We start from the raw sequence: 60,948 nt of genomic DNA, 5'->3' as shown, positions 1-60,948 counted from the left end.
ATACGAGAGATACAGAAGACTATTAAATTTAGCCTAAAAGATAAAAAAAATATTTAACACCTTTGAACACAACGTTTTGTTTGTCAACCTTAACAGCCGTATGTAGATTTCTATAAAAAAAAAATATACTTATTAGGAGGCTCACTAAGTGAAATGTTTCACGTCAGCTATCTGTCCAATCCCGTCGACAGTTACTAACAAAAAGTTGCTAAATAAAACATGTAGAATAACTTATTTGCATCCACCTGACAACTTTAAAGATCTTCATTCTAGTTAGTAGAAAGCACTACTGTATTAAACTAATAAATTCCTCTATGTTGTTCCTCGTTTTTTCCAACCGTGTGTGGCTAAAATAAGCTTGTTACAAACCAAGTAGCGCTTGTGCCTATAATATTAAGATCGATAAAGTCCTGTTCTCTGAGTCTCTCTCATTTATTTTGTTATTCCAGCATAAACTGTGGGCGTCATCTACAGTCAGTGATTAAGTTTACTCTTTCCACGAAAAATTCGAATGATAAAGATAAGGTACCTATTATGTATTGTTACCTCCGTATAAGCGTGAAAATTCTAAGTCTATGGTTGTCATGTGCTTGCTGGTTGGCTTGTCTTAGATTTTCATAATATGGAGTACTTATCCAAATTTGTAACCAGTGAATAGCAACTAAAAAGCATCCATCTTTCCGTCTCAGGCGTAAATATATATGTCTTTAAAAAGATAGTATATTTATTTACTGCTTCGAAACTATCGTCATCGTAAATTTAAGAGCCACGTTCTTGTCGGTGTGTTGGTATAGCATTCTTCTTGCTACTTTTTAGGGAAAAATAGGGCAGTAGTTTTGCTCTTGCCTTCCGCCCAAAACTCCAAACTTTGAAACCAATACCTTCTCAAAATTCCTGAAAACGTATGTTATACATACCAACCCACACGGGAGAAGATATAATATGAGCTTATCTAGTCCAAAAGGATTCAAAGGAATGCCAGTTTTCCCAGCTATTAGCTTTTAGTAGGAGATTGACGACTATTTGTAAGTTTTTTCTATAAGTAAACCAAATAACAGCTAAATTACTTGATGTGCAATTGCTTGCCAATATTTCTGTCAGGGTATGGCAGTCAAAAAGCTAGAATATAACAAGTAGGGCTTATTCGTCTCTACTCGTGGATTGCTTTGCAGGTAAACCAAATTGCAATCTAAATAAGTAGGTAATAGACATCAAATTGCTTGCCAATCTTTCTGTCAATGTGTATTAGTGAAAAAGCTACAACAAAACGAATATGGAGGTAAGTTTACCTCTTACCGTGCAATCTTTTGCCAGTGAAGCCTAATAACCTACTTGATGCATACATATTGTGACTTGTACAGTTGCTTGTCAATCTTCCTGTCAATGTGTATCAGTGAAAAAGCTAGTATATAACGAGTAGGGAGGCTGATTCGCGTCTACTCGCCTCGCAAGGTCAAGTGCGAGCGTCCGAGTCATTGCTCTTCGCGTGCGCACCGCATACTCGCGCCCGGCGCCCTCGCAGCTCAGTGTTATTATAGTGGCCGGTGTTCTGTGTAAGCGGTGAGTGCACCGACATATTATTTTCAATAATTATTTATTAATAATTTATTTTTTCAACTATTTTTTTTTTAATAAAAAATATTACTTTACTTATACGTAATTATGGGTTAAGTACTTAACTAAGTTATAAGGCTTAATAAAAAAATACTTATTAAATACCTAATTATTGATATGTGATTCAAATCAATGTGATTTATTTATTCCTTAGTGACTGAAAATGAATAATGCCAAAATTTTACATTTCAAGGTTGAAAACTATTTTTATGACAAAAGCTCACTCGTGTCTAAAAATAACTTTTTATTTTACTCAAAATATTAATTAACATAAACAGCCTATACATACGTCCCACTGCTGGGCACAGGCCTCCCCTCAATCAACCGGATGGGTTTGGAGCAATTTATTAATATAAAAATGTAAAAAACCAGCGTCGTGGTTCACGCCGCGACTTGTGCTGAGTGAGGCCCTTTTATCTCAGGACGTCCACCACCACCTTATGATCATTGTAATGAACATCCTTCTATGCTTTTTGTAATTGTTTTGTAAAAAAAATAAGTGATGTTATTGTCTTGTCTTTGTGTGTGGCGTCCTTTTATAATAAACAATTTCTATTCTATTCTATTTCTATTCTAAAATATTTATTTTCATTTTTTAGTAAACTCAGTTCCTTAAACCATCAGTTTTATATCTCATAGTAATACTGAAATCAGTCTTAAATAGAAAAAATATGATTTATAACAAACGTTCAAACTTTTAGCATATAATACAGAAAACAAGTTGAAATGACCCTTCAAATCTTTAGTTCCAGGTAATATAATAGAATAGAAATAGTTTATTATAAAAGGGCGCCACACACAAAAAACAGACAACAACATCATATCAAATTTCCACTAAAACAATTACAAAAAAGCAAGACGGATGTTTGTCGAAATGATCATAAGGTGGTGGTGGACGTCCTGAGATGAAAGGGCCTCACTCAGCACAAGTCGCGGCGTGAACCATCTGTACCGACAACGAATAATATAGGCGTAGTACTCGTATTATTCATTACTCTATGATTAGACTCCTAATACTTACTACGTAAGTTTAGTTTAAAGTTCCATGCCTATACATTGTAAAGGATGATAATCATAACATAAAGAGCCAGTATAAGTGCCACTGCTGGCCCATACCTCCCCTCAATCAACGGGGGTAACCGGAGAGATAATAAAAAAATCTTAAAATATTCCATAATGGTTTTCAACCCATTGAAAAAGGCTACGTATAGTCTAATGCTGTCTAAACTCTACAGTTACCGCCTTAACGTAGGCTGATACAATAAAATACAAAACACTTTACTGAAGATAAAAGACAATTCCAAAAAATAACAGAAATACCACGAACACATAAATAAATAAAACACAGAACAAGTATAAAAGTGTAATAGTTCTGCGGGGATAGCTAAGTAGTAAACGATTTCGAAAAGCAAGTGACAGTGATAAAAATGTATGACATAAGGTGACATGTCAATCCCATACATTATTTTTATGACTGTAACTGTCGTTTTTCGTAAACCCCCAACTTGGCTTACTCCTAAGGGCCTCAGCCAAGTTGCAAACGATTATAATAATCAACGGTAATAGTTACAGTGATAAAAATGTATGGGATTGAAGTAAGATGACATGTCAATGCCATACATTTTTATCACTGTGACTGACTTTGTGCTAATTGTTTGGCTTAGGCCCCTGGTCTATCTAAACAGTTCATCATATCGATCTTAGGATAGCTACACCAAAAACAGTTCTAATACTTGCTTAGGTACCTTTCTTATCCTCTCGTCTATCCTGGTAGACATTAATGGCGTGAGTCCACGTATGTCTGAGTATTTATGTGTATGGGCAGAAGTGTCTGTGATGTTTATTCTGTGTTTTAAAAGTACTCGCCATAGGTACAGCTATAAAACCAGTTTTACGATGCGCTCTGTCCAACATGTGAAGGAGAAAATTGCAATGTTTTTTTTCTCCTATGGCGTTATACATTTTTTATGGTTCTTCATAATGTTCTCGTTAAAACTCTTAATGTTTCAGGCGGTTTTATGCATCGTTATTATGATACAATTTAAATGAACGGTGCATAATATAAATTGTATAATTTCGGTGTTAGAATGACAGTCTCATAACCCGTCCCACTGCTTGGTGCAAGGTTTATTAACGTTATATGATATTTTAAACGCTACGCCACTTTTAAATGGTAGATAATATTGAAAACACATTAGGGGGTGAACCTAGGTGCAAACGATTATGGTAATCGACAGTGACAGTGATAAAAATGAGGTGACTTGTCATATTGTTTGCAAGTTGGCTGAGGCCCAAGGATTCTTCCGAAGGCCTCCACTTAATCAACCGGAGGGGGTATAGGGCATACTTCACCATACTGCTCATGTGTTGATTTTTATTTAGTTATATTCAGGACTTATATAATATCATGATTATCATTACTGACAGAGACAGCATCATCATCATCGGGCACATGGTCTTCTTCTCTTCTCTCGTGTGGATTATAATCAATCACCGACTTCAACAATTCCAGTCCATTGTTAGAAGCACAAAATGTCAGATGTAAATGTTTAATTAAATAGTTGTGTCGTACAATTCCGCAACCCATTCTGACCTAGTTTCGAATTTAGTTCAAAATTAGTTTACAAATTAACAAGGGTCTCCTGCGTTTAACATGCGTTTATAGCATTTAAACACAGGTTAAGATAAGTTTGGTTTCCCTCATTCAGAGCTTACCTCATTCAGAGCTTATCGCTATCGACCCACTACGGTCGATTAATTCTTTCAAATATTTTTCCTCTCAGACGACCCCCTGAGTTGAGGTTCGCGACAACTAGGCACCCTCAGGCCTGTTGTGTCAAATGTTGTACCATGTGAGAGCCCTCAGCGCTCTCCATTTGTTCCGCCAAGTAGTTAATGCCATCCGCGGCAAATCTCACGTCAAAAAAATGCCTAGATTGTAACTAAGTCGTTACTTGTTTTTTCTAAGACTCAGGGATCAAACCCAATACTAATAAAACAACTTTTCTACCACTATACTTACTGGCAACTTAAAAACATAAGTTCATCGCCCCTTTAATTTGAAACTACATAGAAATATGTGAAGTGTGATTGTTAACTGTTTATGTTAGCTGAAGAATATTCAAGTTCATTACGAGTATACAACCAGTGTGTCAACTAACAAACGGTTTGCCATAATATTATATGGCTTGACTTTATACCCATGACAGCCGTACTGAAGAAGTATAGTTAGCACAAGCGTGGAAAGTATTTAGCACTAGTAAATGTATTGCGAATATAAATATTCAACATAGGAGTGTAAACATAATCTACTATGCCCTATAGCGGATGCAGACGGACCCGGTGCAGATAAACCCGAAATTTAAAAGTTCGTGTAATAAATAATTATTATAATATTGGGTATTATATTAGCATGAGCTAATATAATACATTAGATAACGGTAATAATGACGGACTTTCCTCAAAAACAATATAGATGGCGCTGTACAGATTTTTCTTCGTTTAACCTTCTAATTTCATGGATAACAAACATATGCATCTTTTATCTTCGTTTTTGGGTATAAATGATGACCCTCTGTATTACATCTAGGCGCAATAACATCTTTTACCCCATATTATTCTGATCAAAATAAAGAGAATAGGTAGCATAATTATATACATAACGTGATAAAGTATCAAGCAAAAAAATGATTCTGCCATTCTATTCTGGAAAAATGATGTATTTAATGATGCAAAGTAATGATAAAATATTTATAATGTTTTTGGTGAACGTAGCTTGGAAAGCGCTCATTAAAAGTGGAAGACGTTTATAAGAACCTGTCACTCTGTTCATATATATTTGCTGCTCTACCTTAACATTTCGTTTCATATTATCACCACTCACGCACTCACGTCTCATCTTAATAAAACTTTTTACAATATTTTTTATCGAAAGAATCTGTTCTGAATGTTTACTTTTCCATTCTCGACTCGACGACATCTCGCTTCTCGTCGTCCGGTCCATGATCTTTTTTTAAAACGTATTTTTCATCGAATTCCCAATTGTAGTGTCGCATAATGACAGTTTTTACCGAAGTTTTTACCACTAGCACGAATTGATTGAGAAAATAGATTACTTCAGTGCGGAGGTAAACATTATTTCGAACTTGTAAAGGAGTTGGATGGCTCAAATAAGTTGTCTCACGATTCTACTTTTATCATGTAGATTGTGAAGTGGATTACCAATCTCATCAACCCTGGTGTCAGGGTTATTAGTGAGCCGCCAAAGGCCCCTGACATGGCTCATGTAACAACTGCTTACAACATCAGTACTAAATAATTACCGGGACCAGCGGATTAACGCACCTTCCGATGCACAGATCATCTTACTTTCGGTCAATCAAGTGATCAGCCTGTAATTTCCTAACCAAATTAAATTATCATCATTAATTTGAGAGAGCTTTTTGCCGCAGATGGCATTAACTACTTGGCCGGACAAATGGGGAGCGCTGAAGGCTCTCACCCGGTAATTTGAGAGAGCCACACTCTTGTCGGTGTAGCATTCTTCATTCTTGTCTATCAAAGGCCAACTTTTTGACTTCCTTATAAGACACATTCGCCTTCTATTTAGCCTGTTCCATGTAAGCTTCTTGGTCTTCCCCTTCCTCTCTTTCCTTTGATCTTCCTTTCTATATTTTTAATAAATTCGTCATGTCTTATTAAGCGTCTAATCATCTTGCCTCTTCTGTCCTCAATAACTCTCAATATTTGTCCTTTTCTTCTTCATTGGTATTCAAATACATAGGTAAATAATTTACATTGTATATTTTTATCAGATACCCTTATATGTCTGGACAAATCTAGATTTTTCAAGACAAGTCTTGCAAGTCAGTGCTCCTACCATAGCATACCACACGTATACCTACTTAGCTACAACTACCTATAATCTATCTTTAGAAGTGATCGCCTTTTAATTGCGGCTAAGTTAATTAGTGAAGCTTCTATTTTGAGTACTCCTAGGTGGGTGTGTGAGTTATGTGTGTGTGAAGGCAGTATAATGAACTCACGCCTTTAAAGTAAGATTTATTGTATTTTTTTACTTGTCTTAATTTACACGATTGGCTCGACCATTATAGACGGCGATATAGCTCACCACCTATCACGTTGCTGTAACAGAAAGGCACTTTTATCTTTTACATTCATAAGGAACATAATGGTGCTAATTCCTGTAAATACCATCTAATTTTATTTTAAGTTATATCTGTCATTTTCTTATCCGCCGAAAAGGAAAGGGACGGGTAATCGACAAGCATAAAATTTATGGAACACACGTCAATTTTAAGCACAAATCTAAACCAACCGTCTAAAAATTTTACATCCGTCAATAACCCGACATAGTAAGTAGACAGCAGGTCAAACGGATTGCATACCAGCAACGTACCTTTTGATTCGCCCGGGTTATTCATTCATTTACTCATTCTTCCTAAAATTAAGAGCTGTGAATCATCCGTCCCTTTCATTTTCGACGGATATGAAAATGACGGATATAACTTAAAATAAAATTAGGCGGTGTCTGCAGGAATCGGGGCCAATGCCAAGACGCAGTATTCCATGGGGTTTTCATAAAAATGGGTTGTTGTGTGTGTGTTTATGTTTAGTCTCTCCCTTTATTTAAGAGCTGCGCTCTTATCGGTGGAGTAATCACCATTCCTTTCTTCTTCCCGCCAAATTCTTCACCTCCTGATACGACACGACCTGCACCTTTTCTTTTTGTGTGTATACAGAAAATTAAGTTTTTTTTTTTTGATGGCGAAAAGTTATAATTATTTATTTATTTATTACACATAGCCATTACAGGTACATGCCAATTGCTACATAATATGTAAACAATATACTTACTTCTATAATAAACTTAGAAATCTGTGTACCACAAATATATAACATAATAAAAACAATTTCTTTTCTTTAACAATAACTTAGATATCTAATAGTGACTTCTGTGAATTTCGTGAACGAGCAATGATATAAGTCAATCTGCTTTGATACACCATTAAGTATTTTGAGTTATAGCTTTCGTTACTAAAAATAGATAGAATATGATGAATGATATAGTACAAGTATGGCATAGCTGATCAGCCCACTGTCCATATAGTCTAGATCGTGTACAAAATAACACAAATTCTCTATCTGTTTTAAAACATGGAATAAGCAGCTAAACGCCTATGATTTTTTAATAATAATAATAATAATAAAGTTTATTTAGGTAAAATCTCCTCGCTATGTGTCCTGCCCACTGCCACTTCAGCTTTGCAATTCTCCGAGCTATGTCGGTGGCTTTAGTTCTCCTGCGGATCTCCTCATTTCTGATTCGATCCAGCAGGGAAATACCGAGCATAGCTCTCTCCATTGCCCGCTGAGCGACACCGAGCCTCCTCACGAGACCCATAGTAAGCGGCCACGTCTCACTGCCGTAGGTCATCACTGGCAACACGCACTGGTCAAAGACTTTCGTCTTGAGACACTGAGGTATTCTGGACGAGAAGATATTCCGCAGCTTCCCGAACGCTGCCCATCCGAGTTGGATCCGACGAGAGATCTCTTTCTCGAAGTTGGACTTACCTAACTGGATTATTTGTCCTAGGTAAATGTACTGGTCTACAACTTCGAGTGTAACGTTCCCAACCTGAACTGGAGTGGGTGCGACATGGTCGTTGGACATAAACCGACCGATGGCCGATGGGGCGGAAAGGTTCTGGAGTGGCGACCACGTGTCGGACGACGCTCAGTGGGTAGGCCCGCTACAAGGTGGACCGACGATCTGGTGAAGGTCGCGGGAAGCCGCTGGATGCGGGCAGCGCAGGACCGATCGTCGTGGAGATCCTTGGGGGAGGCCTATGCCCAGCAGTGGGCGTCATACGGCTGATGATGATGAGGTAAAATCTACGACACACAAAAAAAAAGAAAAAAAAATAAATTGTGTACCCCCCTCAGCCCTTAGCGATCCCCATTTATTGTCCAGCCAAGCAGTTAATAACAATAAGTATGTCGAATAAATATTTTTTCTTTCTTTCTTTCTCTCTTTCTCAAGTCAAGATAAACACACATAAAAAAGGAAGGCGACTGTAGATGAAGAAAATACGTAGCTCACAGATTCGTAGTGTATGTTCTAAGGACATTCACACATAGTAAATTGGCCATAGCACGTATCTATATTTTACTTCCAGACGTTATATAAAACATGCCACGGTCTACAAGCATAAATGCCGCGACAACAAGAAATACTACTGCAGAGTTATAGAACCTCCTCTGCACTCCGTAAAGTATTTAAATGACGCACGTAGGGCTGTCGAATATATTAAAGTTTATTTTTTATTGTCTACAATAAAATATTATTCATAAACTGAACGTGCAAAGGCATGAGAATTAAATACAATACATATTCAGTCGTTTGGAGACAGTAAAAGATTTTATTAATGGAGAATAAATAGTAAATCTATTATTTTACGGTTTATACATAGGCTTTATTATTTTTAAGCTTTTTCACGGTTAGTCACTAAACTTCATGGTTCTTCACGTTGAGAATCCTTTTTTCGTACACTTTCAAGCTGCTGCATGTTAGGTACAATTATTGGATGACACCTATGTATAAATATAGGCTTATTGGAGCAATGTGACGAAAAGTGCTTACTTAGTTTAGGTTAGTGTTCTGTCGTATCATATTTTATTATGTAAATGTAAAATTATTTCCTGTTTTTTAGTTTCTGAGTGTTTTTGTAATGAGTTTTTTGTGTTTGTTATGTAGTTCATGTTGTTTTTTGAATGCGAGCTTTTTATTTAAAAAGCGTTCATTTATTTTCATTTTTATGCAATTTTTAGTTGTATTTCTCGTTTTGTATGTTGGTAACCCTAACAGCCAACCTGACAAACAGCAACTCAGCATAGCGGGCGCGAGATAGCCGGAAGCACATAATTGCTTATGCCATTTTTTCTTCACATCTAATTAACTTCTAATCCGATAGATGTTTAGTTCTTCAAAAATACCGTTAGAGAAGCAAAAACTGCCCACTACTTGTCCGCCTTCGACAATTTCAACATGTCGATTGATAATTGAGATTATGCCACATGATACGGTGTTCCGTTGCGTCGTCGGAACTCCGTTATGAGTGCCACGACGTCGCAACGCATCCTGTAAGCGCGTCGTAGTAATTTCTAAGTCACAACAGAAAGGCAACCACCATAGGCATCTCTCTAAATAGTATGAAAGTAAGATGATTCCATACTTTGAAAGGTACATTAAACCGTTAGTCCCATTACTATTTTTTTACCTACTTAAGTTAACACGGCGGTCGTTACACGAGTTATGCCAGGGACCCATAGCCATAGCAACAACAACAACAACCCACACGATAAACGAAGAGATCCGTCTAAATGTAGGTGCGGTTTTCTTCTCTCGTGTAGGTTGTGAGAGAATGACCAGCCTCATCAAACTTGGCTCCTAACATGGCTTATAGGTTTGGTGATACTTTAAAAAGGATCACATGAGTAAGGGAAAGGACGCAAATATTAATGTTATCGAAGACAGAAGAGGCAAGATGACTGAATACATAATAAGACACGCTGAATTTATTAAAACACATAAAAGGGAAGATAGAAAGAGAGGAAGAGGAAGACTAAGAAAACCCACATATAACAAATTAAAGAGAAGGCGAACGACGCGAAGTATATTTTAAAGTAATTCAAAGAATTGGCCTTTGATAGACAAGAATGGAGACTACATCGACAAGAATGTGGCTCTTAAATTGATGATGATGAATACTTTTATTCAAAGTCAAATTCAAATTCAAAAATATCTCCATTCAGTAGGTAGGTAACACACTTTGAATTGTAATTTCTTACATAACGAACGTCTTATTCACCTAAAACTACTGCAGCTTCTCACAACCTGCATAGCCGGGAAAAGAAGTTTCAAGAAAAACCTCAGCACTGGGCCTTAGACGTTCTTTAAAAAAAACACGTAGTAGGTTTAGTTAATTCATGGTAAATACGGTTCGTTTCGTACCAAGAATTGCAAGTAAGTACTGTTTTAATTCCACGCAAGTATGTACCTTTTTTGACGTGACTTATTGTAGATTTGCCGCAGATGGCATTAACTACTTGGCCGGAGCAAGTATGTACCATTATCGTAAAGGAAATACACTCGAGAATTGGAATAAAAACGACAAAGTCAGTCAATCAGTGTAAATTGTTGACGGTTTAAACTTGTTTATGTCTTCAGTTGTAAAGGGCGTAATTCCTTCTGAGCCGGACACCACATATTAAACCCCCTTTATATTAAAACCCCTTTTTACATAAAGTATAGACGGGGGTCTATAATGGTCGAGATCAATGTGTTGGTCCCGGGTTCGAATCCCGGTGGGGACATATCACAAAAATCACTTTGTGATCCCTAGTTTAATTAGGACATTACAGGCTAATCACCTGATTGTCCAAAAAGTAAGATGATCCGTGCTTCGGAAGGCACGTTAAGCCGTTGGTCCCGGTTACTACTTACTGATGTAAGTAAGTAGTCGTTACATGAGCCACGTCAGGGGCCTTTGGCGGCTCAATAGTAACCCTGACACCAGGGTTGATGAGGTTGGTACTCCACCTCACAACCCACACGATAGAAGAACTGTGTTGGTGTCCACCAATAGAGACCCCGCCGGCCCGTCGGTTGACGAGTTCCCTCAATCATCGCTTATCGCTATCGACTCACTAGGGTCGATTAATTCTTTCAAATATTTTTCCTCTCAGACGACACTCTGAGCCGAGGTTCGCGCCCAACTCGGCACCCTCAGGCCTGTTGACTTAAACGTTGTACCGGGTGAGAGCCTTCAGCGCTCCCCAGTTGTACGGCCAAGTAGTTAATGTCATCTACGGGAAATCTACAATAATTAAGTCACGTGAAAAAAAAACTGTGTTAGTGGAATTATTTATGTGTTATTTTTATGTCCACCCATTTTTGGAGTTGTTACAGTTTTGGTTGTGCGATATGCAATTTCTTATAACGTTATTGTTTACTTATAACCCGTCAGCCCGTAAAAATATAAACTATTCGACGTCTGAAGTACTCACAGTAAGTATATCACTTTTCTTCAACTATCCAGCCACACCTGAGCCTTTTCATCCCGCGTCAACTTAACAAAACCTAAAAAACGCCAATAAGCTCAGGTATCTTACTAAACTGGTTATTATTTCATACTTCTTATAAGAGCTGCCGTAATTTCAACTTCATCTCCAGTAATGTGCCGTTCCCGGAAATTTTCCCAAAGTGGGAATATTCTTGATGTAAAACCTCTTCAATAGTACGGACACTAGCTGCTTTTCTTTTTCAAATTGTTATTTCTTGTACTCTGATTTTATCTGCCTAAAGATTAGATAATAAATCTTTTTTTTTCATAAGTTTTGCGCCTTTTACTGCCCGGAATTTTCCCAAAGTGGGAACAATCGCCAACGGCAACATCACTGCTCACAGACCAAGAATGAAATCAGAAGTCAGAATCATTTATTCAACGTAATTATCATGGATAAACTTGTTGATTGGAGCAGCGTGGTGGAGTATGCTCCATACCCCCTCCGGTTGATTGAGGAGGCCTGTGCCCAGCAGTGGGACGTATATAGGCCGTTTATGTATTTATGTATGTATGTATGAAAACTTGTTGAACGTCAATGTACAATTTTTGAATTTACGTCATTTCGCAAGGTGTTATGGCTGCAGATATAAACCGTTAAATGCGTTCGAGTCACACAAACCGACTATCAAACGAATGGCTTCCGTTTCATTCATACGTATTACCAGTTAATTTCCATAAACGTGAAACAAACGGTCGTCAGAAAGTCCCACAGAGGAACATTTTGGTTACAGCCAACAATGTAAGTAACGGGTAATGCAATTTGTTTGATCCCGTTCCCAAAGATAACAGACCGTAGGCGATCTTATTGCAGATAAAGGTGGCATTCTGTACGCCATCATCATCATCAGCCCATTAACGTCCCCACTGCTGGGGCACGGGCCTTCCCTATGGATGAATAGGGAGATCGGGCCTTAAACCATCACGCGGGCCCAGTGCGGATTGATGGTTATTAACGACTGCTAATGCAGCCGGGACCAACAGCTCAACGTGCCTTCCGAAGCACGGAGGAGCTCGAGATGAAAACTTTTTTTTGGTCACCCATCCTATGACCGGCCTTTGCGACAGTTGCTTAACCTCAACAATCGCAGACCGAGCGCGTTAACCGCTGCGCCACCGAGCTCCTCTATACGCCATATGTACTAAGTAGTTACTCCAAGGGTTCAGCATAAAAATATGTTGATGTCTCTGATGCTCACGGCCAGTGATGTGAATTCCCGGGAATTTTCACAGAGTGGGATTTTTCCGGTGTAAAAACTCTCAAAAAGCAAGGACCCTGACTGCTTTCCTTTTTTAAATTGTTCTTTCTTTTACTCTGGTCTTATCTGCCTAAATGTTAGGTACTTAATAATGTTTGTATTGTTACTGTGGCGTCCTCTAGTAATAAATACTTTCTTTCTTCTTTCTTTCTATAATAAATCTATCTCTTTTTACATAACTTTTGCGTCTGTTTACTGCCGGGACATTCCCAAAATGGGAACATTCCTGAAACGGCACGGTGAGTTTCTTCCTTACCATACCCTGGTCTGCAGTTTCCAGATGGAACGAGACCTGAAGGCTGACCCGTCGCTCAAGGAGTTCCTTGAGTACCTGGAACGACGAGCCATGGCTCGCGACTTATATTCCCAATTTGACTAGTCAGGGGGAAGGGAGAGGGGAGAGGGTTGAAGTAAGGAGATACTTTCCAGACCACGTTCCCCAAAAAAGTATATAGATGGCGCTGTAGTACTTCAACGTGATAATCACCTATTCTCTCATTGTTCTGGTACATAATTATTAAAAAAAAATGTAATGGCTGAGGCATATATAAAAAAAAATGTCTTTTTTGGATCACATTTGTATAGATGTATTACATTATAGAGAGTATGTATTACATTATTATTAATTGACATAAGCATCACGATAAAGCCAAGACTGCTTAGCGATGCTACGCAAATTCCTGAACTTATTTTATTTTAATACCTATGTTAATTATGTATGTAAACATATAAAAAAAAATGTTTATTACTCTCACCACAAAAATGTACAACTTCATGCTGTCTTAGCTTAGAACTTACAATTTTTGTGGGAGCTGGTTCCTGTGAAAGGCTTTACGCCTGTGCTACCAGTAACCAGGCCCCACGCCTTGCATATAAATAACGACTCTAAGATTACAAAAATAAACAAACTATGGTGAAAATTGAGAGAAAAAATAATAAAAATAAAGAAAAAACGGTTGAACCAGTTTTAGTTAAACTAAAATTAAATTAAATCTAAAACTTAAACATGAGCATATGATGATGTTATCATAATATTATGTGCATAATAATATGTCTAGAAAGCTATACTATCTTCTTCTTCCTTTTTCTAATCCTTTTATCCCCTGTAAGGATGTAGGGCTCGAATAACAGAGTTCCACTCCTTGAGATCTTTGGCAGCCTGTGTAGCTTGCTCCCATGACATGCCGAGAGTTTTCAACTCTCGGTCAACCGAGCGTCGCCAGGTCTCTTCGGGTCGCCAGGTTTCTTCGGGTCGCCAGGTCTCTTCGGGTCGCCAGGTCTCTTCGGGTCGCCAGGTCTCTTCGGGTCGCTATCTTTTGCGTTTTCCACGCGCACAGGTCAGAGCTCTTCGGGACGGGTGTTCCACAGGTCTTTTAAGGACATGACCAATCCACCGCCATTTCCATGTGCGGATATCAGCCTCAACAGTATTTTGCCCAATCTCCACAGTTATGTTTGTAATAGAAAGCTGTAGTATTGTCACTGGCATTGTTATATACATCTAACGGCCCCATGAAACTTTTACCATACGGGAAATGTTGCCATAAAATAAAACCTGATGTTCAGTGTTAGCAGCCTCACTGCCATTTACTGTTACGTTTATTGATATTTTGTTCTGAGTTATTTTAAGTAGGTACTCGTTTCGTTGTCTTCGAGTGTGTAGCTTAACAATTTATTTATCCATTGTTCAATATTACAGTTGTTCTAAAGTTGTAGAAGATTTAGAGGCTTGTTTCCTGCAGCATTAACTCACAGACTAGCACAGCCCGGTCACTCCATACAAAAATGTTTGTTATTACCGGGCGTGCGAACGAGCCAGACAGTTCGCGCGCGCTCTTTTACTCCTTAACGGCTTAAATTGGCCCGCATTCAAAGGTAAAAAGCTCGCTCCAAGCTCGTATCGGTACGGAACGGAGAGTCTCTTTCTTACGTAGTGTGGGGTTTGGGTTTGCTCAATTAAACAGTCAAGTACGGTTCAAACACTTCTTTTATTTTTCTCCAAATCCAGCAATTTACTTGTTAATGTTTTTTTAACGTTGGGATATGCGTTACGCATACCACGTTCCCGGGGGGGGGGGGGGGGGGACGTGGTTATGTGGGACTCCCCGGGAGTCGCCACCCGGTATACCCACTAAAACCCAACGGTGTTCCTCCTTGCCGCCCAGTACGCTGTTGCTCGAACTCGTGACTTCGCCTCATCACAAGCCTACGGCATTCTGGGCGCTGTGCTGCCAAACCCTCCCATTGTGAAGGCTCAATGTTGCATCTTCTCATATGCCGCTTCTGAACATCTTTATATACCGGGGATTTGTTACGTATGTAAGTATGTCAGTATTTTAAAAAAGCCAAGCAATCACAAAATCTACTCCATTTTTCTTGCGGTCTACTTATGAAGAACAAGTAACGCGGCATTTTTAACAAAAACCAGGCACCAGTCAAACTGCCTACTACCACAGGTAACAGTAATACGTTTTTGTATGTATGTGTATGACTGTATGTATGTATGATACAGTTAACAACCGACCTGTGAAAGGCAATGCTGACTTGCTAATACAGATAATGCAATTAAACTAAATTTTATTCGTTATCTAATTGGATATGAAAGTAATCGTTTTGTATTGATAAATTGAGGTTCGAATCGTTTTGGATGTAGTTCAGATTAGCTTAAATTGAAACGGTATTTACGATTTTTAATCGCTTTTGAACGGTATTCTTCAGTATTCAAAATTGAAAAGTGATATAAAAAGATCCTCTATCTTTAATGAGTTCATTCAACAGTCTCCCTCCAACATGCGCTACCAATAAACTGAGGATTACAAAAATGTCACAATTTATAATAATATACAGTTTAATGATACATTTAAAATTCGAAGGCCCCGATTCCTGCAGATACCTCCTAATTTTATTTTAAATTATACCTGTCATTTTATATGTCGAGAAGGAAAAGGACGGATGATTGACAATCGTCACTTTTTAAAATGAATGTATAACCCGATAAATAAAATAGGCACGCTGTTAACTTAATTCTGTCGGGTAATAACCCAATAGGCCAATGTAAAATTTTAAAATTGACGTGTGTTGTATAATCTTTTCAGCGGATAAGAAAATGACAGATATAACTTAAAATAAAATTAGATGATGTGTACCGGAATCAGCACCAATATGCCCGTAATCCCAATTGGGGTAGTCAGAAGTACATTCATCGCAAAATTAACTATGTACCCACATCACCTGAGCTTTCTGTTAGACCAACGTGATAGGTCGTGAGCTGTATCGCTAAAAAATAATGACTAAACAAATACCAAGGGCAACAAATAAAAAAGCCACATCGAACCAACTCATCTAAAAAAGCATTGCAATTTGATAATAAGTAAGTGCGCAATGCAATCAAAATGTCAAATATCAATATTGCTGTTTCAGGTGAATTGCTTTGATGTGGAGTTTTTAACCCCCCTGATCCCTATCAGTCTTCAAAACACTTCCCATATTATATTTGCCTTGGTAACCTTGCCCTTTGTTCTTTATGCATGACAAAGGCTATCTCTAGACGCAGCCTGTGACATAAATACACCTGAAGGCAACATACACCCTTCCCTCTACTTTCCTGCATAGAATAGGCAGGTGCAAGTACAAAAATAACATCTCAGTAAAGTATTAAAAGCGGCGTAATACATATTTCTTTTGACAGTTTATTACAATTAATTTGAAGCCTACGGTGGGAGGGTTAATTCAGCTCTATAAAAGTAACTGAGCACCAGTGACGGACTCAGGGTCGGAATATGAGGACCCACACTCGTTCTGTTTAAGACGACATATGCTCACGACTCCGTGGTCTAGTGGTTAGAGCGTTAGGCTCACGATCTGGAGGTCCGGGTTCGATTCCCGATGGGGACATTGTCGAAATCACTTTGTGAGACTGTCCTTTGTTTGGTAAGGACTTTTCAGGCTTGAATCACCTGATTGTCCGAAAAAGTAAGATGATTCCGTGCTTCGGAGGGCACGTTAAGCCGTTGGTCCCGGCTATTAGCCGTAAAAAACACCTCCACCAACCCGCAGTGGAGCAGCGTGGTGGAGTATGCTCCATACCCCCTCCGGTTGATTGAGGGGAGGCCTGTGCCCAGCAGTGGGACGTATATAGGCAGTTTATGATGATGCTCACGACTGAACTAAGTGCCTATTGAAATGTAAATACCTCATTATTCATTTACTGTGTCAGCAACACTAATTGACTTATGTAAAAACTACTTTATAAGTATTGTGTTGTCTATGTCTCTCTTCTATTTGAGCCTTGATTAAACGTGTCACGTTCCAATGAACACTTTTATTTTCTATATGAAATATAATCCAGTAAATCCAATTCCCACTGCAACACGAAGATTTGCTGAACAGTGCCTACACCTCACCGAGCTTTCTTTTAGATCAACGTGATAATTGGTGAGCCGTGTCGCCGTCTACATAATGGTCTGTTTAAGATGGTTAATTAATAAATAGACTTCTGAAATATCCTCCTATCACTTGAATTCCTTACGACTCAACAGCTTTGCCTCATCAACAGCGAAGAAGATCATCATGGTCAATTCATTTAAGTATAGAAACCTTTACTTGACTACTGCCATTGTAGTACGGTCACGAGCATTAATATGTATACACTTTGGTACCATGACACATTAACTTTTTTGACAAATTGAATTGTAAGTCTCACTAAATGTCAAATATGTTAGTGCGACAGAGTCCTAAAGTGGGTACATTATATTGCTCATGACTGTACCACGATCCATTTACCGATGTGGAAAAGTCTTGTTTCCTATAAAATTCTAAAATAGGACTCATATTATCGATAACATAAGTATCTTTTTCATGTCCTCGTCTTAATCGACACGACGGAACCGTGAAAAAAATGCACAAAATGTGTTCAAACTCAAGTTCAATAAGAAAAATTCGCACCCGGGACTTCTGGTTTGTTCGACAGTGTCTACTGTGTCTAGCTATTCCACAACACAGAGATCGTCAAACTACACAAATTATGAGGCCACACAGAAGCTGCTAGAACCGGCCCTGGCCGCCCATCATGTCAAACAAAGAGGTAATTAATAAACTGAATACACCAAGACTAAAGGTATGTTATTACCAGTAATTCCGACGATGTTCATATAATTAATCTTCTCGGATGAATAGTGAATTAGTAAGTCAACTTAAAACAACTGTAAAAGTAATCACGCCGTTAAAAGATTATTTTCGCTATACTGAACTTTTAAAATGGTCGAGTTGTTTATTTTTAAATTATATGAATGGGCTGCTATAAAACAATGAGCGGCGGACTTTAATGCTAAATTATTAGTTTTACAACTTGAAGGATGTCATTTCACCTTCAATTGGAAGGGAATTGTAATACATATATTAAACTCAGTAAAACGGCATTTGCATTTTTTATCAATCATAATAATATTTTGACATGACATAAGACCATAAGTAAAACATAGATATACCACAGGTCTCTCCCCTAAATCTTATAGTTAGCTACTATTCGTTGGTTGGTTGGTTGTTACTGAGGTCTGCAGCATCTGGTCAACGTGTCTCTTGCAGGTCTCTCCGTCGTCCGTTCTCACCAGATAGTGCACCGGCCCCAGTACTGTCACAACCTCGCCAAATTTCCATCTCTGGGACAGGTCCGTATAGTTTCGGACCTGTTCAGTAAAACGGCATTTGCATTTTTTATCAATCATAATATTTAGACATGACATAAGACCATAAGTAAAACATAGATATACCACAGGAATTAAGGCGGGGTAACCCATCAACTTCTTAAAACCAAAATACAGAAAGCCACAATTGAAAAAAAATACAGAAGCAGAAACCTGTGTTCGCTCTATCAAGCATATTATTGTGTCACAGAAATAAAATCAAAGCCTAGTAAAACCACGTAACACCCATTTCTCATACTGTGTTTTAATTTTGACGTAGTATTTTGTGCTATTATCCCTTAACATAACTTATCAGAAGAGAAAATACAGCCTGTACAATTCGGTACGCTATAATATCCCACAGCTGGCCACAGGCCTCTCCTCAATCAAAATACTGTCACCAAATAAAAAAAAACAAAGAGTAAAATGGTGCTAATTCCTGTACACACCATCTAATTTTATTTTATTTTACTTGGCATTTTCATATCCACTGAAAAAGAAAGGGAAAGAAAGGGGCAGGGAAAAAGCTTTCTTTTAACAGGAATTGGACAGGTAATCGACAGACATAAAATTTGTGGAACATGCGTAAATTTTAGGCAGAAATATATTTTTTTTTTCTCCTAACTGGCTTTTGTCAACAGGGACAATTCTGCCAGCGTCAGGGTTGGGAAATACACTTTTTCAGTGTACAGGAGCTCTAGAAGTTTAGGCCAAATGATCGGTTGCGTAACCTAGGAACAAACAGACAAAAAAAAGACAGAAATCTACAACTCTCTAAAAATTTTACATCGGCAGAATTAAGTTGACAGCACATGTCAAACGTGTTGCATACCAGCGAGGTACTTATTTGATTCGCCCGGGTTATTCATTTATTTTAAGATGAACAGCCGTCAATCATCCCTTTCCCTTTCCATTTTGGCGGATAAGAAAATACAAGACGGCCATATAACGCTACGAGGATTAGAACTTTTTATAAGTAGATCGTTAATAGGTGAATTAGGACATTTAAATAAAAATTGAAATTAATCCTTACTATGTTTTGCTTTTGAGTCACCAATATGGTTCATCATCATCTCTCTAGCATTATCCCGTCTCTCTAGATGTCCGCTTACCTAACCTGAAGATTTGACAGATCCGGTTTTTTACAGAAGCGATGGTCTGTTTGACCTTCCAACCCGTGAAGGGAATACCAGCCCAATACAGGTTAGGCCACATACCTCCGAAAATGCATTTCTTTGGAATGTGAGTTTCCTCACGATGTTTTCCTTCACCGCTGAGTACATGATAATAATTTATATAATATAATAATTTAGGTCATCACCAAGAACAAGTATTTTTATATGGAATGACCGGGCTGTACAGTCATAAGCAATATCATGTACCCACTTTAGAACCCTGTCGCACTATCATATTTGACATTTAACGAGACTTACGGTTTAATTTGTCAGAAAAGTTAATGTGACATGGTTTCAAAGTGTATACATATTAGTACTCGTGACCGTACTAGTCTACGAGTTAAGTCCGTCGGCTTTTTTATTTTCCATTACTAAGAAAGGAACGTGAAATTAGTAACTGATACTATTATCCAGCTGAGGTGAGACGACTCTATCAATCGATCCATAACCACGCTAGGCAAAAAACCAAGCGGGTTCCACCTGGTTACTGGTATGCGTAGCCTTGTCAACCTGATCGATTTACGCCTATTAGCTTTTATGCAGATTGCCTATAATTAACTATTAAGACGAAGGGATCCTCGTCCGCCATTATTAAGGCAATAAATTTAATGTTCTCGTATTCAACCTCCCTATCTTATCCATCTGGAATATCGACTATTTTCAGTTAAGATTATTATAAATATTCTGCTGAATATATTAATAATTTGCATTTGATATTTACGTAATTATCTCATTAATTCAAGTTGGTGCACTTGATCGTTGATTTAAGTTATCGTGTTGGATATTTTACGGGATGATAAGCAAATCGGTAAGAAAGGAAGAAAAGTTTTAACTTGTCATATCATAACATAAAGTCACGACTACAGCCCAACTGGGGTAGTCAGAGGTACATCCATCACAACATGAACTACGTATAAGTACACACACCTCACTGAGCTTTCTGTATAAAAAATGTTATAAAATGAAGTAACATGTTAAAATATTGTTAAATTTGAATATAATAGAATATATTTATTTCATTAAAACGTGGCAAGTAATGAGTATACATTCAACGGTCTCCAAAATATACGTAAGTATTTAAAAAAGAAAGAAAGAACGTCTAGGGGCCTGGGCCGAGGTTTTTCTTGCAGCTTCTTTGCCCCGGCTATATAAGTTGTGAGAAGCTGCAGTATTTTTAGGCGGATGAAACGTTCGTTATATAAAAATTGACGATTCAAAGTGTAACTAAGTTACCTACTGACTAAAAATATTTTTGAATTTGAATTTGAATGTACCTAAGCGTGCAAATGTTATCTGTTAGTTAATCGATTGATCATTAAATACAGCTTCATTTCCTTAGCTAACAGTATATGACAAAACAGTACATCATTACACATGTAAAAAGCTGCATTTTATTCAAATCATAATTATTCTTTTTCCGTTCTCCCGGCGTCTATACGACTGTAATACAGCAAAAAGCATAAAAATGCGATATAGTACAAAAACTCACATTTGCCCCACAATGTAGTCTTGTAATCAGATTGTCTGCACCCAACAATCATGTGGCAATTGCTTACAAAGTACACTTTACGATATGATTATCTACCTACCTGTGGGACTACAGACTCTTCCCATAATTGTTAAATAACTATGAAAAAAAGTTATTATTATATTACTTATTCGCTTTGTTTACGAGTATCACGTCCGATTGTTAGATGCTCAATGATGCGTATTGATTCGAAGCGATCATATCGGTATGATTGCCATGCTGTTACGATGCGATCGGCAACATAGAGCTAGAGCTATTTGAGTTACTATGTAGTTATCGGCATTTATTTATTCAATGATTTCTTTTAGGTAATACTTAATATTAAACATAACGACCAGTTCAGTCTTCTCTTCTATCGTGTGGGTTGTGAGGTGGATTAACAACCTCATCAACTCTGGTGTCAGGGTTACTATTGAGCCGCCATAGGACCCTGACATGACTCATGTAACGACTACGTACTTACATCAGTAAGTAGTAAGCGGGACCAACGGCTTAACGTGCCTTCCGAAGCACGGATCGTCTTACTTTCAGACAGTCAGGTGATCAGCCTTTAATGTCCTAACCAAACTAGGGATCACAAAGTAATTTTTGTGACATGTCCCCACCGGGATTCGAACCCAGGACCTCCGGATCGTGAGCCCAACGCTCAACCACTGGATCACGGAGGCCGGTACCAGTTTAGTACAATTAGTGATTATATTTCAATAAGATAACATGTTACAATCGTCTCAATGCGCGGTAAGAATAAGGAACTATCCAGGCTACGTTCTTCAAACGCATTATAGATGGCGCTCTACAACTTTTCCTTCATTAAACGTTCTAATTTCATAAATAACACAAATATGCATCTTTTATCTTTGTTTTTGGGTATAAATGATGACCCTTTTTATTACACCCAGCCACAATTACATCTTCCACCCATTATTATGCTGATTAAAATAAAGAGTAGCAACACAGTTCTATACTTACATAATGTGATCCGAATATCAAACAACAATTATAATATTATAATGCTTCTGCCATGACATTGTATTTCGTAATGAATTCGAATTAACAACTGAATAACGAATCTTATATGTTATCTTTCCTTCTTTCGATGACTTCGATTGGCGTTGAGGCCATTACACCGTCTTTTCCTCGACGTAAGTAGTGAATGGTATGTAACCATCAAGATAAACATATAGATTTTATATTATCTATTACCAAAAACGCTTATCATCGTACGTCTTTGTCATGATAGTAAGTAGTTCCCAATTACGTAACAAAATCTATTATCGTCATCCCTATTAGGCCGTCACGGTGAAGTTCCAATTTCAAACCCAGTCAGCTGTGAAAATATGTTTTTGTTTAGATAATTTATTGTAGTTTGATAGAGCTGAACGATTAGTTCAATATTCTATTTGATAAAAATATCTAACCAGTTTATTGTAAACGGTTTCGAAAGAAAGTAGAAGTATGTGACCTTAAAAACCCTTTCTCACGGATTCAAATTTGGAATATCGGGGTTTCAATTGTTCGTGGCTAAAATGGGACTGGACTGGACACATTGTTCTTATTGTAATAACATACACTCACTCCTCGCCAGCTATGTCAAGTGTCATGGTCCTGGAAACCACGTGATCTAAACATGAATTCAAACTCATAGTTCAAGAAGTCCAATTCAGAGGCGTTGGTTTCTGTAATCAAGTATCTATTTGTAGCATACTTTGACTGATTGTAATTTATACTGATCGAATTTATACTGATTGTACAACAAAATAGTAGAAGTTTTAAATATGCTGACAAGCTGTACTGTGACATCGAATAATTGTGGTTGTGTTGTGGTTATATTTATAAATGTTATTTAGAGTTCCTTATAAGTATACTTACTATTGTATAAAACTGAAACTTGTTTCTTTAATTGATATTTAGGATCAAGTTTGTGAGACGATATTTAGTTATTGGGCTGGCCAATGAGTTTTTAATTTACACTAACACAGTTGGCTCGACCATTAGGTACAGTTGACGAAAGCTCGGTGAAGCATGGGTAATTAAATTCTCTTGCGCTGGATGTACCTCTGACTACCCCAATTAGGAATACAGTCCTGAGCTTATGTTATGTTCCTTGGCTGACAATCGAGATAATGTAGAATTAGGACGGTTTACATACATACATACATAAACTCACGCCCGTAATCCCTAATGGGGTGGGCAGAGCCACAAGCAATCAATAACAACTTACAGCCACTGTTGATACGAATTCCAAAGATGGATATGATGAACCTTATGGTGATAAGGGATCAGCCTATCGCCCATAACATTAGTCCATCATGTTAGAGGACACAATCCCTCTGTCGGTTTTTACGACATGCCCGGGAAGAGAAGCAGCTGAACGTGTCGTGTGTGTGTGAAGGACGGTTTACGCAAAATATTAATCTTTACACGTAAATAAACATAATCCCACAAAAAAAAAACAAAACCAAATATGCAGCAAACAAAAGTCATTTGCGGTCGCAATAGAACTATAGTATAAATAAACCCAGGATGCGGAACCTTTAATACGCGGCGCAATTTTACGCTTAGCCATTTTTTTACCCAATGTGGTCAGCATTCTATTTGAGGTAAATGAGATGGTATTGATTGCCTAAGGGCGTTGAACAGATGATGATTTCATTTTCCTGTTTTTGCGCTTAGATCGATAACTTTAAATAGGATTATCGACCTGGAAGACAGGCTAGGGATAGGGCTTATGGGAAGACATTAAAACGTTGTTATAATATAGTGATTTATAATAAATTGGATCATAAAATAATAAGATGCTTGGCAGCTTGTCTTCCGGCTTGCGCGTTGCGTCATGTTCATGCGTTAAATTATGTTCTCAGTTTGATTCCAGAAGTAATAACAGTGTTACCGATAAAAAATACAGATAATAAACTTGAACACGTATATAAACAGGCGCCTATTTCCCACTAAGGTAAGCAGAGATGAAAAATACATCATCGGAGTTGCTATTTTCTTTGTTGGAATTTTACTTCTGTTAAAACTTCACATCTTAAAATAAACGAGCTTAATGATTTAAAGCAACTCATGCTAATTACTTTTTGGCATGATTGAATCTCTCTTGTTTATTTCTCGTCAATTTGATCACTCTAGAATCACAATCACTCACCATAATCACTCACTTTCAAGAAATCACTTTGTGAGACTTTCCTTTGTTTGGTAAGAACATTGCAGGCTTAAATCATCTGATTGTCCCGGTTGGTCCCGGCTATTCGCCGTATAACACCTCCACCAAGCCGCAGTGGAGCAGCGTGGTGGATTATTCTCCATACCCAGTCTAGTTGATTGAGGGGAGGCCTGTACCCAATTGTGGGACGTATTTAATGATGTTTATGTTATGTTGATCACTCTAACTACCATACAAACTACTAACTACTAGACAAACAAAAATAGCATTGAATTATTTTAAAAGCTATCATTTTCATTGGCTGACTGAAACTCATTGACAGAAAAAACTAACAGTGAAAAAGTATTTCTTAAAAAGGCACCTCTTTGCTCTGATGTCAGTTATACATATTTTTTGCCGATAACAAAAACGGCCAGTGTGCGTGATCGTGTTGTTCCAAATTTGAAAGTAGCAGGTACCTACTTACATCAGGATCTTTAATATTTTATTCCGTTATTTTATTACTCTACATCCGCTATTTTGTTTTATTTTATTTTTCTTCGGTATTCTGTTCCAATTCTGGATTTAAAATCTTGAAGTGTTGAATTCTTAATGGCTGTTTTTTATTCAAAAACCGTAAATGTAAATAACATTGGGGTTAATGAGCGAGGGAGTATTTTAATGCTAATATTTTTGAGCTTCTGTTGTAAACTACAAGTGTAGTTTAGAGCTACGAGTAAATACTTATTCTCTCTGTAGAGACAACAACAGTCTTAGGAAGCCTTAGAACATCAGGAAACAATATAACTTCAATTTGAATTTGGAATTCCTAGTAGAACGCAAGATATTGACTTCTACTAGCCAGTATACGACAAATTCACAGGTAAAGTTTATAATAGGTATCATAAACGATCCCTTAACTGTATATTACCATAATTTTGAAAAACATGTCAGATTCGTATAAAACCCAAATACAATTGTCTACCCTAAAAATCAGCAAAACATCACGCCTGTATCCCTGAAGGGGTAGGCAGAGATGTTTAGTGTATACACACACTCCTAGCCTCCTCATTCCTATGTTTTAAGTCCCTTGCAATAATATAAAAATAATTTCAAGTTACGCAAAATCAATCTACAAAAAAATATTTAGATACTTCAAAAGCTAATGTTGATGGTATTACTGAGAATATGTTCCTAATATTGTCAGAATGTACCAAAATGCTCTTTCTCAAAATTTTGAATTTTCGAAGCGGAACGTACCGTACAAAGGCCAAGAGTGCCACCGGGGCATCATCTTGTTTTGTCCCTGGATAGCACTCACTGATGTCGGGGCTCATTACGCAAGTCGGCGGAGGCTGCTCGCTTGCGTACGCGCATCGCAAGGCCGCGGGGGCAACGACCCCGCAGCGCCCTCCGACAACTGATTTATAAAGCTATTTGCGAATAGGGCTTTAGGTCCACTTGATGAAGTGCAGCTGATGAAATGAAGAATGAGTGTTTATGGGAGAGTTATGGACACGAAGGGAGGATGGTCGCGCGCAGTCGAAATGCTTTTAAATTTTAAATACAAACATAGGTACTGTTGTCCTGTACACAGTTAGTGTGGTCCGGTATATAGTCAGTGTGGTCCTGCATAGTTAGTTACTGTGGTCCTACCGTCACCTTCTCCGGTTTGCTTCCCAAACATGGACCTATTAACACAGTTGGCTCAACCATTATAGACAGCGATACAGCTCACCACCAACGTGATGACGTTGGTCTAACAGAAAAGTTCGATGACTCATGGGTACTGTTCATCTTGTAATGGATGTACCTCTGACTACCCCAATTGGGATATAGTCGTGATAAGATCGCATATGTTATGTATATGTTATGCTATAGACAGATATATGTACGTCCAACTACTAGGCAGGGTGCTGGCGTCAACCAATCAATTTTTTTTACGTGACTTATTTACCAATTTTTTCATTAACTACTTGGCCGGACTAATGGAAGCGCAGTGGGCTCTCACCCGTTACAAAATTTAAGATAACTGACCTGAGGATGTCCAGGTGGGATCAATCAAAGTCTAAAAAATAACTTTTAACAAAATACCTACACGAGAAAAGGTGGACCTGTCAAAACTTCCGGTTGGGTAAGTGGACCCTGTGAAAACACTAGGGAGATGATGGCCTACCTACCATAGACTAAGATTTCTTTCGAAAACCGGTGGGGACATACTTACCACAAAAATTACTTTGTGATCCCTAGTTTGCTTAGGACATTATTGGCTGATCATCTGATTGTCCGAAAGTAAGATGATTCGTGTTGGTCCCAGTTACTACCAGTTATTATTTATTATTAATTTATTATACTTCATGATAAAACTTCTAGGTAAATTATTATTCATTGTAACGCAACCAAGCATTAAGTTTACTTATAATGAAGCTTAGCCTAAGGTGTTAACGGTTCCGTGTGGGGTGCTAATGAACTACGCGAACAATTATACGGGCGGGGCGCGGCGGCCGACACTCTGCGCCGGCGCCGATTCATGTTTTGTTTATGACATTGTAAAGTCAAACAGATGCCTGTAATCTCTATTGGAGTGGGCAAAACTATGTTACCAAAAGATGACTTACAGTTAAATACAGCAGCGATTCAGAAGTGAGGTCCGCTGAACCTAGGGGCTCCGTAAAAAAGTCACCAGGGCTCCGCGAAGCTATTTATCTTTGTAACTATAAGTAGGTAAGTAGGTATAAGTAGGTTCTTTCAATTAATTTTATATCATTCCGGGTAAAAGGTTTTGTCAACAAAAATACATCCGAGTGTGATTTTTCAAAAAGATGCTTACGTGGTCTTCACTTTAAGGCGACGGAATATAGCATATTATACATAATAATTAATACAGCTATTATATTTACGGATAGATAAGTTAGCGTCAGTATGTGTGTGTAGACAGGCTAACGTGAAGAATTATGAATAGGTAGGCTTACAATCTCCTAGTCCGATTTTTACAACTGGCGGAGGAAATTTGTAATATGTGTTATTTATTGTCCACAGGTCCAAAATGAAGACGAGACAAGTATTATTGGCTTGTTTGCTATGTGTAGCTGCGCAGGCGATTGCAAGCAGTGACGACCGGTTCATCAAAAAATACGCCATGATGAAGGTAAATCAAAAATAATAGTAATTATAAATTACGAATACTTAAAAAAAACTATGAAAAAAAAAACATACCAAAAAGTGCAAAAGAAATCCGCAGTCGGTAGGATTCGAACCTACGCTCCCAGAGGGAATCTGATTTCTAGTCAGACGCCTTAACCGCTCGGCCACGACTGCTGTACGTTAGAGCGATGAAATTACTGTGCACATTCATAATAGATATAACCTATACTTAAACCCATAAATAGAAACTAAAACCTGAATTAATTATGCTTTTCAGATTTATGAAAGTTGTTTCGGTCCAGAAGTTGTGAAGCAAATAAGAAAGGAAATGAAAGAGGCTTACGCAAAATGCTCTGCTCCACCACCGCCGCCAACGCCATCTTTTGACGAGCCGGCGAACTCTTTACCTTCCATCTTACTCGGCAAACTACCGCCTGGGTTCTCAATAGACCCGAGCACGCAAACTATTACAAAACCCACAGATGGCGCTATGCACAACCAAGAAAATGATTTGCCTGAACATCCACCCCAACAACCACAAAAACCTGGAGTTTTGGCATTTAGGCCTCATGGGGTAAATATTATTTTTAAATATTAAAAAAGAAATATAAAAAAATATTATGTTCAGTAATTTCCGTAGGTACTGAAAAAAATAGTTATTTTAATGTTTCTGTTTTATTTCATTACTAATTGAATAAAATCGAAATAAAAATGTTATATTGTAGAATAAAATAAAAAGTTAAATCTAAAAAGAGAATTTATGATGCCTCCTGTGAGGATTGAACTCACGACCCCTGGTTTACGAGACCAGTGCTCTACCACTGAGCTAAAGAGGCGATGAGAAAATTGTTGAAATTACTGGCCTAGTTTCACAATCGAATTGTATATTGTTTTATTTTTTGTTTTTCATACATTTCCACTAGCAATGTTTAAATCTCATTAATTATTTACTGACTAATTTCATAATATATATAATAGTATTTTTTTACCCATTCTAAATGAGATTTCCTTCAATCGTTATTTTTTTTTTTAATAAATTTTTTTCCTTGGTGCAAATAAAATCATAGAACGCGTTCTACAGAAAGATGGCCGGGATGATTATAAGCATATTTCCGGGCATATCGTAGAAAGCAACAGATAGTAATCTCATCGAACTAACATACCTATTTGAAGTTTGAACTATAATAATATGAGCGATGGATTGAGCAGCTGATTTATTTTGACAGTTGTCACTATACGGTCCACCAATGGCCCCGATTCCTGCAGACACCTCCTAATTTTACTTTAAGTTATACCTGTCATTTTCTTATCCCCCGAAAAGGAAAGGGACAGCTCTTAATTTAACGAAGAATGAGTAAATGAATGAATATCCCGGGCGAATCAAAAAGGTATCTCGGTGGTATGCAAACCGTTTGACGTGTGCTGTCAACTTAATTCTGTCGGGTTATTAGCCAGTGCAAATTTTTTATAGGGTTATTTTAGATTTGTGCTTAAAATTGACATGTGTTTCATAAATTTTATGCTTGTCGATTACCCGTCCCTTTCGTTTTCGGCGGATAAGAAAATGTGAAGGGAAGGGAAGAAAAAGTGTTTACAGGAATTAGCACCATTACTCATCTTAGTATGTACACAGTAAAATTTTCGTTTAATATGATGGCAACACTGCGTTTTTCTTTTCCCCTTTTAACATAGAAAGAAAGAAAGAAAGAAAATATTTATTTCCATATTGGACGCCACATTTACAAACTCAACAACTCAACATCATGGCGACGGGGTGTTGCTTTTTCTCCTTTTGTTAATTTAAATAATTTTAAAATGTTACAGTCAATTTCTAAATTCATTCATGTGTTCATTCACATAACACCAGAGACGCACACTTAGGACTATACCTACCTATTATATGTGTACTTACGGTCACAAGGATTAATATGTATTAATTAGGTACCTAGTACCTATACCTACCATGTCCCATTATCTTTTTTTATAAGTCTCACTAAATGCCAAATATGTTAGTGTGACAGGGTTCTAAAGTGGATAGATAGCTCATGACGTCATGACTGTATGTATAATAATTATGTGGGTGTCTCCGTATTTTTGATTAGGTACTCCTTGCTCTGCCCTCCTTTTTTCCTCTAAGAACATGCGTGAGTATTTTTTTTTTAATTTAGTCTTATTTCTTTTCAGCCCTCATTCCCGCAGCAGCCACAACCGCAGATTCCTCCCTACTTGATGCCAAACCCACAATTCCGTCCGTTCAGCCCCGCCACCCCCTTCTACCAGTTCCCCTACAGCGCCCCGGGGCTGTTCTACCCCCCACAGTACAACCCCTACCAGTACCCACAACAGTACCCCCAAGGGTTCTACCAGCAACAACCTTACTATGGAAATAATAGGATGTCTGTAAGTACAATTTATGTTTTTCTTGGTGTGGAGGGAGGATAATTTTTTTAACCTCCTGAATAAAAAAAGCCCTTCACTGACAGTAAACAACTTGGTTTATCAGTGAAGGATTTTTTTAAGAAAGCAATATTGCTATTTGACATTTGTTTGCATTGCGCACTTACTTTTATATGCACAAATGTCAAATTGCAACAATGCTTTCATAGATGAATTGCTTCGATGTGGCCATTTTAATCCCCCTGATCTCTGATTTTCGTCTGATTCTCCATCCCCAGCGGGATATGGACCTCCGCGACCGCCTGGACATCATCTCCCGCGGGCCGGGCGCCCCCGCAGCCGGCCGCGTGCGCAACATCACCTGCGTGATGCAAGAACTCGGGTACATCGACCACAACCTGGAGCCCAACTACGAACAGATCACGCAGCGCATCAGCAACCTACCCGTATCCTCAGAGCTCAAGGGAGACATACAGGATGGCCTGCAGTTCTGTCAGAAATTCTCGGTACATAGTAAACTGTTATTTGTTTTCCCACTGTTTCGGCCGCGTTGCAGCGGATAACCGTGGCCGTGCTGAAAAAAAAATAGTATCGATATCCATGATATCGATGGTATCGAAACCTCACTATCGATATTGCCATACCCCGGACACTTCGTACAAAACGCCTCGCTTTACACAGACACTATTCATTGGCATTATCGTACACGCGCATCTGTGTGTGTGCCGTCTGACGCCAAGGCAGAAGATTATTATTTACAAAATTTATAAAAACATTTAGAAATTATTATTAAATTTGAAAATAGGCGAATGAAAGGACACCCTGAAATAAGTACGCACACTTCACCGAACTTTCTTAGAATCTAACAGTTAGAACAACGTGATAGGTGGTGGGCCGCGCTATTTATAATTGTCTAGCCAATTGTGTTAGTGAAAAATTGCACATGATTAATTCTCAAACTCATTTCTAGCGCAGCTTTATGTACCTGGTACGATGTAAAAACTGATTGTAGAAACTGTGTCTGTCTGGATTTCTATCAATTTCGGACCTAATGATGTTGATGCTTTTTTCAGCAATGCGTCCCAGATGTGAAACGTGACGTGGCGCCTCTCTCTCAGGAGCTGATCAAACCCATGTTCTTCTTCCGCTGTTATAAGGTAATAATCATAATAACACATGATATATAATATGTACTTACTCATAAAAATATAATTTTTTTCTTGAACATGATTTGCAATTTACTTATAATCACAAATCCGTTCTATTTCTTGCAGCACAAGAAGCTGGAAGCATGCATCATGAAAGACATCCGTGAACGTTTCACAAGCGAAGATGAATTGGAAACTGACAGCGATTTCAGGTAAGCTATAGTAAGCCTAATAGACACCTAAAACCTACCTACCTTACCTTACCTTACCTTACCTTACCTTAATAGACACTTGGCGCCTGTTGAAATTTAATAGCAACAACAACATCGTCTTTGCTATTATATTTAGTCAGGCGTTTATTTTTCTTTAAGCAAATAATGACTGAATCTTTCGCATTGTTTTTCCTAGGTCCCTTTCCCGGTCAGCGAGGTCTATCCGCGAGGACCTCAACGACCCTCGTTTTGAAGCTTTGGACGAGATGGCCGTCTACTTGTATGACTACCTGAGCGGGGGGAACGGGTTCGATTTCGACCTCTACATGTGAAGACTGGATATATTATAGTGCGGTTGGAGTAGGGAAATGGTGCCTGTTCTGGGACACACCAACCTAACCTAATTTTAGTCTGACAGCTTTTTAACTAGTGCCTTCCTTCATTTACAACAAGTGTAAGAAAAAGATCGAGCTATGTTCATAGTCCTGTCAAATGAAGTTAAAATTAAGTTAGTGGTTGTCCGAGTTGGCACCTATATCGATGGTGGGGTATTTTGACACCTTCAGGGACACAGACCTCGGGTCATTGACCTTTAGATAATAGCTACACTTGGAATTATATCGCATTGAAGAACAGTATGGATTGCAGTCCACCTCCGATTTTGCTCTACTCAAACCTGAAAAAAGTAGATAAATAATTTAGTGAGACGATTCCCTTGCATCTACGAGTAAAACCTGTAGGTAATATAATCACTGGCCATAGAATGTAAATGTACGCCGAAAATTATCGCGACGCAAAAACTAAAGGATTTTATTAAGTAGATACGTACTTTGGTACTTTACATTGTTTGCGAAGACTACTTTCATGCATTTATATAATTAATAGATAATTACGTAATTAGGTACCTAAGTACTTACCTATATTGTCTCAATGGCCATTCAAATTGCATTTACTAGATCGTCTTAATTAACTTAGATACTTTAGTGTAAGTTAAACCGATATTCTGGCAAATGGTAAATACTCTGGGACGTTTGCTGCATTATAAATCGACAAGCCACTATTTATCCGACTTGAAAATAAAGAGGTTGTCAACTAGACGATTTAAGTTAATTTTCTATAAAATTGCAATTGTGTACTTGCTTATTTGAAAACCTTACTACTGTAGGTAATTATTTAATCCAATCAACTTAAATACTTACTCTTAGATAGAACAGAATCGATCGGCCTAATCTGATCCCATGAAAATAAATGAATCTGATAGGTTGGCAGTACACATCATCTAAATTTATTTTAAGTTATACCTGTCCGCTGAAAAGGAAAGGGACGGGAAATCGACTGGCATACAATTTATGTAATACACGTCTATTTTAGGCAGAAATTGAAAACTCCCAAAACTTTATATTGGCTAATAACCTGACAGAATTAAGTTGACAGCTCACGTCAAATGCATATCAGCGAGATGCGTAAGTATTCTATTCGCCCGGGTTATTCATTCAATCACTCATTTTAAAATTCACAGTTGTCAATCATCCGTCCTTTTTCTTTCCGGTTGATAAGAAAATTACGGGTATAACTTAAAATAAAATTAGGAGGGCGGGCCATTACGTCACTATGATAATGAACGCCACAACATTGGCTTCTGTACTTTGACAGATCTAACTCGTACCGCTATTGTATTCAGTATCTATACTGAAATCACTAATTGTACAGAACTAGATACATTCATACATTTATTTATATTTATTTATTTATTTATTTTTTTGCTTCGATCCTGACACACTTCTCTTGCACTACTTTTAAACAGAACTAGATGTTCTGTTTAATAATTCTTAATATAATAATTAGTTACAGTACTCAAATTATAATGTAGCAAACTTGGGTTCTTGTCAATTAAGCTCTTAATTGTGAGCTTTTTAGACAACAACGGTTTTTAGTTTTAATTTTTTAGTGTGTAGTTAAGATCCTATAAGATTACAAACAAAATGAATCAAAATTGCATTTAATAGTTAATTTAAGTCTGCCCTTAAGTTATTTTAAGCTGTGCCTTAAGAGATTTTTTTAAGTGACAATAAAATTAAATTAAATAAAAGAAGGTTGTTTTTTATCTCTTTATTGTGAGATGGGATGAATGTGTCTGTAAGTCCTACATAAGACATAGTATCACGCCTGTATCCCCAAAGGGGTAGGCAGAGGTGTATAGTACCCTCAGTCCTCGCCAGCTGTGTTTAAGTCCCGTAATAGGGGTCACCCCCTATCCTATTGCCATTAACCGGGCACTAATTTTGGAAACCCCGTGATACCAATTTACCGTAAAATCTGTAATCCAAACAAGGCTTTAAATTAAAAAAAAAAAGAAAAACAATGAAAAGTGGAAAAGTATCGACGTCAAAATGGCAAAATTAAACTACTCACTTACTTTTTAAATTCTAAGCATAATAACTTTATTGAAATACCTAATATGTATATAAGCAAGTGTCAAAAAACCTCGAAGGAATTCCACAACCTCGCATTATTTAATGTCGGCGCCAATCACTTTATGCGCACGCACTTTTGTTTGGAATACCGCTGCGTGCGCGTCTGGATCACTGAAGAAAATTTACATTAGCTGCGAAAAAACATTCAAGTTTCATCTGTCGGGAAAAAAACTAATAATTTATAAACAAATTAGAATGACTGCGGAAACTCTTACTTTTTAGTTATGTGTATAATACTAATTAGGTAGCTGTTTTATGATGTGACGCAGATGGCATTAACTACTTGGCCGGACAAATGGGGAGCGCCAAGTGCTATCACCCGTTAGTACTAAATTTAAAACAGCAGGCCAGGGAGAGTGCCCCAATTTTTTTATTAGCTAAATTTAAAGATTTTTTTTATGAAACTACCACTTCAGGTAACGGAAAATTAATAATTGGATATAAACATTGCAGATATATCTTTATCCAGTAGGTAACATAGTTACACTTTGAATCGTCATTTTTTTTTACATAACGAACGTCTAATAAAAATAAACTGAATAAAAATCTATTGGATAATTATCATTAAGTGATAAACTGCCATATCCGACATAATATTTCATATTTTATTGTTTATTATAATATACATAAACTGCCTATATACGTCCCACTGCTGGGCACAGGCCTCCCCTCAATCAACCGGAGGGGGCATGGAGCATACTCCACCACGCTGCTCCACTGCGGGTTGGTGGAGGTGTTTTACGGCTAATAGCCGGGACCAACGGCTTAACGTGCCCTCCGAAGCACAGAATCATCTTACTTTATCGGACAATCAGGTGATTCAAGCCTGAAAAGTCCTTACCAAACAAAGGATAGTCTCACAAAGTGATTTCGACAATGTCCCCATCGGGAATCGAACCCGGACCTCCAGATCGTGAGCCTTACGCTCTAACCACTAGACCACGGAGGCTGTTAATATATTATATATAAATAAATAAAAAAATCAAACAATTCGATTAAACTTTGATTAACTGTCAGACCCCCCCCTCCCCCTCCGGTTGATTGAGGGGAGGCCTGTGCCCTAGCAGTGGGACGAATACAGGCTGTTAATGAGTGTTATGAACTGTCAGATATTATATCTACTTATAAACACGTTCACGACTTGCTCATCTTTTATTGGTAAAGCGGTCTTCTTCTTCTATCGTGTGGGTTGTGAGGTGATTACCAACCCCATCAACCCTGGTGTCAGGGTCATTATTGAGCCGCCAAAGGCCCCTGACATGACTCATGTAACGACTACGTACTTACATCAGTAAGAAGTAACCGGGACCAACGGCTTAACGTGCCTTCCGAAGCACGGATCACCTTACTTTTTGGACAATCGGGTGATCAGCCTGTAATGTCCTAACCAAACTAGGGATCACAAAGTGATTTTTGTGATTTGTCCCCACCGGGAATCGAACCCGAGACCTCCGGGATCGTGAGCACATCGCTCAACCACTGGACCACAGAGGCCGGCCGTAAAGCGGTAAGTTCATATAACACAAAAGGCAACGATAGAACTACAAAACTTCATATCACACAGACTTCGCAACCCCCAGACTAGTTGCTTACAATGAAATTATTTTATAAATATCATATGAGTTGACAAGGCACGCGATCTGAAAGGGCGAGGTTCGATAAAGGTCCTGTCAAACTGACGTGTGAGGGCATCATTTTCTTGTCATCGCGTGGTCATCGCCGCAATACGGCTCGATTGTCAGCATTGGTAACGAGCTACTGGTTATGGGATATTGATATTGAATCTTGGAAAAGGCAACCGTTCACACGGAACGGCTGTTCTGAATCTGGCGCCGTACTTATTGAATAACCAAGCGAATGTAATTATGTTTTTGGTTGTTTTACTCTATATTCTCTAAATTAAACTCACCCAATTTAAGTAATATCATGTATTTGACATATTAAAACACACACACACACACACACACACGCACACACACGCATACACACACACACACACACACACATATACACAAATTTTACTTCTATTGTTTATGTTCTTTTATTTTATTTTTATTGTTTTGTTTAAATTTCAATGGCATTACAATATTTCTTTATTGATAATAACAAACACTGGAAGAGGGGAGTTTTTCCTGACACAGGCAATTTGTTGCTTAAAAGGAAACTCCAATAAACTAATGTACGACTGAATTTATAAATATACATTTTTGATTTTGATTTGATTTTTGATATTCTTTATAACATAAGTAGGGTAAGAACAGACGTAGGGTAGTCCTCCTTGTCGTATCCGACAACGGCGACCTCAATCTCTTCTCGTGCGCTCGAATGTGCACTGACTGGCAAAGCCATTTTTTTTTTTCTGAAAACCCGGTCACATAACAGGTATATAAATAAGTGTTTGCAAACAACTTACAAAGACATTTATGTGCTCAACTTCTATTTTATAGACGCCGATAGGGCTCACCACCTATCACGTTGGTCTAACAGAAATCTCGATGAAGTGTGGGTACTTAGTTCATCTTGTGATGGATGTACGTCTGACTACCCCAACTGGGATTTAGTCGTGAGCTTATTATTATGTTGTTATGTCTTTCATTCTATCACCACATGTACAACAGAACATATGCATAACATATTTATATTTTAGGTCATTTCTTGCATTATAAAATCGTTCTGTGAATACGGGCTATACAGGTTGTGAGAAGCAGCAGTAGTTTTAGGCGGATGAGACGTTCGTTATGTAAAAATGTAACAATGTGTAACTATGTTACCTACTGAATAAAGATATTTTTGAATTTATTTTTGACACATCCTGTCCTGTCACCTAAGTATTGATCGACACCGATTCACATGAAATAACAAATATGCAATGCATTTATAATAAAAAAAACATATCTGCACAGAAACCCGAAACCCTTTTGTGGTCCGCGGGACGCTTTCGGAGAAAGGTCCACCACAAACCAGCTTTTTGCAAGTCTGCCTATAAAAAATACATTATCTATATTTGTTCGTAAGTACGCATTTTTGTACAAAACTTTCCCCCAGTTTTTACTGTTGCGAAAAAATGTTTACCTGATTCAAAGAAAGAGGTTGCTTGTGGGAATATGTAGAGCAAGGGACATTCTAAATCGTTTTATGGCCCTTCTACTGTTCCGCCGACAACTGTACTTTCTTTTAAAAACAATAGCAAGGTTGAAGTTATTGTTTAATAGATAAATAGAGCAATATTTTTCGGGCAAAATGAATAGACCCGTCAATTACGGTTCAATGTTCAGAAGGATTAAGTATTTATTCATTACATTTTAACCGTTAGTTTCTCGGATTTTAGCTGTTTATCTTGACCTCCGTCAAGTACTTACTCATGATTCATAATTGCTTCAACGTAATGTGTATTGTATATATAGATACATACATAAACTTATTATCTGATCTTCAAATTTCCGCGTAGGAATAGTACTGAAAAGTATCGGCGGCTAAAGGACGTAATATACGATCCCAACGACCCGATTACTATGGCCATGAGGCGGCCAATCAGCTCGCGACAACTAACACTTCAGAACCCCGATACCGACCCCGCCGACGTGATCGATGGTTTCTCTTATTCAGCACTTATCGCTATCGACACTAGGGTCGATGAATTCATTCAAATGTAATCCTCTCAGAAGACGCCCTGAGCCGAGGTTCGCGCCGAATTTGGCACCCTCAGGCCTGTTGTCTTTAATTTTGTACTAGGTGAGAGCCCTCAGAGCTCCTCATTTGTTCGGCCCTACACAGCAAATATAAAAAAAAGTTATAGGTGCTGGGTAGAGCGAGCGAACATCCATCACTCACATTGTATCTTTCATCCCAATACCATAAAGAACCTAATTTTAGATGATCTACATATTATGCGACATTTCTTTTATAAAATTCTTGCACCGTTCACCATAAGTTTAGATGAAAAATTGTATGATAGTTCATTCAAATCGATACTTTGTATTTATTCAATAAAACTCTTTCACTGAGAATTGCAACATCCATTGTTAACCCCACTGCAGGCAGATGCGTTAACAAATAAACACTTATTATTAGACAATATATTGTACGTATGTACTTATTGTTATATTTGCACTCAACCCGTCTGTGAAACGCACCTTTCCAATTTGGTAGGGTAAAAGGGATCGTTGCTGGCTTGTCGTATTTTGAGACCGTTCTTTTAACCAAGAATAGATGTTACGCATGATTTGTTATAAGTGCTTTTTCATTATTAATTTTTATGATAAAAATGACATAATATAAAACATGGTACCTATGTAAGTACGAAAGAAACTCATAGAAATTGTAGACTGAAATAAATCTTGAAACTGTAGTTTTACCTATCACGTTGGTCTAATAGAAAGCTCGGTGAGGTATGGATAATTAATTCATCGTGAGACGGATGTACGGTCACGAGTACTAATATTTATACACTTTGAAACCATATCACATCAACTTTTTTGACAAATTAAACCGTAATTCTCATTAAACGTCAAATATGATAGTGCGACAGGGTTCTAAAGTGGGTAAGTACATGATATTACTCATGACTGTACGTCAGACTACCCCATTGAGATATACTCGAAAGCTTATGTTATGTTGTGCTAAATCTTGCAAGCACATGAAATATAAACACATTATTAAATCAATAACATAATCATATCATATACAGCTTATAAATACGTCCCACTGCTGGGCACAGGCCTCCCGTCAATGAACCGGAGGGGGTAATGGAGCATTCTCCACCACGCTGCCACAATGCGGGTTGATGGAGGTGTTTTTACGGCTAATAGCCGGCACCAACGGCTTAACGTGCCCTCCAAAGCACGGAATAATCTTTCATTTACGGACAATCAAGTGATTCAAGCACGCAAAGTCCTTACCAAATAAAGGACAGTCTCACAAAGTGATTTGTACAATGTCCCCATCGGGAATCGAATTCGGACCTCCAGATCGTGAGCGTAACGCTCTAACTACTAGGCCACGGAGAATGTTAAATCTCATCATTTTCTAAAATCAATAATATTTTTTCGAAATAAACAAATGTCAAACACAGGGCCTGCTACCCTACAAAATATAGAGCACCTTTCTCAGGTAAGTAAGTAAGTAAATAACGTCAAGAGAAAGATTTTGTCAAATAATCGTCTGCGCAAGTGTCTGGAACACAAAGGGTTGAAAAAAATAAAGGACTGTGTTTTTTTAGTACATTTCTATGAAAATGTGATGATGTATCAAACTATAACATCCGCAAGGTGGCTTCTTTAGTGCTACAGTCAAACTGGTGACTGTGGGTGACTGCATGATTATTATTTTTTTAATTTGAATAAGTGCAGGCGCAAATTGCCGTAGAGCCGTATTGTGGATTTGTGGTAGAGCCGTGGTAGCCCAGTTGGTAGAACGCTTGCCTCTCACTTTCGTCGGTCGCAGGTTCAAATCCAGCACAGGCCTAAACCGATCATAAATGGTAATCACGTGCTCAGCGGTGAAGGAAAACATCGTGAGCAAACCCACATTCGCGAGAAATTCATTTTCGGAGGTATGTGATCTAACCTGTATTGGGCTGGTTTTCCCTTCGCGGATTGGAAGGTGAGACAGGCAGTCACTTCTGTAAAAACCGGTCAAATCTTTAGGTTAGGCTGCCCCCACATTGGGCGTTGGCCGAGCGTACGCGTTTCCTGAGCGTGCTGCCGGCGTCGGCGCGGCGCGGACGTCGCGTCAGCGCACCGTCTGCGGGGCGCGGGCTTCGCGTTGTCCAGCGCCGCACAAGCGCTGCGTGAACGCCGCGCAGACGCCGCGCTTACGTCGCGTTCCACGGGCGTTCGGCCGCCCGTGCCCCCCACACACATAGCGGGCGACGACGGGGGCAATGAGTGCGAGGGGCACGGCGCGTTTGGCCGAGGGCTTAAGACGCGACGTCGGCGCGGCGCTTGCGCAGCGCTTGCATGGCGTTCGATGGCGCGACGCCCGCGCCCCACAGACGGCGCGCTGACGCGACGCCCGCGCCGTGCCGACGCCGGCAGCACGCTCAGGAAACGCGTACGCTCGGCCAACGCCCAATGTGGGGGCAGCCTTAGGTAAGCGGACCCTGTAAGAAACGGGATAATGCTAGACGGATGATGATGACTGCTTCGCATCGTCCTTCATTATTTGCACTGCTAAACAGTGGAATTCTCTGCCGTTTTCTGTACTTCCGAATGAATATAACCAGGGTGCTTTCAAGGCCAGAGTGAACAGGCACCTTCTGGGCGAGCTCCATCTTAGTCCTCGTCAATGCCTTCGGGCAAGTCTGGGGTCAAGAGCAAATCCAAAGCAAATCCAAAGATAAAAAATAAAGACTAATTTATTAAAATATTATATTCATATATTATAACTCTCCGCTCTCCACTAGCGTCTGAACTAGGTTTACCTCATTCTCCCCCCCTCCGAACATAGTTTAGACTTGAATCGTATGGTGTCAGACGTCACACACACAGATGCGCGTGTACGATAATGTCAATGTGTAGTGTCTGTATAAAACGAGGTTGTTTGTATGAAGTGTCCAGGGTGTGGTTTTATATGACTTCTTATTCTACGTTTCAGTAAACTAACGAGTTCTACACTTCTTCTTCTTCTCTCGTGTGGGTTGTGAGGTGGATTACCAACCTCATCAACCCTGGTGCCAGGGTTATTATTGAGCCGCCAAAGGCCCCTGACATGACTCATGTAACGACTATGTACTTACATCAGTAAGTAGTAACCGGGACCAGCGACTTAACGTGCCTTCCGACCGATCATTTTATTTTTCGGACAATCAGGTGATCAGCCTGTAATGTCCTAACCAAACTAGGGATCACAAAGTGATTTTTGTGACTTGTCCCCACCGGGATCCGAACCCGGAATCTACGAATCTAAAATCCATTTTTAACGGTTCCAAAAAAAAGAGATTAAAGAAAATTACTTACGTAGTTAATCTTAGGGGCAATTAAAACGCGATTTAAAACAAGTTTAGCTGGTAATATCTATTCTCTCTTAATTACTTAATTCCTATTTATACCTATGTACAATTTCTATATAGCGTGCTCATTCTCTAAAGGCCCTATCTCACTAAAACATCATGATGGTGCTACTCGTACCACAGTCGCGCCACTAACTATATGTGCAGTTGAAAATGAAATGAAAATGAAAAATGTTTTTATTACCAGAAAACAATACAATGAGGCACATAAAAATAGGACATATATTAAAAATATATCCAAATGAACAGAGGTTCCCAAACGAGGCGGAGCCTGTATCTTGGGAAACCGTAAAAAAATGGGTACATGTGATGTCGGCTCATAGTTTGCCAAAAGGAAACTTAAAATTAAACTTACATCTAAGTATTAGAGCGAAGGGTGTGTATGTTAAGTAGGAATATGAATGTGTGAGTATGCGAGTTTAGTGTATATGCGAGTCTAATAGTAGAGGTAATCATAACGATAATAAGTCAGTAACAAAATAAGTGCATATGTTATGTATTTATGTATATGAGTGTTTATGTGTGGGTGTAAGGGTGAGTTTGTATGAACGAGTATGTTACGCGAGTATACGTATATGGTGTCTCCCGCTTAGGGACGGGACAGAAACGTATCGGCACCCAAAGGACGTTACATTATACTACCTTGACGACCTGATTACTCTAGCTTTAGAAGGGACCAATCAGCTCGCGACAACAAACACTTCAGGCCCCGATACCGACCGCCGGCGTGGTCGACGATTTTCGCGCTTACTGCTATAGACCCAGTCTTCTTCTATCGTGTGGGTTGTGAGGTGGAGTACCAACCTCATCAACCCTGGTGTCAGGGTTACTATTGAGCCGCCAAAGGCCCCTGACATGACTCATATAACGACTACGTACTTACATCAGTAAGTAATAACCGGGACCAACGGCTTAACGTGCCTTCCGAAGCACGGATCTTTTTACTTTTTGGACAATCAGGTGATCAGCCTGTAATGTCCTAACCAAACTAGGGATCACAAAGTGATTTTTGTGATTTGTCCCCACCGGGATTCGAACCCGGGACCTCCGGATCGTGAGCCCAACGCTCAACCACTGGACCACGGAGGCCGTTAGACCCAGTGGTCGATTAATTCAAATATAATCCCCTCAGACGACGCCCTGAGCCGAGGTTCACGTCCAACTGGACACCCTCAGGCCTGTTGTCTTAAGTTTTGTACCGGGTGAGAGCCCTCAGCGCTCGCCATTTATCCGGCCAAGTAGTTAATGCCATCTACGGCAAAACCACAATAAGTCATATCAAGGAAAAAAGACACCGAGTCTTGTTGGTTGCAAAATGTAGCGAATACCGTCTATACGACTAAGTACATACATTTTGTTGGTAGTGCGACTGTGATTGAGTGGTTTCTATATACCAGGTGTCAACTGCAATTAACTGTTTATATTTTGTTGGTGGCGTGAACTTGTTTGCGCCACTATGGTGTCCTAATCAGATATAGCCCCAAGGGCAGACGAAGGACGATGGTGTCGGCGACGGTCGGCGACGTCGTCAACTTGCCGAGGGGCAACACTATCCCTGGTCTGTAAGCGCACTAACTGACAATCAACTGACTGACTGTCAATTACCAATAACATGTTTGCCGGGCTAAATGGCCGCCTAATTTCCATTTTAGATCCTGCCGTCCTTTTTTTTTTTTTTCTTTTCCCGATATGTAACTCATAAATCTTTTTTTTTTGATCAATGTATCGGTTTTAAATTAATACAACCAACTAAACAATACATTACGTCTATTTCTAAATCGCTTAAATTCCAACCATGTCCTCGTGGAAGACTTCCGAACTTGCCCTTGCATTGCAAAACATCACATCTCACTATGCCCTCCAAAACTCGCATCTACTACTTAACTGCTACAGTTGAAAATCGAAGAATGGCACATTTTAAGAAAAAACCGGGAGGCAAGTGTGAACAAGCCTCCTCTTAAGTGTTCAAAGTGTCAAATCCTGTAAAGAAAAAGCGGCCAAGAATGAGGCGGTCTGGCACTGTTAGGGTTCCAAATTAATACAACTTACGGTCTTGATTAGGATCTGACCTGAGTGACGTAGTCCTGTGGTACACCGGCTTGCTTCCAAAACGGGGATCGCCGGTTCGAACACCGGTATCGGTCTTGCACCAATGAGTTATGTGGGTATGTTACTTTGATTTGAATTAATCAACAAACTTTATTTTTACAACAAATCTCTTTGTAATACTTTCCATAATTTGCATAGGACATAGTGGTCTCAATCAAGGAATCATTTATACTTACTAAGTTGGTTTCGTTTTTAAGTACATTGCCGTGTTATTTACTAAAGTCATTTCATGAGGGATGGAAATTTACGGTCCAGTAGGTCCCTACTGGCCTTGAACTGACTTTTGAATATCTACTTTTACGAAGTAGAGGGTGGATTTACAATCATTTGAGAACTTTTACTAACGCCTAATAAACTCTCTCACAGCTCTGACATAGTCCTTCAATATCAAAGAAAATCTTCAAGGGTACTTAACCCTAAACTTACACCTATGAAGTTGATGTAAACAAGTACGTAGTCGTTACATGAGCCACATCAAGGACCTTTGGCGGATCAATAATAATCCTGACATTCGGGTTGATGAGGTTGGTAATCCATCTCATAACCCACACGATAGAATAGAATAAAATCTTCGTTTATAGCATAAATTATGTGGCACATAAGTGGTAGTAAATGTATAAAATAGTTATAATTTGACACTTTTCGCTTAAAGCAGCATGCAAAAAAGTTTCGTTATGTGATAAGACTCTGCAATCCAATGTTAAAAGAACATTATAAAGTAGATAGAAGAAGATGAATATGGTCACACAAATAATCAGGACTAAGTATATACTTAATAGTCTGAATATTTCCTTAGAAATTAACAAACCATCTATGACAAACGGGCACAAAGGAGATTTGGTTTTTCCTTTCCAAGTGCGAGACTCCAAAAACTTTTCGAGTGTTCTGTTCTGTCCACGTGCTCGGGCAGGTGGTGAGCGCGGCTAATGATCAGGGTCCCACGGGTACAACCTAAACCCCGGCTGGCATTTCCTGACGACCATTGCTGTTGCTCAATTATATGGCCCTGGTACTTTTTTCGCAGTTATGACTTGTGCGTATGTCCGGATATATACATTTGCATATTGCTAAGATTTGCCTTATTAGTATGTTACCGACCTTATGCTCAAAAATAAGAAAGATGAGGCTAAAATTAGTCCTCTGAAATGAAAATGCATTTTAACTTATGATTACTTGGTACCTTTTAGTAGCATTTTATAAGTGTGTTTCGTCTATTAGATTAGTAATCACGTAATAATAACAAAAAATGTTTACCTTTTTTGTAACTCCGTAGGTTTTTGTTAAACTTAAAATATATAAAAATTAAAAAAATATTGTAAGATGTTACGAATTTCATTACATAACATAAGCTCACGACTTTATCTCAATTGGGGTAGTCAGAGATACATCCATAGCAATACGAATTTCATCTTTCTAATAATATGCTAGGGTAAATGATAATGTTATTATTTACAGTGTCCGCTTACCTAACCTGAAGATTTGACAGTTCAGATTTTTTACAAAAGCAACTGCCTGTCTAACCTTCCAACCCGCGAAGGGAAAACCAGCCCAATACAGGTTAGGTTACATAACTCCGAAAATGCATTTCTCGGGAATGTGAGTTTCCTCAAGACGTTTTCCTTCACCGCTGAGCCCGTAATAATCATTTATGATCCAAACATGAATTCGAAAACAAATTCGACAATCAATGGTTTAGGCCTGTGCTAAAGTCGAACCTGCGACCTCAAAGTGAGAGGCAAGTCTACCAACTGGGCTACAACGGCGTCTAATAATCATTCCTAGCATTTTATTTCTGACATATCTAGTACAATACAATACAAAAACTCTTTATTGCACTTAAAATAAATATACGTGTAATATACTTAATATAGTATGTCCACAGATATCCAACCTTACGGGAGTCACTAATTGGAGGTACCGTGACATTTATAATGAGGGTAAATAATTGATGGTGGAATATTTCACATATTTGTATGTGAAAGGAAGTGAGCAACCCGTATTAACCTCTGCCCGTTGCCGACCAGGTGAACTGAACTAGACTGATTTATCGACGTTGCATTGCCAAGGATATGCCTTTTAAGAAGAGGCATTATAAAAAAAAAAACAAAATAATAAATACAATAAATAAATAATGTACTTTTGCTATAAATGTTTCTGAGATTTTGAATTTATTCACATACTCGCAGTCTGCACTCAAAAGGGTTACTTATCTTTTAGGTTATAAATTATTTATTTACCAAATAAAGTAAAATTAACACAAGTTAATAGCGGGCCCTGCACTAGGGTTTTCCCTGTATCGCAGTAGCCCTATGATAAAACGTTTTTTTTTTTCATAAAGATTAAAAGTACGAAGTCTGGTAGAGACTTAGGCCTTCGGGGGTTTAGGGGGTTTAGGGGTTAGGTAGACATTGAATTAAAAAATAATAGGAACGTAATAATACATATTAAATTTAAAGAGATCAGGAATTAAACATGTAAGTATCTTAAACTCTAGAAATCTTTAGAATCTTACAATTATAGAGATCAGAGAAATAAAATTAAAAATAAAAACAAAAATTACAAAAGAGAATATAACAATAAGTATAATTATGGAAATAGGCACTATTTTTTCAAATTGTTGCATTAGAATAATGTTAGTGTGTATTCATTAATTTTGGGTGTTGAAAAGGCCACATTCAATTAATTTAAAAAAGCAATATTGCTATTTGACATTTATTGACATTGCGCTATGCTTTTTAAATTAATTAATTCAATTACTTTTTTTACACATCAAAATTTGAATTCAGAACGTAGGTAGGTACTTTTTTTTGTAATGGCACTAGTGCTGCTTTGTGCCAATGTCAAGTTTTAAAATATTGGGAAACTAAAAGGAAGGAAAATAACATTCGGGAACGGAAATTTACACAAAAATGAGATCAGGTAAATGGGATAAAAAATAAATATGAGAGTCTAATAAAGTATAAATGAATTAAATAAATAAATAGGATATAGAAGTAGGTATCTGCTATAGTTTAATATCATTTAACAAAAGAAAGGAAAATATAATATCACAAAACAAAATAGGATTTGAGGTAGGTACTTTATTGCTGTTTTGTTCACGCGGGAATCAAAATAAAACAGCAACAATGTATTTAGTTCTAAATTCAAATTCTGATAGGTACCTACGTGATAAACTGAATAATCTCTTCTCTACTACTTATATTGGTGAGATACTAAATACATAGTAAGTACACAAATTTTGGTCAACTTTACTAAATACTAACTGAGAAACAGCGTCCGGATTGCAGCGCATGACACAACTATCACCGACAATAAGGGACTTTCCAGGTTACGTTTCTCAAAAACAATATAGATGTCGCTGTTAAGATTTTATTGCGTTTACGCTTCTAATTTCATGGATATGCATCTTTTATCTTTGTTTTTGGTTATGAATGATGACCCTTTTTATTACACCCAGCCTCGATTACAATCTTCCACCCATAATTATTCTGATCAAAATAAAGAGAAACAGTAAAGGCAGCAACATAGTTCTACACATAATGTGATCCAAATATCAAGCAACTATTGTTTTTATATGCTTCTGCCGTGACATTGTATTTTTTAATAATTATGTACCCGAGTAATGAGAAAATAGGTAATTGACACGTTAAATCACGACAGCTCCATCTATTTTATTTTTGGGAAACTTAGCCTGGAAAGTCCCTTCTTCTTCTTCTTCTATTGTGTGGGTTGTGAGGTGGAGTACCAACCTCATCATTCCTGGTGTCAGGGTTACTATTGAGCCGCCAAAAGCCCCTGACATGGCTAATGTAACGACTACTCACTTACATCAGCAAGTAGTAACCGGGACCAACGGCTTAACGTGCCTTCCGAAGCACGGATCATCTTACTTTCGGACAATCAGGTGATGAGCCTGTAATGTCCTAACCAAACTAGGGACCACAAAGTAATTTTTGTGATATGTCACCGGGAATCGAACCCAGGACCTCCGGATTGTAAGCCCAAAGCTCAACCACTGGACCACGGAGGGTGTTTCTGGAAAGTCCCTCATTTCTAGTAATCTCATCAGCCAACAACCACTTCCTAAAGTCATTTTATCGGTTCTACCTGAACTGATATTATTTCCCAGTAAAGCGGTCAAAATATTACGATGGAAATGGGAATTCGCCAAGTTCCGATCCTGTGACTTATTTGACCCCCGGGACGCACCAGGATATAACTGATCCCATATTAAAATACAGAAATGATTTATTGTTTCGACGGTTTTGAAAAAAAAACGCGGCTGATTTTGTTGGTCAGAGCAGATGAAGAATTCGTGAGTGAAAAGTTCTTATGGCATTTAAGTAATTTATTTTGAAGTGACAATTAAACTTATATCTATGTTAGTATTACATTAGTCCAACAAAGAGTAACTGAAATTAAATGAAAGAATTTAAAAAAATGATCTAAAAATAACAATAAAAGCAATAACAGCTTATAATAAATAGAATACCTCCTCCAGCGCGCCACACTGAGGCAGAGCGCCCAAAACGCTGGCAGCATTTCCCCTCTGAACTGCCAGGCCTATTCTCTGCGCAAAATAGCTGCCAGCTCTCGAATCGCCAGTTGCCTCAATGAGAAGTAAGTATTTGTCGATTTGAATACCAAGTAGCTTGTCAGTTTAATTGTCTTTAAAGCAAGTTTCTTATCAAAGGACTTAAAGTCCTTAATATACATACATACATAAACAGCCTATATACGTCCCACTGCTGGGCATAGGCCTCTCCTCAATCAACCGGAGGGGGTATGGAGCATACTTCACCACGCTGCTCCAATGCGGGTAGGTGGAGGTGTTTTTACAGCTAATAGCCGGGACCAACGGCTTAACGTGCCCTCCGAAGCGTGTTACTTTCTCGGACAATCAGGTGATTTAAGCCTGAAAAGTCCTTACCAAACAAAGGACAGTCTCACAAAGTGATTTCGACAATGTCCCCATCGGGAATCGAACCCGGACCTCCAGATCGTGAGCTGAACGCTCTAACCACGGAGGCTGTTAAAGTCCTTAAAGTATTTAAACTTTCGTAATTAACCTGTATTCAATCAAACAATCTATAAAGAAACCAGAGCACGGCGCATAAAAATCTTACAAAAATATACAGGGTGTTAGTGATATCGTACCGAATACTGAGGGGGATGATTCAGACTATGATTCTGAGTTAATATCAAGTAGAATTTTCCGTCATAAAAATATGGAACTGAAAATAATTAAAAAAGAACACTGGGCTCTAATGGATTCCTTTGCAGCACATACCCCTCCAGTCGATTGAAGGGAAGCCTGTGCCCACCAGTGGGACGTATATCTGCAGCTTTTTTATCGTGACTAATTATAGGTAGGTTTGCCACAAACGGCATTAACTACTTGGCCGGACAAATCAAAACAGCCAGTATCTGCAACGCATGCAGTGTTCTTATTAGAGCGTACTGGATTGATTAATGATTTATCGGATACATCCAGCCAAACTGACTCAACTAATTTGGTACACCAAAAATGGGATAAAAACTGCGAAACCCGATATCTGTCGTCTAAATAGCGACAAAAAGCTCCTATCGGCGCCCTTCACTCGAACGCACACGAAATCGCGCCAAAAACATGTACATTTTCGATGATTTATGGCGCAAATTAACGAGAATATATCCTCATTCCTGAACGTCATTTCCTGCTAGAACGACTAGAGGGTATTTGAAAAAAGAAGCAAAAATTTCAAAACGAAAATTTCTGCGTACGTTTTTTTGGCGTTCGCTTTTTGACCATGTGTGTGAATGTGACGCCCTCTTTATTCATATTTTAAAATTATTGTAGAAATAACGAGATTAAAAATATAAGGTACATTATTTTACTTTAGAACCATGTCGAAACAACTTTTTTGGCAAATTGGTAAAAGAGTCACTAAATGACAAATTTCATGTTAATGCGACAGGGTCCTAAAGTGTTAACATAGTTTTAGACGTGACTGCGTAAATTGTTTTTGTCTTTGATTTTTAGGAGTTCCAATTTACATTTACATAACATATTAAAAAAACTCACATTAATATAAGAACTGTCACGATTTATGTAAAAAGACACATCGTCTTTTTCATCTAACTCAGTAGAGACTCCAAATCCTATTACTTCATTCTTTGTTATTACACAAACAAGCGTTACAAACAAATATACGAGTTTCGTTATACTGTTACTGACACGCATAATACTTAATGCATTACCTACTATCCTTAATGCCGGACTCATTTGGAATTAGCATTCTTTTATGTTATCCATTAATTTGACTTTGTCCTCTAAATCCACCAGAAAGGTAGAAAATAACTTTGTTAAAAGCCCTAACACATAAACATATACAGCCTATATACGTTCCACTGCTGGGCACAGGCCTATGCATACTCCACCACGTTGCTCCACTGCGGGTTGGTGAGGTGTTCTGACGGCTAATAGCCGGTACAAACGGCTTACCGTGGCCTCCACCGCATCATCTTACTTTTTCGGATATCACCTGATTTAAGCCAGCAAAGTTCTTACCAAACAAAGGACAGCCTCACAAAGTGATTTCGACAATGTCATCCGGGAATCGAACCCGGACCTCCAGATCGTGAGCCTAGCGTTCTTACCATTAGGCGGAAGCTGTTAAAAGCTCTAACAAAAGAAAAAAGAGAAACAGGATGTAGGAAGGAGAAAATAGTAGAGTGACCTTTTGACCTACACATCTATCAGGTCGTGTACAGGACGGATGAAAGAAGAGTACACGTGGTAAAGATGCGAATATTAATAAGACTGAGTGGTGTGATCAGAATGGACAAGATTAGGAATTAATATATAAGAGGAGGAGCTCGGTGGCGCAGCGGTAAACGCGCTCGGTCTGCGATCGTCGAAGTTAAGCAACTTTCGTAAAGGCCGGTCATAGGATGGGTGACCAGAAAAAAAAATATGTTCATCTCGAACTCCTCCGTGCTTCGGAAGGCACGTTAAGCCGTTGGTCCCGGCTGCATTAGCAGTCGTTAATAGCCACCAATCCGCACTGGCCCGCGTGGTGGTTTAAGGCCCGATCTCCCTATCCATCCATAGGGAAGGCCCGTGCCCCAGCAGTGGGGACGTTAATGGGCTGGTGATTATGATATAAGAGGAAGTCTGAAAGAAGCGCCGGTTAGTGAGGAATTGAGGAGCAACAGGTTAGCATGGTATATAGAGGTACGAGACGAGCCAAGTGTGGATGGATTGTGTAAAGAAAGATATGTGTGTGAAAGGTGTGAGTACTGAGATGACGACTGACAATGAATGGAAGAAGAACTGTCGTGCCTACCCCACTTAGAGTGGGATAAGCTATAAAATGGTCAAAAAAACATGCATCATCCAATGATATGCTGTTCAATGTCTGTCTGTCGTTAAATATGAAAAATACACCCCACGTATTTTTCATATTTAACGACAGCCATTTTGAATTTATGAAAACAAAGTCTAGTTTATAACCATCGGACGACTAAGACGAATCGATAGACAGCAAATTTAACATTCTCCATCCAGCCGTTGGTATGTTTCGAAATCCTCAAACATAGGTACGCGTCAAACACATAACCTTTCTTGGCATTCGGGTAAAAAGATCCACTGGTCATCCAAAATCAGACTACAACCATAACCCGCCATCTTAACAGCAAAAAACTTAAAACTCATCACCATTATTCCCCCACTTGCCGCTAATTTACCGAACAAACGGCGACGGGAATCGAACCCCGACCGACATCCGCATGCCGTTCGGCTCGTGTTACACTGCTTTTTAAAAAAAAAAAGTTTTATAAAAAGTTCGTTACAAGCTCAGAATGAGACAAGTGCGAAGACCGCGCGATGCCGCCGCTACCGAATCATGGGGAGAGAGTAGATTGCGTAGAACGGACAACACATTTTAGTCCTATACCATTGCATAGAATAAAAAACTACGTTTACAACGGCAACTCCGCACCACGCATGATTTCGTTCGAGCGTCGATCTCACTACCCCCTCTTAAGGGGTCTTACTTAAAGTCGCTGAGGAGTAAGGGAAATAACGCGCGGACTCTCTCGCTCGTACTTACGCGTTAGGAGGCACACTATAGGAACTGAATTTTATATGGAGTTACCGGGGTCCAGTAGGAAATCGGTATCGTAATTTCATACCGGTAGAGTAACCTTAATCGCTTTCAAGGTTTGTTTCTAAGTAGGTTCGTTTGCCTTAGTTCATACTGCTATGGATAGTACATCCATACCTCTGACTAGCCAGCCTCAGACTTCCTCTTATATATTCATTCCTAATCTTGTCTATTCTGGTCACACCACACATCCATCTTAACATTCGCATGTCTGCCACGTATACTCTTCTTTGTTTTGTTGTCTGTGAATGCATCTAATATTAACACACATAATATGTATAACAGAAGCTCAAGTCAATATAGCAATTGGGGTAGTCAGAGGTACATCCATCGCAAGAATTCATTGCATGTATCAATAGATAGATAGTGGAATCTGGTACTCATTCCCGTTCAATTGGATAGTTTCCTAGGTCAAAGATAAATTATGAATTTTTGATTAGTAAATAAATACAGATAAAGTGCCAAAAAGTTTTATTTTTTCAATTTAACTTATTAAGTTGGCAGTACATATTACAATATGTAAAAATTATAATAAAAATACTTAAAAATAAAATTGTTTAAATAACATAAATAATAAAATATATAAAAAATAAAAATATTATTTAATTTAATGAATTTTAATAAAGTAAAATGTAATAATAAGTGCACCATTTATCTCGTTTTTTTCTCTGACGTTACAGGTTGTGTTTTCATACAAATTCCATAGTATTTTCATATTTTGACATAGTAAAAGGTAATTGATTTGACTACTTAGTTGGAAAGTACCCTATTAGACCAGTCTGTTTCGGATGACAAGTTGCTCTATGAACGAGTTCGAGTCATTTATTAGCCGGGTCGTCCGTCTTCATTGCATGTGACGGAGATAGTTAACTGTTTAAATGAATGTTACGAACCGCCTTTAAAACGTGTTTAATATGTTTTATGATATGACCCTAAAGATATGATGGACTTAATCTTCATAGTTTTAAAGGTTGGTGCGTTCGAGTTTGTCTTTTGGGGCCTAAACCGCTGAGCCAATTTGACGTAAGAAGTAAATATACGATCCTGACGACCCGATTATTCTAGCCATAGAGACAGTCAATGAGGTCGTAACAACATACACTTCAGGACCGCGACACAGACCCCGCCGGCAAGGTTGATTATTTGCGCTTATCGCCATCGGGCCGCTAGAGTTGGATAAGTCGAGGTTTGCGCCGACTGGGTACCCTCAGGCCTGTTGTCTTAAATTTTTGTACCAGGTGAGACCGGGTGACCTGAGACCCGATTTGTCCGGCCAAGCAGTTACCATCATTTTTTCTTTTGACGTGACTTATTGTAGATTTGCCGCAGATGGCATTAGCTACTTGGCCGGACAAATGGGGAGCGCTGAAGGTTCTCACCCGGTACAACATTTAAGACAACAGGCCTGAGGGTGCACAGTTGGGCGCGAACCTCGGCTCAGGGCGTCGTCTAAGAGGAAAAATATTTGAAAGGATTAATCGACCCTAGTGGGTCGATAGCCATAAGCGCTGATTGAGGGAAATCTTCGACCACGCCGGCGCAGTTACCATCTGAGGTAAATTTACAACAAGTCACGTAACAAAAATTGCTGATTTCAATGATTGACACATAGATCGAAAACCAGGATACCTTCGTTCCAGAGACGGACTTCTGTCTTTACTGCACTTCAATATAAGTGCACCCGTATGAAGTGTGGTTCAAAGCTACTATAAAATTAAGTACTTACCATATCAAACTTAAACTAGTTTTAAACAAATAAAGTGTGTAAGTATAGAACAAATATGTTTTTGAGGAATTTAAGTATATTAAAAACTTGTGACAGCTGGTATAATAAAGATAATGACGCAATTTGGATCAGTCATTGAATAATTCGAGAAAATAAAGAACAATACTGCGTATAGAACGGTAACTCTTCGCCCCGCACCAATTATCGGGTGTCGATCTCGCCCCCTTTGGAACTAGTCTTTAATGGCCGTAAGCAGCTAAGGAGTAAGGGAGAGAGCGTGCGGATTATCTCGCTCGCACTTACACGCTAGGTGGTAAGAATGAGATTTTTGTTTGTAATATTCGGGTGTGCTAAGACCTTGTGCAGAAGGCGCGATTTACTCGCGTTTTCATACCACAGAGTAATTTGATTACTTTATAGATTCCTGCATGCTTGGAGATGTGCGTTCGTATCCGTACGATGTTAAGTACGCTGTGGTACGACAACGCGCGTAAAACGCCTCATCTGAACAGTCTCACCGCCTATAGATCGCTTGGTATGTTGGAATATATTCCTTGCTATAGACGTCGCCGCAATGTCAGGCCCGAAAGAAGATGAATAAACGAACTTGCCTTTGAAAGGTATTGTCAAAACAACTGCCTTAAACATACATACATACATAAACTCAAGCCTATTTCCCACTGAGGTAAACAGAGACTATGAAATTCCATTTGCTTCCTCCACATTCATCAATCGTTTCATACGCATCGCATAGATCGTTCAGAGTAGATTGTACTAAATCTTTTTTTAAGATCAACTACAAATTGGTCAATGTACGTCCGTCTAGGCCTTAAAATCCGCTCACCTGTCTTAAAAGTACAACTAAAAATAATATAATTAACTACCTAATGAGTTCTGTACAAATATTTTGAAGAACTTTTGTAAATCATAAGGAACTGAAAGAAAATTAAAGTCATTTTTCAATATCTCAATCCTAAATTACAAACTTTTTTTTTATTAAAAGAGTTAAGTGCGTTCCGCAATGCAAACTCAAATAATGCCTCCTTCAAAATCCCCAAATTATATCGGAAAATAATGACACAGGAAGAGAATTCAAACTCGAATTTCGATTTTTTTAAACGTGGTAAGAACCCCGTATTATGTGTTTTAAGAGAATTCATTTATTAATATCTATAATTAAATTTCGTGTTAAAAGTTTAATATTCGCTACATTCCATAGTGAAAAGTTTCTGTCACTAGCGTAGACCTGTTACAGATGCCTCGTCAGGTCTGTCAACAGACAGACCCTCATCACGAGTGTGACGTCACTCCTCAGTTGAGCAGTTATGTCAACATGGAATTCTTTACAATTTGCACTAGGAAACTAATCATGAAACTTTGATTATTTTAGGTAGTGTAGGTTAATTGAAGGGAGGGTAAATGCTTTGCTTCCATAATAATTACAGACCTTTTTTGTCAAAACAAAATCTAACCGTAAAATAGATTTCATTGTACACACAGGACAAGCGACTTTATTGCTAAGTGGCAATTTGTACCTCTTTACTTGCCTCCTTAATCCTAAAATAGATTTTAAAAATTAAATAAAGAACACATATAGCGATTGTTTATAAAAATAATAAACAAGAAAAGATTCTCTAAATTCCCACAAATCACTTCCAGCAGTGGTTTTCTTAAATGCCGTAACTAAATTCTTAAAAACTGTCGGCGGTCCGCTCTCTATGGCGCTTCTAGTTTTGTTAAAGAAAAGTATTTTTTTTATTAAATGTCCTTGCAACCGGACACTGGCATTCCACCGCAATGACTACTGGCCATGTTAGTGATGTAAATACTTACTTTTATTTGAATATTTTTGGATATTTTACTCTTTCACAATAATTATGTTTTTCTTTGTTAATAAGTATACGGATTTGTGGTCCATACCTTGCAAATTATACCTCACTTTCTTGTTAACCAAATACAAATACCTATTATAAAATTATACTGATTTTATTGCACACAAACTTTTGATACGAAGTCCTAACCCAAAATGGATATGATAAACCGTGTGATACTAGCACACGTAATATACTTATCAAAAACCAGCCCCAAATTGGATGAACGGACTTTGAATATTAGCAGAGAAAACATAGGGTAACAATATTTTTCGTATAAAAGTAGATAAGATTCAAATGTTACAACACTATTGACATAAATCTCTATCAGTAAAAGTGCAATTATTTTAGAAACTTTTTTACATTTGTCGATCATGAATCGTCCACCCTCACATCATGAGTCTATTGTGAGTAAAAAGAGTAATTTTTTCTGGTCATTTTGGTCCCCATTGTAAAAAGATGTGTCCCAAATGTGGCCCTTTTTGCTAATGGCTAACAGCTGAAACTTACGTTTTGTTATTTCAAACGGGCTTTTTGCTAAAGAAAGTGTAGATTACAAATGGTCAACCGTTGATAGAGCACACACGGTTAAATCTCAAACGGATTATGGTACGAGAATGATTTTACAACTGATTATGGTTGTAAAAACCTTTTTTATTCTGTACAGCTTGTAACGTATAGAATCTGCGTTTTCAAAAATGATCATGTTCGCTTTACGGCTTATGTCATGAAATAAGTATTTAGAGCTCGGTGGCGCAGCGGTGAACGCGCTCGGTCTGCGATTGTCGAAATTAAGCAACTTTCGCAAACGCCGGTCATAGGATGGGTACCCACAAAAAAAAAGTTTTCATCTCGAGCTCCTCCGTGCTTCGGAAGGCACGTTAAGCCGTTGGTCCCGGCTGCATTAGCAGTCGTTAATAACCATCAATCCGCACTGGGCCCGCGTGATGGTTTAAGGCCCGATCTCCCTATCCATCCATAGGGAAGGCCGTGCCCCAGCATGATGATGATGAAGTATTTAGAGAAACGCCACGCGTGGCGTCTTTACAACTGACTGCCTGGTCTATTGATGTATAACAATATGTCACTATTGGTCTGGTTTATACAACATGGACGAATTTCACAACGCGTAGAGTCGTGTTACATGTTGGTGTGATAATTTATACAATAATTATGTATAAGATATGCGACGATGGGTTAATGTTGTTAGAATTGTAGTCCTTGGTATTTCTCTACCGCTTAACAATTATTAATTACTACCTTTTCATTTTTATGTCATGCATTATTTATTGTGCTGAATTGTTATCACAACTGCTTTAGATTACCCACAATAAGTATTCTAAACTCAACCAAGTGTTATTTAAAACTATTATTGCTAGACGTGAACTTGACACACTTTAAACCCTTCAAGGGCTTCAGTGTCGTAATGAATTAATTTCATGTAATTGTAGATTTGGATTTTAATCACTACATAGTAAAAAAAACAAAGTCGCTTTTTCAGTCCCTATGTATGCTTATTTTTTTTTTAAATACGCAACGGATTTTGATGCGGCTTTTTTTAATAGAGTGATTCAAGAGGAAGGTTTATATGTATAGTAACATCCATTAAATACTGGATAAATACTGTTATTTTTGAGGTTTTGAATGTGATGTAAATAATTTCATTTTTTCCTCAGCATTGCACCCGAGCGAAGGCGGGGCGGATCGCTAGTAAGTAAATAATATAAATAAATTTACAGCCCTTTTGTGGATGCATACGCACACGGTCACAACAATAATTCAAATTAAAATACTGTTACAAACACACCAAAACTGCCTAATCGTTAGGGTGGTCCGCCCGCTCAGTGGTCACCTTATAATTAGTCCCCATAAAGTAGTTTAACACATTTCTCGAAACGTCAAGGTGGCAAGATTGTCTCGAGATAACATTGCACAACCAACAAGTTGCACCTTAGTCTTTTAACTACTGCTGTGACAGATTGAGATAAACGACCGGCGAAGACAATAGACTTTTTACATCATCCTTCTTAAGGTAGAGAAAACAGAGTCGTAGCTCTTTTGATTAGTTTTCGCGGTAGTGAAAAAGTTTAGAGAAAAAATGACCCTTTGCAACTTACGTACCAAAAACAAAACACAGTAAGTCACATTTGGAAAATTTTACAGGACAAGCAGAAGTTTGTATTTGTGCTGTGTTTGGCTGCTGGATATAACGGGTGAGAGCCTTCAGCGCTCCCCATTTGTCCGGCCAAGTAGTTAATGCGGCAAATCTACAATAAGTCACGTCAAAAAAAAAACCTGCTGGGTATATTAGTAAGTATATCACAAAAATAAAATCAAAAGCTAGTTGGACCATATAATACCCATGTCTCATACTGTGTTCTGATTTTGTTTCTGAGGCATACCGTCTCTTACAAGGTATGTATACTAACTTCTTAGAATAAAATAACTATGACTAAGTTGTTCTTACTTTTTAAAAAATGCAGATTCTAGGCGACGACGTAGCGCTACGAGCATCAGACTATTTTGTAGACCGTTGTTCGGAATATTTAGATTTTAGAAATTTTACCTTACTGTGTTTTGCTTTTGGCCTGGATGGAGGATGGGCAGAGCCATAAGCAATCAGAAGACAACTTGCAAGGATTTTTAATACGAAGTCCTCTAATGGATTTAATGTATACAAAAAAGTATGTGATATTGTATAGTCTATTATCAAATTATTTTATCAGCTTCATCATCAAAAAAAAATACAGTATAATAACTTATCAGCCCGTCGTCTAGTGAGTAAGTATAATAAGTCTCTGCAAACAAAAAAGACAAATATGGACATTATTTTGTTAATGTAAAAAAGTTTATGACACATTTACTTTTATTTATTTTCCCACAAAGATAAAGAAATAATAATAAATAAATAAATAAAGATTGTTCTTGAAAATTACACATATTTAACTAATTAAAGTAATCTAAATGACTATTTTAGATGAATCCCGCTTCCCAGAACGTAATAAAAGGTACTTGTAAAGTAAGATTTTATCTCCCTTCGTACAGTATGTATACATGTGGGGATAATTTGTTATCGTTAAAACAAATCTGTGTTTGTATGTCCTTGTTCACATTTTCAAAGCATTAATGTATGTGATCGGCCAATGGGTAATTCAATTAGTGGTTTACCCGCATAATGTGTGAAAATAATTTAAGTTTCTTCTTCTTCTAATGATTTTATCCCCTGTTAGAATAACAGATTCCTGATTTGCGCGTGGAAAACGCAATATCTCCGCTATGCCAGTATCAATGACGATATAACAGACATTTCAACAAAGAATTCTTCCAACTTGCTGTTTAAACTTCGAAACAGACAAAAATAAGGATCAATTTAATTATCATTACTCACTCTAAGCCCGGGTTAAAACCGTCAATTTATTACCGCGGGCCCGTATCCAATTTAAAACAACGCACACATAGGGGATATATTGTTTTCCATGTTTCCGACACATAAGGAGGGGAATAGAAAAAACAATTTAAAAATAAAATGGAATAATTACCAGGGGAGGGCGGCGCGTGGCGATATTTCGGGTCTTTTAAATTCAGCTGCCGTTTATTTTCTACCTTGGCAATACTGGCATATGTGAGTGAAAAAGTGACGCAAAAAGTCTTAGAGGTAAGTCACCTGCTGTACCCGTGTTATGGGTCATTGTTATGTATTGATTAACTCGCGACATGGTATAGTTTGTTTATGTAGAGTTTCATAGATTTAAAATCATATAGTGATTGAGATGACAAGGTTTTCCTTTTGTCCTAAGTATGCGGACAATAGGAAAACCTTAGACAAAAATTTAAACACAATATAGTATGAATGAACTAAGCTGAATAATGAAATCGATTATTACTACTATTTAATTGCTACAGAAGAATGGATTATCAACTTCTCTACGTATTAGGATTAACAACATGATACATAGCTCAGTGATAATAAATATTTTCTTTCTCTTTTTTTCTTTATAACGTGAACTTAACATCACATTTACGTGCTAAATTATGAGTCATGGTTAGTTCACCGCAATAATGAAACAGAAATGATTAAACAGCAAATAATAGTAGGTACGATAAGGTGCAAAAGTCCAAGCAGTTTCTTGCAAAGTAATAAAATAACTGGTTGCACTTAAGACCTCCTGGTTACATGTTATTTCTGTAATAGACCGAAAACACCACTAATACTGTTACTACTAATTACAATTTGTATGTTAATAATTATTTTACACCTGAAAAGGTAAACTATAGAGAATGTCATACTATTAGCATAAGGCCTGCTATTTATTTACCTATAGTTATACAATAAATGCATTTGATTTGATTTAATTTTGATTTGAACAGCTATAAAAACATAAATTTTATAAATATTCACCACTGTTTAAAATTATTCGCCGGGCTTAGTGATTGTACTTAGCTATTAATTAAAGCGCTACCTGTGTCCTATATCGGGATTGAACTCCGCCTATACGGACCCTGGGCGGAACTTTACCACACGTGCGAAATGACTGTTTTTGGCACCAAATGGCGTATTTTTTGGCACTATTTGAGTTTGCGTGCACCACCTTAAACCACATCGCTGCTTTTAGACCAGACTGGATCGAACGCACTGAAATCCATTTAGGTACTTAGTTATATGTATTAATATAAATTATAACTGAAGAACTGAAATCAGAACACGTGTCTACAAAAAACTGTCGAAATTCGCGACTAAATCTGAATAAACCCAAATCAAGCTACGTCAAGTATTTGTTTGAGATATAGGCTTTTATTTTATATGCTTGTATTTCTAGACCCATAAGTATTAACATTCTAATAAATAATCTGTCAATTTTACTGTATGCTGCGCCGTGTCCATTTACTAAGGAAAATAGAGTTTTATGTACCTAATAATTGTTAAACATACAGCTAATCAAAAGTCTGCCGACAGATTTTGACGTTTCCCCAAAAGTGCTCAAAAAGCGGAAACATGGTAACCCGAGCGCATCAGGTAAACACAATGTATAGAAACCCGATATACCGCCACGCCACGCGACGCACCGAAATAGTACCACAAAACGCATAAGTATATTGACAAATCTTACGGCCTCACAACACTAACACCGGGCGTATTATTAAAATCCCAAGTAACTCCCGTAATATATCACTACTCCCCTATCCGAAGGGAACAGCGCTATTTTTAAAATACTTCCCCATAGTTTATTTTATATTTTTTCCCGTTATTTTTACGCGCACCAACCAATTCCAAAAGACCCCTCAACGTTTCCCTACTTTACCTCAATACGCTTTTTTCTGGCAACGTTTTGGAAGAAGAAAGCTCTTTTTAAAATGGTGACATTATAATAATAACTTGCAGCCGCTACCGTATGTTACATATAAGCGCGTGTTCCTTATTTGAATTTGAATGGTGGAACGCGCGCTGCGCGTGTCTTTATCTTTTTTATTGGGGCACTAGCAGCCAATCACACGGCTCGATGTAATGGTAAAAAAGCTAGGGGAGTTTTTTATAGTTACGAGTTTACCTAACGTGTTTTTAGATAAGTTTTTTACTAGGTAAGGGGCGTGTGTTACATGTAGATACAGCGTATTATATGACTCTCATGTTTTATGTAGTCATTTTCGCCTTAAATAAATGTAAATGTACGTTTTGTTAGTCTTACATACAGTACAGTCATGAGTAATATCATGTACCACTTTAGAACCCTGTCGCACTATCATATTTGACATGTGTCAAAGTGTATACATATTAGTACTCGTGATCGTACAACTGCCTTGTTCGACCTGCACTGTATATTAGTGCAGTCCGCTAAACACACAAAAATATCAAGTAAGTAAATCTAGCGGCAATCAGGTGCGGTTTTAGGGCCTATGATAATACCTAGCCAAATGCAATTAAGTAGAACGTAGAACTTAAATCCAGAAAATTGTCTGGGATAATACACTTCTCATCAAAAAAATCGAAACACTTCCGTTTTCATTGTTTCTGTCCGAATTTAACACAAAAAAGAATTCATACGATGAAAAAAAATACATAAATGTATAGCTGGCAGTTTGGCCATTACAGTAATAAGCGAAAATTCTAAATTCAAAATTAGAATTTCATTTGTTTATCTTATAAACGAAATGAATCACTGTTT

The 60,948-nt window shown here is 38.1% G+C and overlaps 1 protein-coding gene and 2 non-coding genes across 3 annotated transcripts; 1 reads left to right on the top strand and 2 right to left on the bottom strand.

The window, feature by feature from the left end:
• Positions 1 to 1,458: 1,458 nt before the first annotated feature.
• On the top strand, positions 1,459 to 33,510 carry LOC126382124 (uncharacterized). The gene is made up of 8 exons (XM_050031877.1): positions 1,459 to 1,560; positions 27,590 to 27,698; positions 27,972 to 28,268; positions 29,879 to 30,094; positions 30,370 to 30,597; positions 31,165 to 31,248; positions 31,366 to 31,451; positions 31,648 to 33,510. Exons 2-8 carry the CDS (start codon positions 27,597 to 27,599, stop codon positions 31,781 to 31,783), a joined length of 1,149 nt encoding a protein of 382 aa, XP_049887834.1. The 5' UTR covers positions 1,459 to 1,560; positions 27,590 to 27,596; the 3' UTR covers positions 31,784 to 33,510.
• Trnas-aga (transfer RNA serine (anticodon AGA)) lies at positions 27,787 to 27,868 on the bottom strand. The gene has a single exon. It is a non-coding gene; the product is annotated as a tRNA-Ser (tRNA).
• On the bottom strand, positions 28,459 to 28,530 carry Trnat-cgu (transfer RNA threonine (anticodon CGU)). The gene has a single exon. It is a non-coding gene; the product is annotated as a tRNA-Thr (tRNA).
• Positions 33,511 to 60,948: the final 27,438 nt, after the last annotated feature.

This window comes from Pectinophora gossypiella, chromosome 3 (assembly GCF_024362695.1).
Source record: "Pectinophora gossypiella chromosome 3, ilPecGoss1.1, whole genome shotgun sequence".
NCBI lineage: Eukaryota > Metazoa > Arthropoda > Insecta > Lepidoptera > Gelechiidae > Pectinophora > Pectinophora gossypiella.
The sequence above is the reverse complement of the archived record's forward strand: the minus strand, read 5'-3'. Positions and strand labels throughout refer to the sequence as shown.

What these genes read in the sequence shown, in the direction of transcription:
- LOC126382124 (XM_050031877.1), top strand. Translation starts at nt 27,597, where the DNA reads ATGAAGACGAGACAAGTATTATTGGCTTGTTTGCTATGTGTAGCTGCG. An exon ending in ATGGAAATAATAGGATGTCT is followed by an intron (nt 30,095 to 30,369) that starts GTAAGTACAATT and finishes CTCCATCCCCAG; the next exon opens with CGGGATATGGACCTCCGCGA. An exon ending in AGTTCTGTCAGAAATTCTCG is followed by an intron (nt 30,598 to 31,164) that starts GTACATAGTAAA and finishes TGCTTTTTTCAG; the next exon opens with CAATGCGTCCCAGATGTGAA.